General features: G+C 33.6%; 1 protein-coding gene across 3 annotated transcripts; it reads left to right on the top strand.

Moving 5' to 3' along the window:
* Positions 1–34038: 34038 nt before the first annotated feature.
* On the top strand, positions 34039–69836 carry grb14 (growth factor receptor-bound protein 14). Of its 3 annotated transcripts, XM_062070466.1 has the most exons (14): positions 34039–34175; positions 34251–34332; positions 38591–38747; positions 39973–40094; positions 48627–48701; positions 48777–48914; positions 55131–55241; positions 55307–55402; positions 56393–56455; positions 59598–59714; positions 59777–59846; positions 59920–60007; positions 63850–63943; positions 68281–69836. In XM_062070466.1, the coding sequence occupies exons 2-14, from the start codon at positions 34270–34272 to the stop codon at positions 68425–68427; spliced, it is 1341 nt and encodes a 446-aa protein (XP_061926450.1). In that variant the 5' UTR covers positions 34039–34175; positions 34251–34269; the 3' UTR covers positions 68428–69836. The 3 variants fall into 3 exon arrangements, with proteins under 3 accessions (XP_061926450.1, XP_061926451.1, XP_061926452.1); XM_062070467.1 differs by lacking the exon at positions 48627–48701; XM_062070468.1 differs by lacking the exons at positions 34039–34175; positions 34251–34332; positions 38591–38747 and adding an exon at positions 39718–39741 and having other exon boundaries at positions 39915–40094.
* Positions 69837–72089: the final 2253 nt, after the last annotated feature.

Raw genomic sequence — 72089 nt, 5'->3', positions numbered from 1 at the left:
TGAACATGAAATATCTTGTCTTTGCAGTCTATTCAATTGAATATAAGTTGAAAAATGATTTGTTGTATTGTCTTTTTATTTACCATTTACACAACGTGACAACTTCACCGCTTTGGTACGTTGAAGAGCTAAATGTCAACAACACCCCTGCATGAGGCCCTGCTGCAGTGCTCAGGGTTCTTGACTGGACCCGGCCCGGTCAAGGACAAGTGGTCTGGAGCTGCAGCTGTTATGGGAAAGGTGCAGACTTTCTTATCATCTCGCCTTCCATTAATTCCATTTCATTTTCTCTGCGTTGATAAGTGTTGGTGTTGATAAGTGTCGGCGTCTGCCAGTCTGGACTCTGTGCTGGGAGATAAAGTCTGGCCTGTTATGGGAAGTCTGCTCCTTCTTCTTGGTCTACTTGCAGGTCTCATGGTCACCAGGGTGCTGCCAGAACCTCCATGAGAGCTTGAATATATACTACATGGAGGAGAGGAACACAGCATGCTTCTTTTCAGCAAATAACACATGAAATACACTCCATGACAGCAATATTATTTTATAAATGTTACATGAAATACACTCCATGAGAGCCAATATTATTTTATAAATGTTACATGAAATACACTCCATGACAGCAATATTATTTTATAAATGTTACATGAAATACACCCCATGAGAGCCAATATTATTTTATAAATGTTACATGAAATACACTCCATGACAACAATATTATTTTATAAATGTTACATGAAATACACTCCATGACAGCAATATTATTTTATAAATGTTACATGAAATACACTCCATGACAGCAATATTATTTTATAAATGTTACATGAAATACACTCCATGACAGCAATATTATTTTATAAATGTTACATGAAATACACTCCATGACAGCAATATTATTTTATAAATGTTACATGAAATACACTCCATGACAGCAATATTATTTTATAAATGTTACATGAAATACACTCCATGACAGCCATATTATTTTATAAATGTTACATGAAATACACTCCATGACAGCAATATTATTTTATAAATGTTACATGAAATACACTCCATGACAGCATAAGAGCCAATATTATTTTATAAATGTTACATGAAATACACTCCATGACAGCAATATTATTTTATAAATGTTACATGGAATACACTCCATGACAGCAATATTATTTTATAAATGTTACATGAATTACACTCCATGACAGCAATATTATTTTATAAATGTTACATGAAATACACTCCATGACAGCAATATTATTTTATAAATGTTACATGAAATACACTCCATGACAGCAATATTATTTTATAAAAGTTACATGAAATACACTCCATGACAGCAATATTATTTTATAAATGTTAAATGAAATACACTCCATGACAGCAATATTATTTTATAAATGTTACATGAAATACACTCCATGACAGCAATATTATTTTATAAATGTTACATGAAATACACTCCATGACAGCAATATTATTTTATAAATGTTACATGAAATACACTCCATGACAGCAATATTATTTTATAAATGTTACATGAAATACACTCCATGAGAGCCAATATTATTTTATAAATGTTACATGAAATACACTCCATGACAGCAATATTATTTAATAAATGTTACATGAAATACACTCCATGACAGCAATATTATTTTATAAATCTTACATGAAATACACTCCATGACAGCAATATTATTTTATAAATGTTACATGAAATACACTCCATGAGAGCCAATATTATTTTATAAATGTTACATGAAATACACTCCATGACAGCAATATTATTTTATAAATGTTACATGAAATACACTCCATGACAGCAATATTATTTTATAAATCTTACATGAAATACACTCCATGACAGCAATATTATTTTATAAATGTTACATGAAATACACTCCATGACAGCAATATTATTTTATAAATGTTACATGAAATACACTCCATGACAGCAATATTATTTTATAAATGTTACATGAAATACACTCCATGACAGCAATACTATTTTATAAATGTTACATGAAATACACTCCACTAGAGCCAATATTATTTTATAAATGTTACATGAAATACACTCCATGACCGCAATATTATTTTATAAATGTTACATGGAATACACTCCATGACAGCAATATTATTTTATAAATGTTACATGAAATACACTCCATGACAGCAATAGTATTTTATAAATGTTACATGAAATACACTCCATGACAGAAATATTATTTTATAAATGTTACATGAAATACACTCCATGACAGCAATATTATTTTATAAATGTTACATGAAATACACTCCATGACAGCAATATTATTTTATAAATGTTACATGAAATACACTCCATGACAGCAATATCATTTTATAAATGTTACATGAAATACACTCCATGACAGCAATATTATTTTATAAATGTTACATGAAATACACTCCATGACAGCAATACTATTTTATAAATGTTACATGAAATACACTCCACGAGAGCCAATATTATTTTATAAATGTTACATGAAATACACTCCATGACAGCAATATTATTTTATAAATGTTACATGAAATACACTCCATGACAGCAATATTATTTTATAAATCTTACATGAAATACACTCCATGACAGCAATATTATTTTATAAATGTTACATGAAATACACTCCATGACAGCAATATTATTTTATAAATGTTACATGAAATACACTCCATGACAGCAATATTATTTTATAAATGTTACATGAAATACACTCCATGACAGCAATACTATTTTATAAATGTTACATGAAATACACTCCACTAGAGCCAATATTATTTTATAAATGTTACATGAAATACACTCCATGACCGCAATATTATTTTATAAATGTTACATGGAATACACTCCATGACAGCAATATTATTTTATAAATGTTACATGAAATACACTCCATGACAGCAATAGTATTTTATAAATGTTACATGAAATACACTCCATGACAGAAATATTATTTTATAAATGTTACATGAAATACACTCCATGACAGCAATATTATTTTATAAATGTTACATGAAATACACTCCATGACAGCAATATTATTTTATAAATGTTACATGAAATACACTCCATGACAGCAATATCATTTTATAAATGTTACATGAAATACACTCCATGACAGCAATATTATTTTATAAATGTTACATGAAATACACTCCATGACAGCAATACTATTTTATAAATGTTACATGAAATACACTCCACGAGAGCCAATATTATTTTATAAATGTTACATGAAATACACTCCACGAGAGCCAATATTATTTTATAAATGTTACATGAAATACACTCCATGACAGCAATATTATTTTATAAATGTTACATGAAATACACTCCATGACAGCAATATTATTTTATAAATGTTACATGAATTACACTCCATGACAGCAATATTATTTTATAAATGTTACATGAAATACACTCCATGACAGCAATATTATTTTATAAATGTTACATGAAATACACTCCATGACAGCAATATTATTTTATAAATGTTAAATGAAATACACTCCATGACAGCAATATTATTTTATAAATGTTACATGAAATACACTCCATGACAGCAATATTATTTTATAAATGTTACATGAAATACACTCCATGACAGCAATACTATTTTATAAATGTTACATGAAATACACTCCACGAGAGCCAATATTATTTTATAAATGTTACATGAAATACACTCCACGAGAGCCAATATTATTTTATAAATGTTACATGAAATACACTCCATGACAGCAATATTATTTTATAAATGTTACATGAAATACACTCCATGACAGCAATATTATTTTATAAATGTTACATGAAATACACTCCATGACAGCAATACTATTTTATAAATGTTACATGAAATACACTCCACGAGAGCCAATATTATTTTATAAATGTTACATGAAATACACTCCATGACAGCAATATTATTTTATAAATGTTACATGAAATACACTCCACGAGGGCCCATATTATTTTATAAATGTTACATGAAATACACTCCATGACAGCAATATTATTTTATAAATGTTACATGAAATACACTCCATGACAGCAATATTATTTATAAATGTTACATGAAATACACTCCATGACAGCAATATTATTTTATAAATGTTACATGAAATACACTCCATGACAGCAATATTATTTTATAAATGTTACATGAAATACACTCCATGACAGCAATATTATTTTATAAATGTTACATGAAATACACTCCATGAGAGCCAATATTATTTTATAAATGTGACATGAAATACACTCCATGACAGCAATATTATTTTATAAATGTTACATGAAATACACTCCATGACAGCAATATTATTTTATAAATGTTACATGAAATACACTCCATGACAGCAATATTATTTTATAAATGTTACATGAAATACACTCCATGACAGAAATATTATTTTATAAATGTTACATGAAATACACTCCATGACAGCAATATTATTTTATAAATGTTACATGAAATACACTCCATGACAGCATAAGAGCCAATATTATTTTATAAATGTTACATGAAATACACTCCATGACAGCAATATTATTTTATAAATGTTACATGGAATACACTCCATGACAGCAATATTATTTTATAAATGTTACATGAATTACACTCCATGACAGCAATATTATTTTATAAATGTTACATGAAATACACTCCATGACAGCAATATTATTTTATAAATGTTACATGAAATACACTCCATGACAGCAATATTATTTTATAAAAGTTACATGAAATACACTCCATGACAGCAATATTATTTTATAAATGTTAAATGAAATACACTCCATGACAGCAATATTATTTTATAAATGTTACATGAAATACACTCCATGACAGCAATATTATTTTATAAATGTTACATGAAATACACTCCATGACAGCAATATTATTTTATAAATGTTACATGAAATACACTCCATGACAGCAATATTATTTTATAAATGTTACATGAAATACACTCCATGAGAGCCAATATTATTTTATAAATGTTACATGAAATACACTCCATGACAGCAATATTATTTAATAAATGTTACATGAAATACACTCCATGACAGCAATATTATTTTATAAATCTTACATGAAATACACTCCATGACAGCAATATTATTTTATAAATGTTACATGAAATACACTCCATGAGAGCCAATATTATTTTATAAATGTTACATGAAATACACTCCATGACAGCAATATTATTTTATAAATGTTACATGAAATACACTCCATGACAGCAATATTATTTTATAAATCTTACATGAAATACACTCCATGACAGCAATATTATTTTATAAATGTTACATGAAATACACTCCATGACAGCAATATTATTTTATAAATGTTACATGAAATACACTCCATGACAGCAATATTATTTTATAAATGTTACATGAAATACACTCCATGACAGCAATACTATTTTATAAATGTTACATGAAATACACTCCACTAGAGCCAATATTATTTTATAAATGTTACATGAAATACACTCCATGACAGCAATATTATTTTATAAATGTTACATGGAATACACTCCATGACAGCAATATTATTTTATAAATGTTACATGAAATACACTCCATGACAGCAATAGTATTTTATAAATGTTACATGAAATACACTCCATGACAGCAATATTATTTTATAAATGTTACATGAAATACACTCCATGACAGCAATATTATTTTATAAATGTTACATGAAATACACTCCATGACAGCAATATTATTTTATAAATGTTACATGAAATACACTCCATGACAGCAATATCATTTTATAAATGTTACATGAAATACACTCCATGACAGCAATATTATTTTATAAATGTTACATGAAATACACTCCATGACAGCAATACTATTTTATAAATGTTACATGAAATACACTCCACGAGAGCCAATATTATTTATAAATGTTACATGAAATACACTCCACGAGAGCCAATATTATTTAAATGTTACATGAAATACACCTCCATGACAGCAATATTACTCTTTATAAAATGTTACATGAAATACACTCCATGACAGCAATATATTTTATAAATGTTACATGGAATACACTCCATGACAGCAATATTATTTTATAAATGTTACATGAAATACACTCCATGACAGCAATATTATTTTATAAATGTTACATGAAATACACTCCATGACAGCAATATTATTTTATAAATGTTACATGAAATACACTCCATGACAGCAATATTATTTTATAAATGTTACATGAAATACACTCCATGACAGCAAATATTATTTTATAAATGTTACATGAAATACACTCCATGACAGCAATATTATTTTATAAATGTTACATGAAATACACTCCATGACAGCAATACTATTTTATAAATGTTACATGAAATACACTCCACGAGCAGCCAATATTATTTTATAAATGTTACATGAAATACACTCCACGACAGCAATATTATTTTATAAATGTTACATGAAATACACTCCATGACAGCAATATTATTTTATAAATGTTACATGAAATACACTCCATGACAGCAATATTATTTTATAAATGTTACATGAAATACACTCCATGACAGCAATACTATTTTATAAATGTTACATGAAATACACTCCACGAGAGCCAATATTATTTTATAAATGTTACATGAAATACACTCCATGACAGCAATATTATTTTATAAATGTTACATGAAATACACTCCACGAGGCCCATATTATTTTATAAATGTTACATGAAATACACTCCATGACAGCAATATTATTTTATAAATGCTACATGAAATACACTCCATGAGAGCCAATATTATTTTATAAATGTTACATGAAATACACTCCATGACAGTAAAATTATTTTATAAATGTTACATGGAATACACTCCATGACAGCAATATTATTTTATAAATGTTACATGAAATACACTCCATGACAGCAATATTATTTTATAAATGTTACATGAAATACACTCCATGACAGCAATATTATTTTATAAATGTTACATGAAATACACTCCATGACAGCAATATTATTTTATGAATGCTACATGGAATACACTCCATGACAGCAATATTATTTTATAAATGTTACATGAAATACACCCCATGAGAGCCAATGTTATTTTATAAATGTTACATGGAATACACTCCATGACAGCAATATTATTTTATAAATGTTACATGAAATACACTCCATGACAGCAATATTATTTTATAAATGTTACATGGAATACACTCCATGACAGCAATATTATTTTATAAATGTTACATGAATTACACTCCATGACAGCAATATTATTTTATAAATGTTACATGAAATACACTCCATGACAGCAATATTATTTTATAAATGTTACATGAAATACACTCCTTGACAGCAATATTATTTTATAAATGTTAAATGAAATACACTCCATGACAGCAATATTATTTTATAAATGTTACATGAAATACACTCCATGACAGCAATATTATTTTATAAATGTTACATGAAATACACTCCATGACAGCAATATTATTTTATAAATGTTACATAAAATACACTCCATGACAGCAATATTATTGTATAAATGTTACATGAAATACACTCCATGAGAGCCAATATTATTTTATAAATGTGACATGAAATACACTCCATGAGGGCCAATATTATTTTATAAATGTTACATGAAATACACTCCATGAGGGCCAATATTATTTTATAAATGTTACATGAAATACACTCCATGACAGCAATATTATTTTATAAATGTTACATGAAATACACTCCATGACAGCAATATTATTTTATAAATGTTACATGAAATACACTCCATGAGAGCCAATATTATTTTATAAATGTGACATGAAATACACTCCATGACAGCAATATTATTTTATAAATGTTACATGAAATACACTCCATGACAGCAATATTATTTTATAAATGTTACATGAAATACACTCCATGACAGCAATATTATTTTATAAATGTTACATGAAATACACTCCATGACAGCAATATTATTTTATAAATGTTACATGAAATACACTCCATGACAGCAATATTATTTTATAAATGTTACATGAAATACACTCCATGACAGCAATATTATTTTATAAATGTTACATGAAATACACTCCATGACAGCAATATTATTTTATAAATGTTACATGAAATACATTCCATGACAGCAATATTATTTTATAAATGTTACATGAAATACACTCCATGAGAGCAATATTATTTTATAAATGTTACATGAAATACACTCCATGAGAGCCAATATTATTTATAAATGTTACATGAAATACACTCCATGACAGCAATATTATTTTATAAACGTTACATGAAATACACTCCATGACAGCAATATTATTTAATAAATGTTACATGAAATACACTCCATGAGAGCCAATATTATTTTATAAATGTTACATGAAATACACTCCATGACAGCAATATTATTTTATAAACGTTACATGAAATACACTCCATGACAGCAATATTATTTTATAAATGTTACATGAAATACACTCCATGACAGCAATATTATTTTATAAATGTTACATGAAATACACTCCATGACAGCAATATTATTTTATAAATGTTACATGAAATACACTCCATGACAGCAATATTATTTTATAAATGTTACATGAAATACACTCCATGACAGCAATATTATTTTATAAATGTTACATGAAATACACTCCATGACAGCAATATTATTTTATAAATGTTACATGAAATACACTCCATGAGAGCCAATATTATTTTATAAATGTTACATGAAATACACTCCACGACAGCAATATTATTTTATAAACGTTATATGAAATACACTCCATGACAGCAATATTATTTTATAAATGTTACATGAAATACACTCCATGACAGCAATATTATTTTATAAATGTTACATGAAATACACTCCATGACAGCAATATTATTTTATAAATGTTACATGAAATACACTCCATGAGAGCAATATTATTTTATAAATGTTACATGAAATACATTCCATGACAGCAATATTATTTTATAAATGTTACATGAAATACACTCCATGACAGCAATATTATTTTATAAATGTTACATGAAATACACTCCATGACAGCAATATTATTTTATAAATGTTACATGAAATACACTCCATGACAGCAATATTATTTTATAAATGTTACATGAAATACAGTCCGTGACAGCATTATTATTTTATAAATCTTACATGAAATACACTCCATGAGAGCCAATATTATTTTATAAATGTTACATGAAATACACTCCATGACAGCAATATTATTTTATAAATGTTACATGAAATACACTCCATGACCGCAATATTATTTTATAAATGTTACATAAAATACACTCAATGACAGCGATATTATTTTATAAATGTTACATGAAATACACTCCATGACAGCAATATTATTTTATAAATGTTACATGAAATACACTCCATGACAGCAATATTATTTTATAAATGTTACATGAAATACACTCCATGACAGCAATATTATTTTACAAATGTTACATGAAATACACTCCATGACAGCAATATTATTTTATAAATGTTACATGAAATACACTCCATGACAGCAATATTATTTTATAAATGTTACATGAAATACACTCCATGACAGCAATATTATTTTATAAATGTTACATGAAATACATTCCATGACAGCAATATTATTTTATAAATGTTACATGAAATACACTCCATGAGAGCCAATATTATTTTATAAATGTTACATGAAATACACTCCATGACAGCAATATTATTTTATAAACGTTACATGAAATACACTCCATGACAGCAATATTATTTTATAAATGTTGCATGAAATACACTCCATGAGAGCCAATATTATTTTATAAATGTGACATGAAATACACTCCATGACAGCAATATTATTTTATAAATGTTACATGAAATACACTCCATGACAGCAATATTATTTTATAAATGTTACATGAAATACACTCCATGACAGCAATATTATTTTATAAATGTTACATGAAATACACTCCATGACAGCAATATTATTTTATAAATGTTACATGAAATACACTCCATGACAGCAATATTATTTTATAAATGTTACATGAAATACACTCCATGACAGCAATATTATTTATAAATGTTACATGAAATACACTCCATGACAGCAATATTATTTTATAAATGTTACATGAAATACACTCCATGAGAGCCAATATTATTTTATAAATGTTACATGAAATACACTCCATGACAGCAATATTATTTTATAAATGTTACATGAAATACACTCCATGACAGCAATATTATTTTATAAATGTTACATGAAATACACTCCATGAGAGCCAATATTATTTTATAAATGTTACATGAAATACACTCCATGACAGCAATATTATTTTATTAATGTTACATGAAATACACTCCATGATTGCAATATTATTTTAGAAATGTTACATGAAATACACTCCCTGACAGCAATATTATTTTATAAATGTTACATGAAATACACTCCATGACAGCAATATTATTTTATAAATGTTACATAAAATACACTCCATGACAGCAATATTATTTTATAAATGTTACATGGAATACACTCCATGACGGCAATATTATTTTTATAAATGTTACATGAAATACACTCCATGACAGCAATATTATTTTATAAATGTTGCATGAAATACACTCCATGAGAGCCAATATTATTTTATAAATGTTACATGAAATACACTCCATGACAGCAATATTATTTTATAAATGTTACATGAAATACACTCCATGACAGCAATATTATTTTATAAATGTTACATGAAATACACTCCATGACCGCAATATTATTTTATAAATGTTACATAAAATACACTCCATGACAGCAATATTATTTTATAAATGTTACATGAAATACACTCCATGACAGCAATATTATTTTATAAATGTTACATAAAATACACTCCATGACAGCAATATTATTTTATAAATGTTACATGGAATACACTCCATGACGGCAATATTATTTTTATAAATGTTACATGAAATACACTCCATGACAGCAATATTATTTTATAAATGTTGCATGAAATACACTCCATGAGAGCCAATATTATTTTATAAATGTTACATGAAATACACTCCATGACAGCAATATTATTTTATAAATGTTACATGAAATACACTCCATGACAGCAATATTATTTTATAAATGTTACATGAAATACACTCCATGACAGCAATATTATTTTATAAATGTTACATAAAATAAACTCCATGACAGCAATATTATTTTATAAATGTTACATGAAATACACTCCATGACAGCAATATTATTTTATAAATGTTACATAAAATACACTCCATGACAGCAATATTATTTTATAAATGTTACATGGAAAACACTCCATGACAGCAATATTATTTTATAAATGTTACATGAAATACACTCCATGACAGCAATATTATTTTTTAAATTTTTAAATAGCGAAGTTGGTAGAGTGGCTGTGCCAGCAATCGGAGTGTTGCTGGTTACTGGGGTTCAATTCCCACCTTCTACCTTCATAGTCACGTCCGTTGTGTCCTTGGGCAAGACACTTCACCCTTTGCCTCTGATGGCTGCTGGTTAGCGCCTTGCATGGCAGCTCCCGCCATCAGTGTGTGAATGTGTGTGTGAATGTGTGTGTGAATGTGTGTGTGAATGTGTGTGTGAATGGGTAAATGTGGAAATACTGTCAAAGCGCTTTGAGTACCTTGAAGGTAGAAAAGCGCTATACAAGTACAACCCATTTATCATTTATTTATTTAAATGTTACATGAAATACACTCCATGACAGCAATATTATTTTTTAAATGTTACATGGAATACACTCCATGAGAGCCAATATTATTTTATAAATGTTACATGAAATACACTCCATGACAGCAATATTATTTAATAAATGTTACATGAAATACACTCCATGAGAGCCAATATTATTTTATAAATGTTACATGAAATACACTCCATGACAGCAATATTATTTTATAAATGTTACATAAAATACACTCCATGACAGCAATATTATTTTATAAATGTTACATAAAATACACTCCATGACAGCAATATTATTTTATAAATGTTACATGAAATACACTCCATGACAGCAATATTATTTAATAAATGTTACATGAAATACACTCCATGAGAGCCAATATTATTTTATAAATGTTACATGAAATACACTCCATGACAGCAATATTATTTTATAAATGTTACATAAAATACACTCCATGACAGCAATATTATTTTATAAATGTTACATGAAATACACTCCATGACAGCAATATTATTTTATAAATGTTACATAAAATACACTCCATGACAGCAATATTATTTTATAAATGTTACATGGAATACACTCCATGAGAGCCAATATTATTTTATAAATGTTACATGAAATACACTCCATGACAGCAATATTATTTTATAAATGTTACATGAAATACACTCCATGACAGCAATATTATTTTTTAAATGTTACATGGAATACACTCCATGAGAGCCAATATTATTTTATAAATGTTACATGAAATACACTCCATGACAGCAATATTATTTTATAAATGTTACATAAAATACACTCCATGACAGCAATATTATTTTATAAATGTTACATGAAATACACTCCATGACAGCAATATTATTTTATAAATGTTACATAAAATACACTCCATGACAGCAATATTATTTTATAAATGTTACATGGAAAACACTCCATGACAGCAATATTATTTTATAAATGTTACATGAAATACACTCCATGACAGCAATATTATTTTATAAATGTTACATGAAATACACTCCATGACAGCAATATTATTTTATAAATGTTACATGAAATACACTCCATGACAGCAATATTATTTTATAAATGTTACATGAAATACATTCCATGACAGCAATGTTATTTTATAAATGTTACATGAAATACACTCCATGAGAGCCAATATTATTTTATAAATGTTACATGAAATACACTCCATGACAGCAATATTATTTTATAAACGTTACATGAAATACACTCCATGACAGCAATATTATTTTATAAATGTTACATGAAATACACTCCATGAGAGCCAATATTATTTTATAAATGTGACATGAAATACACTCCATGACAGCAATATTATTTTATAAATGTTACATGAAATACACTCCATGACAGCAATATTATTTTATAAATGTTACATGAAATACACTCCATGACAGCAATATTATTTTATAAATGTTACATGAAATACACTCCATGACAGCAATATTATTTATAAATGTTACATGAAATACACTCCATGACAGCAATATTATTTTATAAATGTTACATGAAATACACTCCATGACAGCAATATTATTTTATAAATGTTACATGAAATACACTCCATGACAGCAATATTATTTTATAAATGTTACATGAAATACACTCCATGACAGCAATATTATTTTATAAATGTTACATGAAATAAACTCCATGACAGCAATATTATTTTATAAATGTTACATGAAATACACTCCATGAGAGCCAATATTATTTTATAAATGTTACATGAAATACACTCCATGACAGCAATATTATTTTATAAATGTTACATGAAATACACTCCATGACAGCAATATTATTTTATAAATGTTACATGAAATACACTCCATGACAGCAATATTATTTTATAAATGTTACATAAAATACACTCCATGACAGCAATATTATTTTATAAATGTTACATGAAATACACTCCATGACAGCAATATTATTTTATAAATGTTACATAAAATACACTCCATGACAGCAATATTATTTTATAAATGTTACATGAAATACACTCCATGACAGCAATATTATTTTATAAATGTTACATAAAATACACTCCATGACAGCAATATTATTTTATAAATGTTACATGAAATACACTCCATGATTGCAATATTATTTTATAAATGTTACATGAAATACACTCCATGACAGCAATATTATTTTATAAATGTTACATGAAATACACTCCATGACAGCAATATTATTTTATAAATGTTACATAAAATACACTCCATGACAGCAATATTATTTTATAAATGTTACATGAAATACACTCCATGACAGCAATATTATTTTATAAATGTTACATAAAATACACTCCATGACAGCAATATTATTTTATAAATGTTACATGGAATACACTCCATGACAGCAATATTATTTTATAAATGTTACATGAACTACACTCCATGACAGCAATATTATTTTATAAATGTTACATGAAATACACTCCAAGAGAGCCAATATTATTTTATAAATGTTACATGAAATACACTCCATGACAGCAATATTATTTTATAAATGTTACATGAAATACACTCCATGACAGCAATATTATTTCATAAATGTTACATGAAATACACTCCATGACCGCAATATTATTTTATAAATGTTACATAAAATACACTCCATGACAGCAATATTATTTTATAAATGTTACATGAAATACACTCCATGACAGCAATATTATTTTATAAATGTTACATAAAATACACTCCATGACAGCAATATTATTTTATAAATGTTACATGGAAAACACTCCATGACAGCAATATTATTTTATAAATGTTACATGAAATACACTCCATGACAGCAATATTATTTTATAAATGTTACATGAAATACACTCCATGACAGCAATATTATTTTTTAAATGTTACATGGAATACACTCCATGAGAGCCAATATTATTTTATAAATGTTACATGAAATACACTCCATGACAGCAATATTATTTTATAAATGTTACATAAAATACACTCCATGACAGCAATATTATTTTATAAATGTTACATGAAATACACTCCATGACAGCAATATTATTTTATAAATGTTACATAAAATACACTCCATGACAGCAATATTATTTTATAAATGTTACATGGAAAACACTCCATGACAGCAATATTATTTTATAAATGTTACATGAAATACACTCCATGACAGCAATATTATTTTATAAATGTTGCATGAAATACACTCCATGACAGCAATATTATTTTTTAAATGTTACATGGAATACACTCCATGACAGCATTATTATTTTATAAATGTTACATGGATTACACTCCATGACAGCAATATTATTTTATAAATGTTACATGAAATACACTCCATGACAGCAATATTATTTTATAAATGTTACATAAAATACACTCCATGACAGCAATATTATTTTATAAATGTTACATGGAATACACTCCATGACAGCAATATTATTTTATAAATGTTACATGAAATACACTCCACGACAGCAATATTATTTTATAAATGTTATATGAAATACACTCCACGACAGCAATATTATTTTATAAATGTTACATGAAATACACTCCACGACAGCAATATTATTTTATAAATGTTACATGAAATACACTCCATGACAGCAATATTATTTTATAAATGTTACATGAAATACACTCCATGACAGCAATATTACTTTATAAATGTTACATGAAATACACTCCATGACAGCAATATTATTTTATAAATGTTACATGAAAGACACTCCATGACAGCAATATTATTTTATAAATGTTACATGAAATACACTCCATGACAGCAATATTATTTTATAAATGTTACATGAAATACACTCCATGAGAGCCAATATTATTTTATAAATGTTACATGAAATACACTCCATGACAGCAACATTATTTTATAAATATTACATGAAATACACTCCATGAGAGCAACATTATTTTATAAATGTTACATGAAATACACTCCATGACAGCAACATTATTTTATAAATGTTACATGAAATACACTCCATGACAGCAACATTATTTTATAAATGTTACATGAAATACACTCCATGACAGCAAAATTATTTTATAAATGTTACATGAAATACACTCCATGACAGCAATATTATTTTATAAATGTTACATGAAATACACTCCATGACAGCAATATTATTTTATAAATGTTACATGAAACACACTCCATGACAGCAATATTATTTTATAAATGTTACATGAAATACACTCCATGAGAGCAACATTATCTTATGAATGTTACATGAAATACACTCCATGACAGCAACATTATTTTATAAATGTTACATGAAATACACTCCATGACAGCAACATTATTTTATAAATGTTACATGAAATACACTCCATGACAGCAATATTATTTTATAAATGTAACATGAAATACACTCCATGACAGCAATATTATTTTATAAATGTTACATGAAATACACTCCATGACAACAACATTATTTTATAAATGTTACATGAAATACACTCCATGAGAGCAACATTATTTTATAAATGTTACATGAAATACACTCCATGACAGCAACATTTTTTTATAAATGTTACATGAAATACACTCCATGACAGCAACATTATTTTATAAATGTTACATGGAATACACTCCATGACAGCAATATTATTTTATAAATGTTACATGAAATACACTCCATGACAGCAATATTATTTTATAAATGTTACATGGAATACACTCCATGACAGCAATATTATTTTATAAATGTTACATGAAATACACTCCATGACAGCAATATCATTTTATAAATGTTACATGAAATACACTCCATGACAGCAATATTATTTTATAAATGTTACATGAAATACACTCCATGACAGCAATACTATTTTATAAATGTTACATGAAATACACTCCACGAGAGCCAATATTATTTTATAAATGTTACATGAAATACACTCCACGAGAGCCAATATTATTTTATAAATGTTACATGAAATACACTCCATGACAGCAATATTATTTTATAAATGTTACATGAAATACACTCCATGACAGCAATATTATTTTATAAATGTTACATGGAATACACTCCATGACAGCAATATTATTTTATAAATGTTACATGAATTACACTCCATGACAGCAATATTATTTTATAAATGTTACATGAAATACACTCCATGACAGCAATATTATTTTATAAATGTTACATGAAATACACTCCATGACAGCAATATTATTTTATAAATGTTACATGAAATACACTCCATGACAGAAATATTATTTTATAAATGTTACATGAAATACACTCCATGACAGCAATATTATTTTATAAATGTTACATGAAATACACTCCATGACAGCAATACTATTTTATAAATGTTACATGAAATACACTCCATGAGAGCCAATATTATTTTATAAATGTTACATGAAATACACTCCACGAGAGCCAATATTATTTTATAAATGTTACATGAAATACACTCCATGACAGCAATATTATTTTATAAATGTTACATGAAATACACTCCATGACAGCAATATTATTTTATAAATGTTACATGAAATACACTCCATGACAGCAATACTATTTTATAAATGTTACATGAAATACACTCCACGAGAGCCAATATTATTTTATAAATGTTACATGAAATACACTCCATGACAGCAATATTATTTTATAAATGTTACATGAAATACACTCCACGAGGGCCCATATTATTTTATAAATGTTACATGAAATACACTCCATGACAGCAATATTATTTTATAAATGCTACATGAAATACACTCCATGAGAGCCAATATTATTTTATAAATGTTACATGAAATACACTCCATGACAGTAATATTATTTTATAAATGTTACATGGAATACACTCCATGACAGCAATATTATTTTATAAATGTTACATGAAATACACTCCATGACAGCAATATTATTTTATAAATGTTACATGAAATACACTCCATGACAGCAATATTATTTTATAAATGTTACATGAAATACACTCCATGACAGCAATATTATTTTATGAATGCTACATGGAATACACTCCATGACAGCAATATTATTTTATAAATGTTACATGAAATACACCCCATGAGAGCCAATGTTATTTTATAAATGTTACATGGAATACACTCCATGACAGCAATATTATTTTATAAATGTTACATGAAATACACTCCATGACAGCAATATTATTTTATAAATGTTACATGGAATACACTCCATGACAGCAATATTATTTTATAAATGTTACATGAATTACACTCCATGACAGCAATATTATTTTATAAATGTTACATGAAATACACTCCATGACAGCAATATTATTTTATAAATGTTACATGAAATACACTCCTTGACAGCAATATTATTTTATAAATGTTAAATGAAATACACTCCATGACAGCAATATTATTTTATAAATGTTACATGAAATACACTCCATGACAGCAATATTATTTTATAAATGTTACATGAAATACACTCCATGACAGCAATATTATTTTATAAATGTTACATAAAATACACTCCATGACAGCAATATTATTGTATAAATGTTACATGAAATACACTCCATGAGAGCCAATATTATTTTATAAATGTGACATGAAATACACTCCATGAGGGCCAATATTATTTTATAAATGTTACATGAAATACACTCCATGAGGGCCAATATTATTTTATAAATGTTACATGAAATACACTCCATGACAGCAATATTATTTTATAAATGTTACATGAAATACACTCCATGACAGCAATATTATTTTATAAATGTTACATGAAATACACTCCATGAGAGCCAATATTATTTTATAAATGTGACATGAAATACACTCCATGACAGCAATATTATTTTATAAATGTTACATGAAATACACTCCATGACAGCAATATTATTTTATAAATGTTACATGAAATACACTCCATGACAGCAATATTATTTTATAAATGTTACATGAAATACACTCCATGACAGCAATATTATTTTATAAATGTTACATGAAATACACTCCATGACAGCAATATTATTTTATAAATGTTACATGAAATACACTCCATGACAGCAATATTATTTTATAAATGTTACATGAAATACACTCCATGACAGCAATATTATTTTATAAATGTTACATGAAATACATTCCATGACAGCAATATTATTTTATAAATGTTACATGAAATACACTCCATGAGAGCAATATTATTTTATAAATGTTACATGAAATACACTCCATGAGAGCCAATATTATTTTATAAATGTTACATGAAATACACTCCATGACAGCAATATTATTTTATAAACGTTACATGAAATACACTCCATGACAGCAATATTATTTAATAAATGTTACATGAAATACACTCCATGAGAGCCAATATTATTTTATAAATGTTACATGAAATACACTCCATGACAGCAATATTATTTTATAAACGTTACATGAAATACACTCCATGACAGCAATATTATTTTATAAATGTTACATGAAATACACTCCATGACAGCAATATTATTTTATAAATGTTACATGAAATACACTCCATGACAGCAATATTATTTTATAAATGTTACATGAAATACACTCCATGACAGCAATATTATTTTATAAATGTTACATGAAATACACTCCATGACAGCAATATTATTTTATAAATGTTACATGAAATACACTCCATGACAGCAATATTATTTTATAAATGTTACATGAAATACACTCCATGAGAGCCAATATTATTTTATAAATGTTACATGAAATACACTCCACGACAGCAATATTATTTTATAAACGTTATATGAAATACACTCCATGACAGCAATATTATTTTATAAATGTTACATGAAATACACTCCATGACAGCAATATTATTTTATAAATGTTACATGAAATACACTCCATGACAGCAATATTATTTTATAAATGTTACATGAAATACACTCCATGAGAGCAATATTATTTTATAAATGTTACATGAAATACATTCCATGACAGCAATATTATTTTATAAATGTTACATGAAATACACTCCATGACAGCAATATTATTTTATAAATGTTACATGAAATACACTCCATGACAGCAATATTATTTTATAAATGTTACATGAAATACACTCCATGACAGCAATATTATTTTATAAATGTTACATGAAATACAGTCCGTGACAGCATTATTATTTTATAAATCTTACATGAAATACACTCCATGAGAGCCAATATTATTTTATAAATGTTACATGAAATACACTCCATGACAGCAATATTATTTTATAAATGTTACATGAAATACACTCCATGACCGCAATATTATTTTATAAATGTTACATAAAATACACTCAATGACAGCGATATTATTTTATAAATGTTACATGAAATACACTCCATGACAGCAATATTATTTTATAAATGTTACATGAAATACACTCCATGACAGCAATATTATTTTATAAATGTTACATGAAATACACTCCATGACAGCAATATTATTTTACAAATGTTACATGAAATACACTCCATGACAGCAATATTATTTTATAAATGTTACATGAAATACACTCCATGACAGCAATATTATTTTATAAATGTTACATGAAATACACTCCATGACAGCAATATTATTTTATAAATGTTACATGAAATACATTCCATGACAGCAATATTATTTTATAAATGTTACATGAAATACACTCCATGAGAGCCAATATTATTTTATAAATGTTACATGAAATACACTCCATGACAGCAATATTATTTTATAAACGTTACATGAAATACACTCCATGACAGCAATATTATTTTATAAATGTTGCATGAAATACACTCCATGAGAGCCAATATTATTTTATAAATGTGACATGAAATACACTCCATGACAGCAATATTATTTTATAAATGTTACATGAAATACACTCCATGACAGCAATATTATTTTATAAATGTTACATGAAATACACTCCATGACAGCAATATTATTTTATAAATGTTACATGAAATACACTCCATGACAGCAATATTATTTTATAAATGTTACATGAAATACACTCCATGACAGCAATATTATTTTATAAATGTTACATGAAATACACTCCATGACAGCAATATTATTTATAAATGTTACATGAAATACACTCCATGACAGCAATATTATTTTATAAATGTTACATGAAATACACTCCATGAGAGCCAATATTATTTTATAAATGTTACATGAAATACACTCCATGACAGCAATATTATTTTATAAATGTTACATGAAATACACTCCATGACAGCAATATTATTTTATAAATGTTACATGAAATACACTCCATGAGAGCCAATATTATTTTATAAATGTTCCATGAAATACACTCCATGACAGCAATATTATTTTATTAATGTTACATGAAATACACTCCATGATTGCAATATTATTTTAGAAATGTTACATGAAATACACTCCCTGACAGCAATATTATTTTATAAATGTTACATGAAATACACTCCATGACAGCAATATTATTTTATAAATGTTACATAAAATACACTCCATGACAGCAATATTATTTTATAAATGTTACATGAAATACACTCCATGACAGCAATATTATTTTATAAATGTTACATAAAATACACTCCATGACAGCAATATTATTTTATAAATGTTACATGGAATACACTCCATGACGGCAATATTATTTTTATAAATGTTACATGAAATACACTCCATGACAGCAATATTATTTTATAAATGTTGCATGAAATACACTCCATGAGAGCCAATATTATTTTATAAATGTTACATGAAATACACTCCATGACAGCAATATTATTTTATAAATGTTACATGAAATACACTCCATGACAGCAATATTATTTTATAAATGTTACATGAAATACACTCCATGACAGCAATATTATTTTATAAATGTTACATAAAATAAACTCCATGACAGCAATATTATTTTATAAATGTTACATGAAATACACTCCATGACAGCAATATTATTTTATAAATGTTACATAAAATACACTCCATGACAGCAATATTATTTTATAAATGTTACATGGAAAACACTCCATGACAGCAATATTATTTTATAAATGTTACATGAAATACACTCCATGACAGCAATATTATTTTTTAAATTTTTAAATAGCGAAGTTGGTAGAGTGGCTGTGCCAGCAATCGGAGTGTTGCTGGTTACTGGGGTTCAATTCCCACCTTCTACCTTCATAGTCACGTCCGTTGTGTCCTTGGGCAAGACACTTCACCCTTTGCCTCTGATGGCTGCTGGTTAGCGCCTTGCATGGCAGCTCCCGCCATCAGTGTGTGAATGTGTGTGTGAATGTGTGTGTGAATGTGTGTGTGAATGTGTGTGTGAATGTGTGTGTGAATGGGTAAATGTGGAAATACTGTCAAAGCGCTTTGAGTACCTTGAAGGTAGAAAAGCGCTATACAAGTACAACCCATTTATCATTTATTTATTTAAATGTTACATGAAATACACTCCATGACAGCAATATTATTTTTTAAATGTTACATGGAATACACTCCATGAGAGCCAATATTATTTTATAAATGTTACATGAAATACACTCCATGACAGCAATATTATTTAATAAATGTTACATGAAATACACTCCATGAGAGCCAATATTATTTTATAAATGTTACATGAAATACACTCCATGACAGCAATATTATTTTATAAATGTTACATAAAATACACTCCATGACAGCAATATTATTTTATAAATGTTACATAAAATACACTCCATGACAGCAATATTATTTTATAAATGTTACATGAAATACACTCCATGACAGCAATATTATTTAATAAATGTTACATGAAATACACTCCATGAGAGCCAATATTATTTTATAAATGTTACATGAAATACACTCCATGACAGCAATATTATTTTATAAATGTTACATAAAATACACTCCATGACAGCAATATTATTTTATAAATGTTACATGAAATACACTCCATGACAGCAATATTATTTTATAAATGTTACATAAAATACACTCCATGACAGCAATATTATTTTATAAATGTTACATGGAATACACTCCATGAGAGCCAATATTATTTTATAAATGTTACATGAAATACACTCCATGACAGCAATATTATTTTATAAATGTTACATGAAATACACTCCATGACAGCAATATTATTTTTTAAATGTTACATGGAATACACTCCATGAGAGCCAATATTATTTTATAAATGTTACATGAAATACACTCCATGACAGCAATATTATTTTATAAATGTTACATAAAATACACTCCATGACAGCAATATTATTTTATAAATGTTACATGAAATACACTCCATGACAGCAATATTATTTTATAAATGTTACATAAAATACACTCCATGACAGCAATATTATTTTATAAATGTTACATGGAAAACACTCCATGACAGCAATATTATTTTATAAATGTTACATGAAATACACTCCATGACAGCAATATTATTTTATAAATGTTACATGAAATACACTCCATGACAGCAATATTATTTTATAAATGTTACATGAAATACACTCCATGACAGCAATATTATTTTATAAATGTTACATGAAATACATTCCATGACAGCAATGTTATTTTATAAATGTTACATGAAATACACTCCATGAGAGCCAATATTATTTTATAAATGTTACATGAAATACACTCCATGACAGCAATATTATTTTATAAACGTTACATGAAATACACTCCATGACAGCAATATTATTTTATAAATGTTACATGAAATACACTCCATGAGAGCCAATATTATTTTATAAATGTGACATGAAATACACTCCATGACAGCAATATTATTTTATAAATGTTACATGAAATACACTCCATGACAGCAATATTATTTTATAAATGTTACATGAAATACACTCCATGACAGCAATATTATTTTATAAATGTTACATGAAATACACTCCATGACAGCAATATTATTTATAAATGTTACATGAAATACACTCCATGACAGCAATATTATTTTATAAATGTTACATGAAATACACTCCATGACAGCAATATTATTTTATAAATGTTACATGAAATACACTCCATGACAGCAATATTATTTTATAAATGTTACATGAAATACACTCCATGACAGCAATATTATTTTATAAATGTTACATGAAATAAACTCCATGACAGCAATATTATTTTATAAATGTTACATGAAATACACTCCATGAGAGCCAATATTATTTTATAAATGTTACATGAAATACACTCCATGACAGCAATATTATTTTATAAATGTTACATGAAATACACTCCATGACAGCAATATTATTTTATAAATGTTACATGAAATACACTCCATGACAGCAATATTATTTTATAAATGTTACATAAAATACACTCCATGACAGCAATATTATTTTATAAATGTTACATGAAATACACTCCATGACAGCAATATTATTTTATAAATGTTACATAAAATACACTCCATGACAGCAATATTATTTTATAAATGTTACATGAAATACACTCCATGACAGCAATATTATTTTATAAATGTTACATAAAATACACTCCATGACAGCAATATTATTTTATAAATGTTACATGAAATACACTCCATGATTGCAATATTATTTTATAAATGTTACATGAAATACACTCCATGACAGCAATATTATTTTATAAATGTTACATGAAATACACTCCATGACAGCAATATTATTTTATAAATGTTACATAAAATACACTCCATGACAGCAATATTATTTTATAAATGTTACATGAAATACACTCCATGACAGCAATATTATTTTATAAATGTTACATAAAATACACTCCATGACAGCAATATTATTTTATAAATGTTACATGGAATACACTCCATGACAGCAATATTATTTTATAAATGTTACATGAACTACACTCCATGACAGCAATATTATTTTATAAATGTTACATGAAATACACTCCAAGAGAGCCAATATTATTTTATAAATGTTACATGAAATACACTCCATGACAGCAATATTATTTTATAAATGTTACATGAAATACACTCCATGACAGCAATATTATTTCATAAATGTTACATGAAATACACTCCATGACCGCAATATTATTTTATAAATGTTACATAAAATACACTCCATGACAGCAATATTATTTTATAAATGTTACATGAAATACACTCCATGACAGCAATATTATTTTATAAATGTTACATAAAATACACTCCATGACAGCAATATTATTTTATAAATGTTACATGGAAAACACTCCATGACAGCAATATTATTTTATAAATGTTACATGAAATACACTCCATGACAGCAATATTATTTTATAAATGTTACATGAAATACACTCCATGACAGCAATATTATTTTTTAAATGTTACATGGAATACACTCCATGAGAGCCAATATTATTTTATAAATGTTACATGAAATACACTCCATGACAGCAATATTATTTTATAAATGTTACATAAAATACACTCCATGACAGCAATATTATTTTATAAATGTTACATGAAATACACTCCATGACAGCAATATTATTTTATAAATGTTACATAAAATACACTCCATGACAGCAATATTATTTTATAAATGTTACATGGAAAACACTCCATGACAGCAATATTATTTTATAAATGTTACATGAAATACACTCCATGACAGCAATATTATTTTATAAATGTTGCATGAAATACACTCCATGACAGCAATATTATTTTTTAAATGTTACATGGAATACACTCCATGACAGCATTATTATTTTATAAATGTTACATGGATTACACTCCATGACAGCAATATTATTTTATAAATGTTACATGAAATACACTCCATGACAGCAATATTATTTTATAAATGTTACATAAAATACACTCCATGACAGCAATATTATTTTATAAATGTTACATGGAATACACTCCATGACAGCAATATTATTTTATAAATGTTACATGAAATACACTCCACGACAGCAATATTATTTTATAAATGTTATATGAAATACACTCCACGACAGCAATATTATTTTATAAATGTTACATGAAATACACTCCACGACAGCAATATTATTTTATAAATGTTACATGAAATACACTCCATGACAGCAATATTATTTTATAAATGTTACATGAAATACACTCCATGACAGCAATATTACTTTATAAATGTTACATGAAATACACTCCATGACAGCAATATTATTTTATAAATGTTACATGAAAGACACTCCATGACAGCAATATTATTTTATAAATGTTACATGAAATACACTCCATGACAGCAATATTATTTTATAAATGTTACATGAAATACACTCCATGAGAGCCAATATTATTTTATAAATGTTACATGAAATACACTCCATGACAGCAACATTATTTTATAAATATTACATGAAATACACTCCATGAGAGCAACATTATTTTATAAATGTTACATGAAATACACTCCATGACAGCAACATTATTTTATAAATGTTACATGAAATACACTCCATGACAGCAACATTATTTTATAAATGTTACATGAAATACACTCCATGACAGCAAAATTATTTTATAAATGTTACATGAAATACACTCCATGACAGCAATATTATTTTATAAATGTTACATGAAATACACTCCATGACAGCAATATTATTTTATAAATGTTACATGAAACACACTCCATGACAGCAATATTATTTTATAAATGTTACATGAAATACACTCCATGAGAGCAACATTATCTTATGAATGTTACATGAAATACACTCCATGACAGCAACATTATTTTATAAATGTTACATGAAATACACTCCATGACAGCAACATTATTTTATAAATGTTACATGAAATACACTCCATGACAGCAATATTATTTTATAAATGTAACATGAAATACACTCCATGACAGCAATATTATTTTATAAATGTTACATGAAATACACTCCATGACAACAACATTATTTTATAAATGTTACATGAAATACACTCCATGAGAGCAACATTATTTTATAAATGTTACATGAAATACACTCCATGACAGCAACATTATTTTATAAATGTTACATGAAATACACTCCATGACAGCAACATTATTTTATAAATGTTACATGGAATACACTCCATGACAGCAATATTATTTTATAAATGTTACATGAAATACACTCCATGACAGCAATATTATTTTATAAATGTTACATGGAATACACTCCATGACAGCAATATTATTTTATAAATGTTACATGAAATACACTCCATGACAGCAATATTATTTTATAAATGTTACATGAAACACAGTCCATGACAGCAATATTATTTTATAAATGTTACATGAAACACACTCCATGACAGCAATATTATTTTATAAATGTTACATAATATACACTCCACGACAGCAATATTATTTTATAAATGTTACATGGAATACACTCCATGACAGCTATATTATTTTATAAATGTTACATGAAATACACTCCATGACAGCAATATTATTTTATAAATGTTACATGAAATACACTCCATGACAGCAATATTATTTTATAAATGTTACATGGAATACACTCCATGACAGCAATATTATTTTATAAATGTTACATGAAATACACTCCATGACAGCATTATTATTTTATAAATGTTACATGGAATACACTCCATGACAGCAATATTATTTTATAAATGTTAAATGAAATACACTCCATGAGAGCCAATATTATTTTATAAATGTTACATGAAATACACTCCATGACAGCAATATTATTTTATAAATGTTACATGAAATATACTCCATGACAGCAATATTATTTTATAAATGTTACATGAAATACACTCCATGACCGCCAATATTATTTTATTAATGTTACATGAAACACACTCCATGACAGCATGAGAGCCAATATTATTTTATAAATGTTACATGAAATACACTCCATGACAGCAATATTATTTTATAAATGTTACATGAAATACACTCCATGACAGCAATATTATTTTATAAATGTTACATGAAATACACTCCATGACAGCAATATTATTTTATAAATGTTACACGAAATACACTCCATGACAGCAATATTATTTTATAAATGTTACATGGAATACACTCCATGACAGCAATATTATTTTATAAATGTTACATGAAATACACTCCATGACAGCAATATTATTTTATAAATGTTACATGAAATACACTCCATGACAGCAATATTATTTTATAAATGTTACATGAAATACACTCCATGACAGCAATATTATTTTATAAATGTTACATGGATTACACTCCATGACAGCAATATTATTTTATAAATGTTACATGAAATACACTCCATGACAGCAATATTATTTTATAAATGTTACATAAAATACACTCCATGACAGCAATATTATTTTATAAATGTTACATGGAATACACTCCATGACAGCAATATTATTTTATAAATGTTACATGAAATACACTCCATGACAGCAATATTATTTTATAAATGTTACATGGAATACACTCCATGACAGCAATATTATTTTATAAATGTTACATGAAATACACTCCATGACAGCAATATTATTTTATAAATGTTACATGAAATACACTCCATGACAGCAATATTATTTTATAAATGTTACATGGAATACACTCCATGACAGCAATATTATTGTATAAATGTTACATGAAATACACTCCATGACAGCAATATTATTTTATAAATGTTACATGAAATACACTCCATGACAACAATATTATTTTATAAATGTTACATGAAATACACTCCATGACAGCAATATTATTTTATAAATGTTACATGGAATACACTCCATGACAGCAATATTATTTTATAAATGTTACATGAAATACACTCCATGACAGCAATATTATTTTATTTATTTATTGTCAACATTTTTTGTCAGAATGTGTTTGTAAACATTTATTTATGTGTACCTAATGTTGTGTCCTATGTGTACCTAATGTTGTGTCCTACGTGTACCTAATGTTGTGTCCTACGTGTACCTAATGTTGTGTCCTATGTGTACCTAATGTTGTGTCCAATGTGTACCTAATGTTGTGTCCTACGTGTACCTAATGTTGTGTCCTATGTGTACCTAATGTTGTGTCCTATGTGTACCTAATGTTGTGTCCTATGTGTACCTACTGTTGTGTCCTACGTGTACCTAATGTTGTGTCCTACGTGTAGCTAATGTTGTGTCCTACGCATACCTAATGTTGTGTCCTACGTGTACCTAATGTTGTGTCCTACGTGTACCTAATGTTGTGTCCTACGTGTACCTAATGTTGTGTCCTAAGTGTACCTAATGTTGTGTCCTATGTGTACCTAATGTTGTTTCCTACGTGTACCTAATGTTGTGTCCAATGGGTACCTAATGTTGTGTCCTACGTGTACCTAATGTTGTGTCCTATGTGTACCTAATGTTGTGTCCTACGTGTACCTAATGTTGTGTCCTATGTGTACCTGATGTTGTGTCCTACGTGTACCTAATGTTGTGTCCTATGTGTACCTAATGTTGTGTCCTACGTGTACCTAATGTTGTGTACTATGTGTACCTAATGTTGTGTCCTACGTGTACCTAATGTTGTGTACTATGTGTACCTAATGTTGTGTCCTATGTGTACCTAATGTTGTGTCCAATGGGTACCTAATGTTGTGTCCTACGTGTACCTAATGTTGTGTCCTATGTGTACCTAATGTTGTGTCCTACGTGTACCTAATGTTGTGTCCTATGTGTACCTAATGTTGTGTCCTATGTGTACCTACTGTTGTGTCCTATGTGTACCTAATGTTGTGTCCTACGTGTACCTAATGTTGTGTCCTATGTGTACCTGATGTTGTGTCCTATGTGTACCTAATGTTGTGTCCTATGTGTACCTAATGTTGTGTCCTATGTGTACCTAATGTTGTGTCCTACGTGTACCTACTGTTGTGTCCTATTTGTACCTAATGTTGTGTCCTACGTGTACCTAATGTTGTGTCCTACGTGTACCTAATGTTGTGTCCTATGTGTACCTAATGTTGTGTCCTATGTGTACCTAATGTTGTGTCCTATGTGTACCTAATGTTGTGTCCTACGTGTACCTAATGTTGTGTACTACGTGTACCTAATGTTGTGTCCTATGTGTACCTACTGTTGTGTCCTATGTGTACCTAATGTTGTGTCCTATGTGTACCTAATGTTGTGTCCTACGTGTACTTAATGTTGTGTCCTATGTGTACCTACTGTTGTGTCCTATGTGTACTTACTGTTGTCCCCTATGTGTACCTAATGTTGTGTCCAATGTGTACTTAATGTTGTGTCCTATGTGTATCTAATGTTGTGTCCTATGTGTATCTAATGTTGTGTCCTATGTGTACCTAATGTTGTGTCCTATGTGTACCTACTGTTGTGTCCTACGTGTACCTAATGTTGTGTTCTATGTGTACCTACTGTTGTGTCCTATGTGTACCTAATGTTTTGTCCTATGTGTACCTACTGTTGTGTCCTATGTGTACCTAATGTTGTGTCCTATGTGTACCTCCTGTTGTGCTCTATGTGTACCTAATGTTGTGTCCTATTTGTACTTAGTGTGGTGTCCTATGTGTACCTACTGTTGTGTCCTATGTGTACCTAATGTTTTGTCCTATATGTACCTACTGTTGTGTCCTATGTGTACCTAATGTTTTGTCCTATGTGTACCTACTGTTGTGCCCTATGTGTACCTAATGTTGTGTCCTATGTGTACCTAATGTTGTGTCCTATGTGTACCTAATGTTGTCTCCTATGTGTACCTAATGTTGGGTCCTACGTGTACCTAATGTTGTGTCCTATGTGTACTTAATGTTGTGTCCTATGTGTACCTAATGTTGTGTCCTATGTGTACCTAATGTTGTGTCCTATGTGTACCTAATGTTGTGTCCTTTGGACACATCATTAGGTACACATAGGTATAAAGGACATTTATTGTCAGAACAACATAATAGTGTGTATAAAGGACATTTATTGTCAGAACAACATAATAGTGTGTATAAAGGACATTTATTGTCAGAACAACATAATAGTGTGTATAAAGGACATTTATTGTCAGAACAACATAATAGTGTGTATTAAGGACATTTATTGTCAGAACAACATAATAGTGTGTATTAAGGACATTTATCGTCAGAACAACATAATAGTGTGTATAAAGGACATTTATCGTCAGAACAACATAATAGTGTGTATAAAGGACATTTATTGTCAGAACAACATAATAGTTTGTATAAAGGACATTTATCGTCAGAACAACATAATAGTGTGTATTAAGGACATTTATTGTCAGAACAACATAATAGTTTGTATAAAGGACATTTATCGTCAGAACAACATAATAGTGTGTATTAAGGACATTTATCGTCAGAACAACATAATAGTGTGTATAAAGGACATTTATCGTCAGAACAACATAATAGTGTGTATAAAGGACATTTATCGTCAGAACAACATAATAATGTGTATAAAGGACATTTATCGTCAGAACAACATAATAGTGTGTATTAAGGACATTTATCGTCAGAACAACATAATAGTGTGTATAAAGGACATTTATTGTCAGAACAACATAATAGTGTGTATAAAGGACATTTATCGTCAGAACAACATAATAGTGTGTATAAAGGACATTTATTGTCAGAACAACATAATAGTGTGTATAAAGGACATTTATCGTCAGAACAACATAATAGTGTGTATAAAGGACATTTATTGTCAGAACAACATAATAGTGTGTATTAAGGACATTTATTGTCAGAACAACATAATAGTGTGTATAAAGGACATTTATTGTCAGAACAACATAACAGTGTGTATTAAGGACATTTATTGTCAGAACAACATAATAGTGTGTATAAAGGACATATATTGTCAGAACAACATAATAGTGTGTATAAAGGACATTTATTGTCAAAACAGCATAATAGTGTGTATAAAGGACATTTATTGTCAGAACAACATAATAGTGTGTATAAAGGACATTTATTGTCAGAACAGCATAATAGTGTGTATTAAGGACATTTATTGTCAGAACAACATAATAGTGTGTATAAAGGACATTTATTGTCAGAACAACATAATAGTGTGTAGTAAGGACATTTATTGTCAGAACGACATAATAGTGTGTATAAAGGACATTTATTGTCAGAACAACATAATAGTGTGTATAAAGGACATTTATTGTCAGAACAACATAATAGTGTGTATTAAGGACATTTATTGTCAGAACAACATAATAGTGTGTATAAAGGACATTTGTTGTCAGAACAACATAATAGTGTGTATAAAGGACATTTATTGTCAGAACAACATAATAGTGTGTATTAAGGACATTTATTGTCAGAACAACATAATAGTGTGTATAAAGGACATTTATTGTCAGAACAACATAATAGTGTGTATAAAGGACATTTATTGTCAGAACAACATAATAGTGTGTATAAAGGACATTTATTGTCAGAACAGCATAATAGTGTGTATAAAGGACATTTATTGTCAGAACAACATAATAGTGTGTATAAAGGACATTTATTGTCAGAACAACATAATAGTGTGTATTAAGGACATTTATTGTCAGAACAACATAATAGTGTGTATAAAGGACATTTATTGTCAGAACAACATAATAGTGTGTATTAAGGACATTTATTGTCAGAACAACATAATAGTGTGTATAAAGGACATTTATTGTCAGAACAACATAATAGTGTGTATAAAGGACATTTATTGTCAGAACAACATAATAGTGTGTATAAAGGACATTTATCGTCAGATCAACATAATAGTGTGTATAAAGGACATTTATTGTCAGAACAACATAATAGTGTGTATTAAGGATATTTATTGTCAGAACAACATAATAGTGTGTATAAAGGACATTTATTGTCAGAACAACATAATAGTGTGTATTAAGGACATTTATTGTCAGAACAACATAATAGTGTGTATAAAGGACATTTATTGTCAGAACAACATAATAGTGTGTATAAAGGACATTTATTGTCAGAACAGCATAATAGTGTGTATAAAGGACATTTATTGTCAGAACAACATAATAGTGTGTATAAAGGACATTTATTGTCAGAACAGCATAATAGTGTGTATAAAGGACATTTGTTGTCAGAACAACATAATAGTGTGTATAAAGGACATTTATTGTCAGAACAACATAATAGTGTGTATTAAGGACATTTATTGTCAGAACAACATAATAGTGTGTATTAAGGACATTTATTGTCAGAACAACATAATAGTGTGTATAAAGGACATTTATTGTCAGAACAACATAATAGTGTGTATAAAGGACATTTATTGTCAGAACAACATAATAGTGTGTATAAAGGACATTTATTGTCAGAACAGCATAATAGTGTGTATAAAGGACATTTATTGTCAGAACAACATAATAGTGTGTATACAGGACATTTATTGTCAGAACAACATAATAGTGTGTATTAAGGACATTTATTGTCAGAACAACATAATAGTGTGTATAAAGGACATTTATTGTCAGAACAACATAATAGTGTGTATAAAGGACATTTATTGTCAGAACAACATAATAGTGTGTATAAAGGAGATTTATTGTCAGACCAACATAATAGTGTGTATTAAGGACATTTATTGTCAGAACAACATAAGAGTGTGTATAAAGGACATTTATTGTCAGACCAACATAATAGTGTGTATAAAGGACATTTATTGTCAGAACAACATAATAGTGTGTATAAAGGACATTTATTGTCAGACCAACATAATAGTGTGTATAAAGGACATTTATTGTCAGAACAACATAATAGTGTGTATAAAGGACATTTATTGTCAGAACAACATAATAGTGTGTATAAAGGACATTTATTGTCAGAACAACATAATAGTGTGTATAAAGGACATTTAAGGCCTACTTCTCGTCATCTACATGGTTGGCTACGATCGACCTTCTAGAAGTCCGAGGAGAACATTTGGGGTATATTTCACCAGGAGTCAGCTGCTTATCGGCTTGGAAAGGCGGGACTTATCTTCTTGGGCCGAATGTTCCTGTCGTGTCCACTTCCTGCGAGACTAAACATACTGGATTGGTGATAATAATACGCTCGTCAAATATGGCTGAACAAGTCATCACAGTTTTCTCTCGCACTCAGCGGCCTTGGGTGTGGAAATCAAACACCCAAGCAGCAAACTTTTTTCTGAACCGGTCGACAACGGTAAGCGCTTGCTTCTCCAAGGACGAAGGAGGAGTTTGGGGAGGAAACATGTCTTTTTTTTCCCCTCACACCTTCTTTGCAAACCAGATGACTTTTGTCCATATTCCCTGCAGTACTCATTGAAACAGTGACTATGTATGTATATATATATATATATGTATATGTGTGTGTATATATGTGTGTATATATGTATATATGTGTCTGTTGAAGCGTTACTGAAGACGGCAGCATGAACTTCCGTGCAAGAAGAGTCACCTTGCCGGCCATCACACCTCTGTGTCTGCAGAAGCGGGTAGGAACCCTAAAAAGTCATTTTTTCTTGTTTCCATTGACTCCATTGTGTCGACGCGCTGCCCTCTGGTATGTTCCCAAGTGTCCGTGCTTGTGTAAATGGTAAATAAAAAGAGAATACAACGATTTGCAAATCCTTTTCAACTTATATTCAATTGAATAGACTGCAAAGACAAGATATTTCATGTTCACACTAAAAAAAACTGCATTTTTTTGGCGAAGTGTTTCTGGGTGTTGTTGATAAATAGTTGTGACTTTGCGTAGTAGAGTTTTAACTTTTAACTAGCTATTGCAACGAATTTAGGGTTTACACCATCTACGCTCTGTAATATGTTATGTTATGTTATGTTATGTTATGTTATGTTATGTTATGTTATGTTATGTTATGTTATTTCCATTTATTATACATCATAATATCATCAAAAGGTTCATAGAATCTGGAGAAGTCACTGTCAAAAAGCCACATCAGTGTGTAAAGGATATCACCACATGGGCTCAGAAACACTTCAGAAAACCACTGTCAGCAACTACAGTTGGTCGCTACATCTGTAAGTGCAAGTTAAAACTCTACAATGCAAAGCCACGGCCATTTATCAACAACACCCAGAAACGCTTCGACAAGCAACTTATATTGAATTGAATAGACTGCAAAGACAAGATATTTCATGTTCACACTAAAAAAACTTAATTTTTTTGGCGAAGCGTTTCTGGGTGTTGTTGATAGATAGCTTTTGGCTTCTGCGTAGTAGAGTTTTAACTTTTAACCAGCTATTGCAAGGAATTTAGGGATTTTACCATCTACGCTCCGTTATATCATCAAAAGGTTCAGAGAATCTGGAGAAATCACTGCAGGTAAGCCATGACATTACGCACCTTGGATCCCTCAGGCGGTACTGCATCAAAAAGCCACATCAGTGTGTAAAGGATATCACCACATGGACTCAGGAACACTTCAAAAAACCACTGTCAGTAACTACAGTTGGTCGCTACATCTGTAAGTGCAAGTTAAAACTCTACAATGCAAAGCCATGGCCATTTATCAACAACACCCAGAAACGCTTCGACAAGGAACTTATATTCAATTGAATAGACTGCAAAGACAAGATATTTCATGTTCACACTAAAAAAACTAAAAATTTTTGGCAAAGCGTTTCTGGGTGTTGTTGATAAATAGCTTTTGGCTTCTGTGTAGTAGAGTTTTAACTTTTAACCAGCTATTGCAAGGAATTTAGGGATTTTACCATCTACGCTCCGTTATATCATCAAAAGGTTCAGAGAATCTGGAGAAATCAATGCACGTAAGCCATGATATTACGCACCTTGGATCCCTCGGGCGGTACTGCATCAAAAAGCCACATCAGTGTGTAAAGGATATCACCACATGGGCTCAGGAACACATACAAAAAAACACTGTCAGTAACTACAGTTGGTCGCTACATCTGTAAGTGCAAGTTAAAACTCTACAATGCAAAGCCATGGCCATTTATCAACAACACCCAGAAACGCTTCGACAAGCAACTTATATTCAATTGAATAGACTGCAAAGACAAGATATTTCATGTTCACACTAAAAAAACTAACATTTTTTGGCAAAGCGTTTCTGGGTGTTGTTGATAAATAGCTTTTGGCTTCTGTGTAGTAGAGTTTTAACTTTTAACCAGCTATTGTAAGGAATTTAGGGATTTCACCATCTACGCTCCGTTATATCATCAAAAGGTTCAGAGAATCTGGAGAAATCACTGCACGTAAGCCATGATATTACACACCTTGGATCCCTCAGGCAGTACTGCATCAAAAAGCCACATCAGTGTGTAAAGGATATCACCACATGGGCTCAGGAACACTTCAGAAAACCACTGTCAGTGACTACAGTTGGTCGCTACATCCGTAAGTGCAAGTTAAAACTCTACTATGCAAAGCCACGGCCATTTATCAACAACACCCAGAAACGCTTCGACAAGCAACTTATATTCAATTGAATAGACTGCAAAGACAAGATATTTCATGTTCACACTAAAAAAACAAAAGTTTTTTGGCGAAGCGTTTCTGGGTGTTGTTGATAGATAGCTTTTGTTCTTAAACAATTTGCTCAGGCATTTGTTGACAAAGTGGTGACCCTCGCCCCGTCCTTGTTTGTGAATGACTGAGCATTTCACGGAAGCTGCTTTTATACCCAATCATGGCACCCACCTGTTCCCAATCAGCCTGTTCACCTGTGGGATGTTCCAAATAAGTCTTTGATGATTATCAGTCCATCTTAAATGAGCTCGGGCCCAGCGAAGCATTTCTGGTTTCTGGGTGTTGTTGATAAATGGCGTTGGCTTTGCATAGTAGAGTTTTAACTTGCACTTACAGATGTAGCGACCAACTGTAGTTACTGACAGTGGTTTTCTGAAGTGTTCCTGAGCCCATGTGGTGATATCCTTTACACACCGATGTTGCTCGTCGAAGCGTTTCTGGGTGTTGTTGATAAATGGCTTTTGGCTTTGCATAGTAAGAGTTTCTCACATGACTTACCTATTCCCAGGTGTTCCAAATAAGTCTTTGATGAGCGTCAGTCCATTTCAGATGAGCTCGGGCCCAGCCAAGCGTTTCCGGGTGTTGTTGATAAATGGCTTTGACTTTGCATAGTCTTTTTTTCCCCCACTTTTTTTGAAACACGTCACAGGCATCAAATCCCAAATGAGCGAATATTTGCAAAATAATAACAAAAGTTTCTCAGTGTGAACATGAAATATCTTGTCTTTGCAGTCTATTCAATTGAATATAAGTTGAAAAGGATTTGTTGTATTGTCTTTTTATTTGCCATTTACACGACGTGACAACTTCATCGCTTTTGGGCTTTTGTACATGTTGCTAGTAGGTGACATCAGTGTGTAAAGGATATCACCACATGGGCTCAGGAACACTTCAGAAAACCACTGTCAGTAACTACAGTTGGTCACTACATCTGTAAGTGAAAGTTAAAACTCTACTATGCAAAGCCACAGCAATTTATCAACAACACCCAGAAACGCTTCGCTAAAAAAATAATTTTTTTTTGGTGTGAACATGAAATATCTTGTCTTTGCAGTCTATTCAATTGAATATAAGTTGAAAAGTATTTGTTGTATTCTCTTTTTATTTGCCATTTACACAACGTGACAACTTCACCGCTTTTGGGCTTTTGTACATGTTGCTAGTACGCGACGTCAGTGTGTAAAGGATATCACCACATGGGCTCAGGAACACTTCAGAAAACCACTGTCAGTAAATACAGTTGGCCGCTATATCTGTAAGTGAAAGTTAAAACTCTACTATGCAAAGCCACAGCAATTTATCAACAACACCCAGAAACGCTTCGCTAAAAAAATTGAGTTTTTTTGGTGTGAACATGAAATATCTTGTCTTTGCAGTCTATTCAATTGAATATAAGTTGAAAAGGATTTGTTGTATTCTCTTTTTATTTGCCATTTACACGACCTGACAACTTCACTGCTTTTTGGCTTTTTTTATTAGATGCTTGGACTTAGTTAAGCGAAGGTTCTTGTCTTTGTGCGCGAGTCGTTTGGAGTTTTTTGTGCAGCGTGACCAAGCTGGAGGCCACATCACTCTCAGACAGACCGTGGAGTTTAGGTCAGGGTAGCAGCAGACCAGTCTAAGTGGTGCCGTCCTTGAGAGAAGGTCAACACATTTACTTGGTCTGCACGTCGCCTGCTTTTTGTCAGGGATGCATTTATTTTATTTATATGCTCGGAGGTTTTCTTTCCAGCATTTCCCGAGATAAATGCAACAAATCACAAAGCACAATAATACGAGATTAACACCGGGCCTTTTTCATTTGGTATTGGACGGAATAGTACTTGAAATATTTCAATATAAAAAGTAACACATTGGAAAACAATTCACTACAAATTATTTCGCACGGGTAATTACTGTTGTTGTCGGTCTGGACCCCGTCATGCAGAAAGGGCAGGCAACGTGCAGGTGGAATGTTGTGTGGCAGGCGAACAGAGACAGGAAGCGCAGGGAGAGCTGTGCAACATGGAGGCACCGCAACATTGCAAGCACACGCGTCAAGTCATGACGTCATGGCGTGTGAAGCATCCTGATTGGCAACCAGGAACAGCTGTTTGCGTAATAATAAACTTGTTCATTCTCCTGCTTTGTCGTACAAGTATTTGACTTTACACCTCACTGCTCACAAACAGGGGTCTTGTCTCAGAGCTGAGGGGTCGCTGTGTGGTTGTGAGTCGCTCATAGCACGTTTGTGTGTGCAGGTCATCAAGATCTACAATGAGGACAACAGCAGCAGAGCAGTGGAGGTCCCCAGCGACATTGTTGCCCGGGACATATGTCACATGTTGGCCTTGAAGGGCCACGCCGTGGACGAACACAGCTTGACTCTGTACGAGCACCTCTCTCACCTGGGAATAGGTAGGTCGCGTGAGAAACTCTTACTATGCAAAGCCAAACGCCGTTTATCAACAACACCCAGGAACGCTTCGACAAGCGACATCGGCGTGTAGAGGATATCACCACATGGGCGCTTCAGAAAACCACTGTCAGTAACTACAGTCGGTCGCTACATCTGTGAGTGCCGGTTAAAACTCTACCATGCAAAGCCACGGCCGTTTATCAACAACACCCAGAAACGCTTGGCTGGGCCTGAGCTCATTTAAGATGGACTGATGCTCATCAAAGACTTATTTGGAACATCCCACAGGTGAACGGGCTAATTGGGAACAGGTGGGTGCCATGATTGGGTATAAAAGCAGCTTCCGTGAAATGCTCAGTCGTTCACAAACAAGGACGGGGGCGAGGGTCACCACTTTGTCAACAAATGCCTGAGCAAATTGTTGAAGAACAACATTTCTCAACCAGCTATTGCAAGGAATTTAGGGACTTCACCATCTACGCTCAGTAATATCATCAAAAGGTTCAGAGAATGTGGAGAAATCACTGCACGTAAGCCATGATATTACGCACCTTGGATCCCTCAGGCGCTACTGCATCAAAAAGCCACATCGGTGTGTAAAGGATATCACCACATGGGCCCAGGAACACTTCAAAAGACCACTGTCAGTAACTACAGTTGGTCGCTGCATCTGTAAGTGCAAGTTAAAACTCTACTATGCAAAGCCACGGCCATTTATCAACAACACCCAGAAACGCTTCGACAAGCAACATCGGTGTGTAAAGGATATCACCACATGGGCTTCAGGAACACTCCACAAAACCACTGTCAGTAACTACAGTTGGTCGCTACATCTGTAAGTGCAAGTTAAAACTATGCAAAGCCACAGCAATTTATCAACAACACCCAGAAACCAGAAACGCTTGGCTGGGCCCGAGCTCTTTTAAGATGGACTGATGCTCATCAAAGACTTATTTGGAACATCCCACAGGTGAACGGGCTAATTGGGAACAGGTGGGTGCCATGATTGGGTATAAAAGCATGAAATGCTCAGTCATTCACAAACAAGGACGGGGTGAGGGTCACCACTTTGTCAACAAATGCCTGAGCAAATTGTTGAAGAACAACATTTCTCAAGCAGTCATCCAGTGTGACGATGCAAACTAATTATTTCATTGTTGGAGCAGAACAGGAACAGACGAGGATTTCAATGTTGACTATTGATGTGCATCTGGTCCTGACTAGAGAGGACCATTGAGGACCATGAGTCCATCATGGAGGTCCTCTCCAGCTGGGGGATGGACTCCGACAACCGTCTGCATTTTAGGAAGAACTACGCAAAATACGAATTCTTCAGGAAACCTCTGGTGAGTTAAATAATGTTATTCACACACACACATATACAGTATATATATATATATATATATATATATATATATATATATATATATATATATATATATATATATATATATATATATATATATATATATATATATATATATATATATATATATATATATATATACAGTATATACTTGTTTCTTCAGCATTGTCCACACGTTTAAGTCAGGACTTTGGGAAGGCCATTCTAAAACCTTCATTCTAGCCTGATTCAGCCATTCCTTTACCACTTTTGACGTGGGTTGAAAAGTAGTCTACAGAAAAAAGGGTGGAAATAGGGCTTTGCAAAACCTGGAATTCTGGAAAATCCTGGACTTGTTTTGAACTTGGAAAAATGATAGTTTGAATGTCCACGATGAGTGGAATGTGTTGAAGGTGGAATGGTTGGAATGGGTTGAAAAATGTGGAAATGGTGCAACTTGGAAAAATGTCCCATTCAATTTGAATGGGGAAAAATGTCTCTGAAAACTGGGAATTATTGGAAATCCGGGAATTTTTTTTAAATTGTTGAAGGAGAGCACACCATTTTGAAAATGTTTGAATATTTTGGAGTTGGAACTGTTTGAATCGGATGAAAAATTGTGGAACTTTGAAAAATGTCCCATTTATTTCAATGGGACATTTCATGAAAATGTGGGAAATTTGGAAAAAGCGGGATTTTTTTTTGGAAAATGTTAAAATACTTGAATTTTCTCAATGAGTTGAAATGGTTGGTGTTGGGATTTTTCAAATCAGTGGAGAAATGTTGAAGTAGTAACATTTTTAATTGAGAAATGGTATTAAGGAATTCCAGGAATTTCGGGAGAACCGGGAATTTTTCCAGTTCAAAAGACAACTTTGTTTTGGTCCTAATTAAGAGGAATGTTTGGACGGTGGAACGCTTGAAGTGGGTTGAAAAATGTGGAAAGAGTAGTCGCCAGAAAAAAGGGTGGAAATAGGGCTTTGGAAAACCTGGAATTCTGGAAAATCCTGGAATTTTTTTTAACTTGGAAAAATGATAGTTTGAATGTCCAGGATGAGTGGAATGTGTTGAAGGTGTAATGGTTGGAATGGGTTGAAAAATGTGGAAATGATGCAATTTGGAAAAAATGTCCCAATCATTTTGAATGTGGAAAAATGTCCCTGAAAACTGGGAATTCTTGGAAATCCGGGAATTTTTTTTAAATTGTTGAAGGAGAGCACACCATTTTGAAAATTTTGAATATTTTGGAGTTGGAACTGTTTTATTCGGATGAAAAATTGTGGAACTTTGAAAAATGTCCCATTGATTTCAATGGGACATTTCATGAAATGTGGGGATTTTGGAAAAAGCGGGAATTTTTTTTGGAAAATGTTAAAAGACTTGAATTTTCTGAATGAGTTGAAATGCTTGGTGTTGGGATTTTTCAAATCAGTGGAGAAATGTTGAAGTAGTAACATTTTTAATCGAGAAATAGTTTTAAGGAATTCCAGGAATTTCGGGATAACCGGGAATTTTTCAAGTTCAAAAAACAACTTTGTTTTTGTCCTAATTAAGAGGAATGTTTGGACGGTGGAACGCTTGAAGTGGGTTGAAAAATATGGAAGGAGTAGTCTACAGAAAAAAGGGTGGAAATAGGGCTTTGGAAAATCTGGAATTGTGGAAAATCCTGGAATTTTTTTTAACTTGAAAAAATGATAGTTTGAATTTCCAGGATGAGTGGAATGTGTTGAAGGTGGAATGGTTGGAATGGGTTGAAAAATGTGGAAATGGTGCCACTTGAAAACATATCCCATTCATTTTGAATGGGGAAAAATGTCCCTGAAAACTGGGAATTCTTGGAAATCCGGGAATTTTTAAAAAATTGTTGAACGAGCGCACACCATTTTGAAAATGTTGAATATTTTGGAGTTGGAACTGTTTGAATCGGATGGAAAATTGTGGAACTTTGAAAAATGTCCCATTTATTTCAATGGGACATTTCATGAAAATGTGGGAATTTTGGGAAAAGCGGGAATTTTCTTTTACAAAATGTTAAAAGACTTGAATGTTCTCAGTGAGTTGAAATGGTTGGTGTTGGGTTTTTTCAAATCGGTCGAGAAATATTGAAGTAGTAACATTTTTAATTGAGAAATGGTATTAAGGAATTCCAGGAATTTCGGGAAAACCGGGAATTTTTCCAGTTCAAAAAACAACTTTGTTTTTTTTCCTAATTAAGAGGAATGTTTGGACGGTGGAACGCTTGAAGTGGGTTGAAAAATGTGGAGGGAGTAGTCTACAGAAAAAAGGGTGGAAATAGGGCTTTGGAAAACCTGGAATTCTGGGAAATCCTGGAATTTTTTTGAACTTGAAAAAATGATAGTTTGAATGTCCAGGATGAGTGGAATGTGTTGAAGGTGGAATGGTTGGAATGGGTTGAAAAATCTGGAAATAGTGCAACTTAGAAAAATGTCCCATTCATTTTGAATGGGGAAAAATGTCCCTGAAAACTGGGAATTCTTGGAAATCCGGGAATTTTTTTTAAACTGTTGAAGGAGAGCACACCATTTTGAAAATGTTGAATATTTTGGAGTTGGAACGGTTTGAATCGGATGAAAAATTGTGGAACTTTGAAAAATGTCCCATTGATTTCAATGGGACATTTCATGAAAATGTGGGAATTTTGGGAAAAGCGGGAATTTTCTTTTACAAAATGTTAAAAGACTTGAATGTTCTGAATGAGTTGAAATGGTTGGTGTTGGGATTTTTCAAATCGGTCGAGAAATATTGAAGTAGTAACATTTTTAATTGAGAAATGGTATTAAGGAATTCCAGGAATTTCGGGAAAACCGGGAATTTTTCCAGTTCAAAAAACAACTTTGTTTTTTTCCCTAATTAAGAGGAATGTTTGGACGGTGGAACGCTTGAAGTGGGTTGAAAAATGTGGAAGGAGTAGTCTACAGAAAAAAGGGTGGAAATAGGGCTTTGCAAAACCTGGTATTCTGGAAAATCCTGGAATTTTTTTTAACTTGAAACAATGATCATTTGAATGTCCAGGATGAGTGGAATGTGTTGAAGGTGGAATGGTTGGAATGGGTTGAAAAATGTGGAAATGGTGCAACTTGGAAAAATGTCCCATTCAATTTGAATGGGGAAAAATGTCCCTGAAAACTGGGAATTATTGGAAATCCGGGAATTTTTTTTAAATTGTTGAAGGAGAGCACACCATTTTGAAAATTTTGAATATTTTGGAGTTGGAACGATTTGAATTGGATGAAAAATTGTGCAAATTTGAAAAATGTCCCATTGATTTCATTGGGACATTTCATGAAAATGTGGGAACTTTGGGAAATGCGGGAATTTTTTTTTTAGAAAATGTTAAAAGACTTGAATTTGGAAGTAATCCTCCTTTTTCATCCGATTCAAACCGTTCCAACTCCAAAATATTCAACATTTTCAAAATGGTGTGCTCTCCTTCAACAATTTTAAAAAATTCCCGGATTTCCAAGAATTCCCAGTTTTCAGGGACATTTTTCCCCATTCAAAATGAATGGGACATTTTTCCAAGTTGCACCATTTTCACATTTTGCAACCCATTCCAACCATTCCACCTTCAACACATTCCACTCATCCTGGACATTCAAAATATAATTTCCCAAATTCAAAAAAATTCCAGGATTTCCCAGAATTCCAGGTTTTCCAAAGCCCTATTTCGACCCTTTTTCCTGTAGACTACTCCTTCCACATTTTTCAACCCACTTCAAGCGTTCCACCGTCCAAACATTCCTCTTAATTAGGACAAAAACAAAGTTGTTTTTTGAACTGGAAAAATTCCCGGTTTTCCCGAAATTCCTGGAATTCCTTAATACCATTTCTCAATTAAAAATGTTACTACTTCAACATTTCTCAACCGATTTGAAAAAACTCCATCACCAACCATTTCAACTCATTCAGAACATTCAAGTCTTTTAACATTTTCCTAAAAAAATTCCCGCTTTTCCCAAAATTCCCACATTTTCATGAACTTCCCATTGAAATAAATGGGACATTTTTTAAAAAGTTCCACAATTTTTCATCCGATTCAAACCGTTCCAACTCCAAAATATTCAACATTTTCAAAATGGTGTGCTCTCCTTCAACAATTAAAAAAAATTCCCGGATTTCCAGAATATCCAGTTTTCAAGGACATTTTTCCCCATTCAAAATGAATGGGACATTTTCCCAAGTTGCACCATTTCCACATTTTTCAACCCGTTCCAACCATTCCACCTTCAACACATTCCACTCATCCTGGACATTCAAACTATCGTTTTTTCAAGTTAAAAAAAGTTCCAGGATTTCCCAGAATTCCAGGTTTTGCAAAGCCCTATTTCCACCCTTTTTTCTGTAGACTACTCCTTCCACATTTTTCAACCCATTTCAAGCGTTCCACCGTCCAAACATTCCTCTTAATTAGGACAAAAACAAAGTTGCCTTTTGAACTGGAAAAATTCCCGGTTTTCCCGAAATTCCTGGAATTCCTTAATACCATTTCTCAATTAAAAATGTTACTACTTCAACATTTCTCAACCGATTTGAAAAAATTCCATCACCAACCATTTCAACTCATTCAGAACATTCAAATCTTTTTAACATTTTCTAAAAAAAATTCCCGCTTTTCCCAAAATTCCCACATTTCCATGAACTTCCCATTGAAATAAATGGGACATTTTTCAAAGTTCCACAATTTTTCATCCGATTCAAACCGTTCCAACTCCAAAATATTCAACATTTTCAAAATGGTGTGCTCTCCTTCAACAATTTTAAAAAATTCCCGGATTTCCAATAATTCCCAGTTTTCAGAGACATTTTTCCCCATTAAAAATGAATGGGACATTTTTCCAAGTTGCACCATTTCCACATTTTTCAACCCATTCCAACCATTCCACCTTCAACACATTCCACTCATCCTGGACATTCAAACTATCATTTTTCCAAATTCAAAAAAATTCCAGGATTTTCCAGAATTCCAGGTTTTGCAAAGCCCTATTTCCACCCTTTTTTCTGTAGACTACGCCTTCCACATTTTTCAACCCACTTCAAGCGTTCCACCGTCCAAACATTCCTCTTAATTAGGACAAAAACAAAGTTGTTTTTTGAACTGGAAAAATTCCCGGTTTTCCCGAAATTCCTGGAATTCCTTAATACCATTTCTCAATTAAAAATGTTACTACTTCAACATTTCTCAACCGATTTGAAAAATTCCATCACCAACCATTTCAACTCATTCAGAACATTCAAGTCTTTTAACATTTTCCAAAAAAAATTCCCGCTTTTCCCAAAATTCCCACATTTTCATGAACTTCCCATTGAAATAAATGGGACATTTTTTAAAAAGTTCCACAATTTTTCATCCGATTCAAACCGTTCCAACTCCAAAATATTCAAAATTTTCAAAATGGTGTGCTCTCTTTCAACAATTTTAAAAAATTCCCGGATTTCCAAGAATATCCAGTTTTCAGGGACATTTTTCCACATTCAAAATGAATGGGACATTTTTCCAAGTTGCACCATTTCCACATTTTTCAACCCGTTCCAACCATTCTACCTTCAACACATTCCACTCATCCTGGACATTCAAACTATCATTTTTCAAAGTTAAAAAAACAATTCCAGGATTTTCCAGAATTCCAGGTTTTGCAAAGCCCTATTTCCACCATTTTTTCTGTAGACTACTCCTTCCACATTTTTCAACCCACTTCAAGCGTTCCACCGTCCAAACATTCCTCTTAATTAGGACAAAAACAAAGTTGTTTTTTGATCTGGAAAAATTCCCGGTTTTCCCGAAATTCCTGGAATTCCTTAATACCATTTCTCAATTAAAAATGTTACTACTTCAACATTTCTCAACCGATTTGAAAAATCCCAACACCAACCATTTCAACTCATTCATAACATTCAAGTCTTTTAACATTTTCCAAAAAAAATTCCCGCTTTTCCCACAATTCCCACATTTTCATGAACTTCCCATTAAAATTAATGGGACATTTTTCAAAGTTCCACAATTTTTCATCCGATTCAAAGCGTTCCAACTCCAAAATATTCAACATTTTCTAAATTGTGGGCTCTCCTTCAACAATTAAAAAAAAATCCCGGATTTCCAAGAATATCTAGTTTTCAGGGACATTTTTCCCCATTCAAAATGAATGGGACAATTTCCCAAGTTGCACCATTTCCACATTCTTCAACCCATTCGAACCATTCCACCTTCAACACATTCCACTCATCCTGGAAATTCAAACTATCATGTTTCCAAGTTCAAAAAAATTCCAGGATTTCCCAGAATTCCAGGTTTTGCAAAGCCCTATTTCCACCCTTTTTTCTGTAGACTACTCCTTCCACATTTTTCAACCCACTTCAAGCGTTCCACTGTCCAAACATTCCTCTTAATTAGGACAAAAACAAAGTTGTTTTTTGAATTGGAAAAATTCCCGGTTTTCCCGAAATTCCTGGAATTCCTTAATACCATTTCTCAATTAAAAATGTTACTACTTCAACATTTCTCAACCGATTTGAAAAATTCCATCACCAACCATTTCAACTCATTCATAAAATTCAAGTCTTTTAATATTTTCAAAAAAAATTCCCGCTTTTCCCAAAATTCCCACATTTCCATGAACTTCCCATTGAAATAAATAAGACATTTTTTAAAGTTCCACAATTTTTCATCCGATTCAAACCGTTCCAACTCCAAAATATTCAACATTTTCAAAATGGTGTGCTCTCCTTCAACAATTAAAAAAAATTCCCGGATTTCCAAGAATATCCAGTTTTCAGGGACATTTTTCCCCATTCAAAATGAATGGGACATTTTTCCAAGTTGCACCATTTCCACATTTTTCAACCCGTTCCAACCATTCTACCTTCAACACATTCCACTCATCCTGGACATTCAAACTATCATTTTCCAAAGTTAAAAAAACAATTCCAGGATTTTCCAGAATTCCAGGTTTTGCAAAGCCCTATTTCCACCCTTTTTTCTGTAGACTACTCTTTCCACATTTTTCAACCCACTTCAAGCGTTCCACCGCCCAAACATTCCTCTTAATTAGGACAAAAACAAAGTTGTTTTTTGATCTGGAAAAATTCCCGGTTTTCCCGAAATTCCTGGAATTCCTTAATACCATTTCTCAATTAAAAATGTTACTACTTCAACATTTCTCATCCGATTTGAAAAATCCCAACACCAACCATTTCAACTCATTCATAACATTCAAGTCTTTTAACATTTTCCAAAAAAAATTCCCGCTTTTCCCACAATTCCCACATTTTCATGAACTTCCCATTGAAATTAATGGGACATTTTTCAAAGTTCCACAATTTTTCATTCGATTCAAACCGTTCCAACTCCAAAATATTCAACATTTTCTAAATTGTGGGCTCTCCTTCAACAATTAAAAAAAATTCCCGGATTTCCAAGAATATCTAGTTTTCAGGGACATTTTTCCCCATTCAAAATGAATGGGACAATTTCCCAAGTTGCACCATTTCCACATTCTTCAACCCATTCGAACCATTCCACCTTCAACACATTCCACTCATCCTGGAAATACAAACTATCATGTTTCCAAGTTCAAAAAAATTCCAGGATTTCCCAGAATTCCAGGTTTTGCAAAGCCCTATTTCCACCCTTTTTTCTGTAGACTACTCCTTCCACATTTTTTAACCCACTTCAAGCGTTCCACCGTCCAAACATTCCTCTTAATTAGGACAAAAACAAAGTTGTTTTTTGAATTGGAAAAATTCCCGGTTTTCCCGAAATTCCTGGAATTCCTTAATACCATTTCTCAATTAAAAATGTTACTACTTCAACATTTCTCAACCGATTTGAAAAATTCCATCACCAACCATTTCAACTCATTCATAAAATTCAAGTCTTTTAACATTTTCAAAAAAAATTCCCGCTTTTCCCAAAATTCCCACATTTCCATGAACTTCCCATTGAAATAAATAAGACATTTTTTAAAGTTCCACAATTTTTCATCCGATTCAAACCGTTCCAACTCCAAAATATTCAACATTTTCAAAATGGTGTGCTCTCCTTCAACAATTAAAAAAAATTCCCGGATTTCCAAGAATATCCAGTTTTCAGGGACATTTTTCCCCATTCAAAATGAATGGGACATTTTTCCAAGTTGCACCATTTCCACATTTTTCAACCCATTCCAACCATTCCACCTTCAACACATTCCACTCATCCTGGACATTGAAAATATCAATTTTCCAAATTCAAAAAAATTCCAGGATTTTCCAGAATCCCAGGTTTTGCAAAGCCCTATTTCCACCCTTTTTTCTGTAGACTACTTTTCAACCCACTTCAACCGTCAAATAATTCCTCTTAATCAGGACAAAACAAACTAAGTTGTTTGTTGAACTGGAAAAATACACCTCAAAAGTGGTAAAGGAATGGCTTAATTTAGGCTACAATGAAGGTTTTAGAATGGCCTTACCAAAGAGTTGTAAAAATGATATATATATATATATATATATATGGTAAATATACTGACATCCATCCTAGGACTTCTTCCCGGACCACATGGTGTCCATACCCAGCGAGAGCAACAGAGTGGTGGATCACTCCCAACTTGTGCAGGTCCCAATCTCCTTAGTGGTATTTCTTCTGCTGCTCTGGACAAGCTCACCACAGATATTTCTCCACCCGACGCAGATCTTCCTCAGCTCCAGCACCGGTCCAGAGATCCATGGACACCTCCACACCAAAGAACCCAGCCGGAAGTCCTGGAAGAAGTTGTACTTTGTCCTGCGCAGGTCTGGGCTCTATGTTTCCAACAAAGGGACTTCTAAGGTCAGTCGACATCGGCGTTACGCTTCCAGATATTTTCATAGTTGGAGCATAAATACATTTTATAATACAGGAAATCGACTCCTTTCACCCTGTATCGTAGTCTAGAGTTTGTTGTGTGGTAGATCACCGTAGTCATACATAGGGTTGTACGGTATACCAGTACTAGTATAGTATCGCGGTACTAATGAATCAAAAACGGTACTATACTCTGTTTGAAAAGTACCGCTTCGAGAGCATGACATTGCTGGTTTTACCAGCAGAGGAGCATGTTCGGCAGTGCACGCACACAGAGTACGTATAGGCAGACACAGTGTGTAGACAGAAAAGGGAGAATGGACGCATTTTGGTGTCAAAAAGTCAAGATAAAGGTGAAGTTATAACACTGAAACACCCTCAGGAAGAGGTGCTTTAAGACATAGCTAGCTAGCTAGCGGCTAACATCCATCCACAGTGTTTTGGCTACTTCTAAATCACTAATCCTTGGCCTCCCGTTATCACTGGAGGAGGAGGAATAGCTAAACATGCTTCACGACACACCGTAGGAGGATACAATAGCTCACCGGCGTCACAATGTAAACAAATGTCATGGGTGGATCTACACCTGACATCCACTGTAATGATACTAAGTACTACATTGATATTTTTAGCATCATTTAAAAAAAATATATATATTTTTTTATAAAGTCAGTAAATACGTCCCTGGACACATGAGGACTTTGAATATGACCAATGTATGATCCTGTAACTGCTTGGTATCGGATCGATACACAAATATGTGGTATCTTCCAAAACTAATGTGTGGTATCAGAGAAGAGAAGAATAAGTGATTATTACATTTTAGCAGAAGTGTAGATAGAACATGTTCAAACAGAAAACAGCGTGACACCTACCCTTTACATCAGTATTTTTTAACCATATTATTATTGGTTTATTAGGTATTATATTTTATTGTATGATCCTGTAACTACTTGGTATCGAATTGATACCTAATTGTGTGGTATCGTCCAAAACCAATGTAAAGCATCAACGAAGAGAAGAATAAGTGATTATTACATTTGAACAGAAGTGTAGATAGAACATGTTAAAAGAGAAAATAGGCAGATGTTAACAGTAAATGAACAAGTTGATTAATACAGTTTGTCCCTCGTAATGTGTAGAAAATAATAGGTGTATAAATGACACAATATGTTACTGCATACGTCAGCAGACTAATTAGGAGTCTTTGTTTGTTTACTTACTACTAAAAGACAAGTTGTCTAGTATGTTCACTATTTTATTTAAGGACTAAATTGGCAAACAACTGTCTGCAGTGATCACTTTGTAAAATATTTGTACAGCCAATTTAGGGCCAATTTAGGGCCAATTAGGGCCAACTTATTTAGGGCCAATTTAGGGCCAACTTTGGGCCAATTAGGGCCAATTTAGGGTCAATTTAGGCAAATTAGGGCCAATTTAGGCTAATTAGGCAAATTAGGGAAAATTAGGGAAAATTAGGTAAAATAGGCCAATTGGGGCCAATTTAGGGCCAATTTAGGGCCAACTTATCTAGGCCAATTTAGGGTCAATTTAGGCAAATTAGGGCCAATTTAGGCTAATTAGGCAAATTAGGGAAAATTAGGGAAAATTAGGTAAATTAGGCCAATTAGGGCCAATTTAGAGCCAATTTAAGAAAATTAGGGCCAATTTAGGAAAATTAGGCAGGATTGGGCAAATTAGGCCAATTAGAGACAATTTAGGGCCAATTTAGGGCCAACTTTGTTTGTTTACTTACTACTAAAAGACAAATTGTCTAGTATTTCACTATTTTTTTTAAGGACTAAATTGGCAAACAACTGTCTGTAGTGATCACTTTGTAAAATGTTTGTAGGGCCAATTTAGAGCCAATTTAGAGCCAATTTAGGGCCAACTTAGGGCCAACTTATTTAAGGCCAATTTAGGGCCAATTTATTTAGGGCCAATTTAGGGCCAATTTAAGGCCAATCAGGGCCAACTTAGGCAAATTAGGCATTTACTTTGTAAAATGTTTGTAGGGCCAATTTAGAGCCAATTTAGAGCCAATTTAGAGCCAATTTAGAGCCAATTTAGGGCCAACTTAGGGCCAACTTATTTAAGGCCAATTTAGGGCCAATTTATTTAGGGCCAATTTAGGGCCAATTTAAGGCCAATCAGGGCCAACTTAGGCAAATTAGGCATTTACTTTGTAAAATGTTTGTAGGGCCAATTTAGAGTCAATGTAGGGCCAATTTAGGGCCAATTTAGGGCCAACTTATTTAGGGCCAATTTAGGGCTAATTTAAGTGGCCAATTAGGGCCAACTTAGGCCAATTAGGGACAATTTAGGGCCAATTTAGACAAATTATGCTAATTAGGGCCAATTTAGGAAAATTAGGAAAATTAGGAAAATTAGGGAAAATTAGGGAAAATTAGGGCCAATTTAGGTTGAACATTTGAAAAACTTTCTGTGATGGAATCCAGTTGATTGTGTACTATATTAGTAGTGTTTGAGATCAGAACTAAACGTGAGAAAAGGGAGAAGAGATGACACATCAATGCTCAAGCAAATTGAACTGCATCCAAACAATATCCTGTCATGTTTACATTTATGGATCGAAACGTCACAGATGAATTTCATGCGAGAGGATCAGGACGTCCGGGGGGAAATCTATAGGGGGGAGACTTGGAACACTTTGGGGCCCCTGACTGACTGACAGAGGCCCCCACAAAATAGGAGCGTGGTGACAAACGCTGTCCACTGCTATTTGGATTCCAAAACTAGCAAAACATGTTTTGGACCAAACAGTGCTTTAGTTCCTGTCTTGCGCTGTTATTTTGGTGGGCCCTTCCTGTTTTGTTGGTGTTCCCCTGTAGCAGCTTCACGTCTTCATTTGAGCGTCATTCTCCGCACCTGCTCTGTTTTCGCAATTAAGACCGTTCAAGTCTTTGCTGTCGTCCAGCATTCTGTTTTTTGTTTACTTTGCGGCCAGTTCAGTTTTACTTTCGTTTTGCACAGCCATCCCAATGCTTCAGTGCCTTTTCCTAGCGAGACTTGCCTTTTGTTCATTTTTTGGTTTAAGCATTAGATACCTTTTTACCTGCACGCCGCCTCCCGCTGTGCTCTGCGTATCGGGATCACGACAAACCATCCTCGTCTCGCCCGACACGTTCCGACTTCTACAAAGCTATTCCACGCACCTGCTCTGTTTTCGCAATCAAGACTGCTCCAGTTGTGCGGACGCCGTCCTTCTTTGTGGGGACGTTGTTGATTGCCACGTCGTGTACGGGCGCACTTTGTGGACGCCGTCTGCTGCTCCACAGTAAGTCTTTGCTGTCGTCCAGCATTCCGTTTTTTGTTTACTTTGCAGCCAGTTCAGTTTTACTTTCGTTTTGCACAGCCATCCCGATGCTTCATGGCCTTTTCCTTTCCGTTTTGTTCATTTTTGGTTTAAGCATTAGATACCTTTTTACCTGCACGCCGCCTCCCGCTGTGCTCTGCGTATCGGGATCACGACAAACCATCCTCGTCTCGCCCGAAACGTTCCGACTTCTACAAAGCTATTCCCCGCACCTGCTCTGTTTTCGCAATCAAGACTGTTCCAGTTGTGCGGACGCCGTCCTTCTTTGTGGGGACGATGTTGATTGCCATGTCGTGTACGGGCGTACATTGTGGACGCCGTCTGCTGCTCCACAGTAAGTCTTTGCTGTCGTCCAGCATTCCGTTTTTTGTTTACTTTGCAGCCAGTTCAGTTATACTTTCGTTTTGCACAGCCATCCCGATGCTTCATGGCCTTTTCCTTTCCGTTTTGTTCATTTTTGGTTTAAGCATTAGATACCTTTTTACCTGCACGCCGCCTCCCTCTGTGCTCTGCGTATCGGGATCACGACAAACCATCCTCGTCTCGCCCGAAACGTTCCGACTTCTACAAAGCTATTCCCCGCACCTGCTCTGTTTTCGCAATCAAGACTGTTCCAGTTGTGCGGACGCCGTCCTTCTTTGTGGGGACGATGTTGATTGCCATGTCGTGTACGGGCGTACATTGTGGACGCCGTCTGCTGCTCTACAGTAAGTCTTTGCTGTCGTCCAGCATTCCGTTTTTTGTTTACTTTGCAGCCAGTTCAGTTTTACTTTCGTTTTGCACAGCCATCCCGATGCTTCATGGCCTTTTCCTTTCCGTTTTGTTCATTTTTGGTTTAAGCATTAGATACCTTTTTACCTGCACGCCGCCTCCCTCTGTGCTCTGCGTATCGGGATCACGACAAACCATCCTCGTCTCACCCGAAACGTTCCGACTTCTACAAAGCTATTCCCCGCACCTGCTCTGTTTTCGCAATCAAGACTGTTCCAGTTGTGCGGACGCCGTCCTTCTTTGTGGGGACGATGTTGATTGCCATGTCGTGTACGGGCGTACATTGTGGACGCCGTCTGCTGCTCCACAGTAAGTCTTTGCTGTCGTCCAGCATTCCGTTTTTTGTTTACTTTGCAGCCAGTTCAGTTTTACTTTCGTTTTGCACAGCCATCCCGATGCTTCATGGCCTTTTCCTTTCCGTTTTGTTCATTTTTGGTTTAAGCATTAGATACCTTTTTACCTGCACGCCGCCTCCCTCTGTGCTCTGCGTATCGGGATCACGACAAACCATCCTCGTCTCGCCCGACACGTTCCGACTTCTACAAAGCTATTCCCCGCACCTGCTCTGTTTTCGCAATCAAGACTGTTCCAGTTGTGCGGACGCCGTCCTTCTTTGTGGGGACGTTGTTGATTGCCATGTCGTGTACAGGTGCACTTTGTGGACGCCGTCTGCTGCTCCACAGTAAGTCTTTGCTGTCGTCCAGCATTCTGTTTTTCTTTACTTTGCGGCCAGTTCAGTTTTACTTTCGTTTTGCACAGCCATCCCGATGTTTCAGTGCCTTTTCCTAGCGAGACTTGCCTTTTTTTAATTTTTTGGTTCAAGCATTAGATACCCTTTTACCTGCACTCTGCCTCCCGCTGTGCTCTGCGTATCGGGATCACAACAAACCATCCTCGTCTCGCCCGACACGTTCCGACTTCTACAAAGCTATTCCCCGCACCTGCTCTGTTTTCGCAATCAAGACTGTTCCAGTTGTGCGGACGCCGTCCTTCTTTGTGGGGACGTTGTTGATTGCCACGTCGTGTATGGGTGCACTTTGTGGACACCGTCTGCTGCTCCACAGTAAGTCTTTGCTGTCGTCCAGCATTCCGTTTTTTGTTTACTTTGCAGCCAGTTCAGTTTTACTTTCGTTTTGCACAGCCATCCCGATGCTTCATGGCCTTTTCCTTTCCGTTTTGTTCATTTTTGGTTTACGCATTAGCTACCTTTTTACCTGCACGCCGCCTCCAGCTGTGCTCTGCGTATCGGGATCACGACAAACCATCCTCGTCTCGCCCGACACGTTCCGACTTCTACAAAGCTATTCCCCGCACCTGCTCTGTTTTCGCAATCAAGACTGTTCCAGTTGTGCGGACGCCGTCCTTCTTTGTGGGGACGTTGTTGATTGCCACGTCGTGTACGGGTGCACTTTGTGGACGCCATCTGCTGCTCCACAGTAAGTCTTTGCTGTCGTCCAGCATTCCGTTTTTTGTTTACTTTGCGGCCAGTTCAGTTTTACTTTCGTTTTGCACAGCCATCCCGATGCTTCATGGCCTTTTCCTTTCCGTTTTGTTCATTTTTGGTCTAAGCATTAGATACCTTTTTACCTGCACGTCGCCTCCAGCTGTGCTTTGCGTATCGGGATCACGACAAACCATCCTCGTCTCGCCCGACACGTTCCGACTTCTACAAAGCTATTCCCCGCACCTGCTCTGTTTTCGCAATCAAGACTGTTCCAGTTGTGCGGACGCCGTCCTTCTTTGTGGGGACGTTGTTGATTGCCACGTCGTGTACGGGTGCACTTTGTGGACGCCATCTGCTGCTCCACAGTAAGTCTTTGCTGTCGTCCAGCATTCTTTTTTTCGTTTACTTTGCGGCCAGTTCAGTTTTACTTTCGTTTTGCATGTTCCGACTTTTACAAAGCAATTAGCTTACCTGCTGCCACCTACTGACATGGATTAAGGGTTTGCAAAAAAAATTATTTTGGACCAATTAGGTGAATTTGCATAATTTCCCAGTGCAGTGGTTGAAAAACACTGATGTAGAGAACATTCTGGATGTAATGACTCCAACATACAGAAAGATGTGGTGCACTAACTAAACTATGTCACAGGAACCGTGGCATCTTCAGTTCCTGGCGGACTTTACTGACCGGAGCGTCTTCACACTTTTGTCCGGCAAAAAACTCCACGGGGCCCCGACTGACTTCTGCTTCTGTGTGAAGGTAGTCGGCCTCGTCTTGCCACCATGAACGTGGTCTCTCTTGTTTCACACCTGCTTCATTCCTAGTCCATGAAGTGTTCTTCACCCCGGGACATGAAGCTGCTTTGTGCGGACGATGAACAGACCAGGACCTGTTGGATCACAGCCGTGCGCTTGTTTAAGGTTATTATTCTTATTATTGTTACTTGTGGCATTGCTGGTTTTACCAGCTGAGGAGCATGTTGGGCAGCGCACACACACAGAGTACTTACAAGCAGAAACGGCGTGTAGACAGAAAAGGGAGAATGGACGCATTTTGGTGTAACAAGTCAAGATAAAGGTGAAGTTATAACACTGAAACACCCTCAGGAAGAGCTGCTTTAAGGCATGGCTAGCTAGCTTGCGGCTAACGTCCATCCACAGTGTTTTAGCTACTTCTAAATCACTAATCCTGGCCTCCATGGTGACAAAGTGAGTTTCATACACTGACCGTGGTCCATGATCATGTTTCAGAGGTCCATGATCATGTTTCAATGTTCAATGGTCATGTTTCTGTGGTCCATGGTCATGTTTCAGGGGTCCATGGTCATGTTTCAGTGGTCCATGGTAATGTTTCCGTGGTCCATGGTCATGTTTCAGGGGTCCATGGTCATGTTTCCGTGGTCCATGGTCATGTTTCCGTGGTCCCTGGTCATGTTTCCGTGGTCCATGGTCATGTTTCAGTGGTCCATAGTCATGTTTCAGTGGTCCATGGTCATGTTTCAGTGGTCCATGGTCATGTTTCAGGGGTCCATGGTCATGTTTCAGGGGTCCATGGTCATGTTTCCATGGTCCATGGTCATGTTTCCGTGGTCCCTGGTCATGTTTCAGTGGTCCCTGGTCATGTTTCTGTGGTCCATGGTCATGTTTCAGTGGTACATGGTCATGTACATGTATTTCCAGACGTTTTACAATATGAATGTTATTAATGTGCTATTTGAAGATGGACATGCTTCGTTTAGAGTGAGCATCGTGCTTTATGGTGAACACCAACTCCATATTGTCTTGTTTGCTTCTTCCAGTGCCCATCAACTGCTCATTTGCATATGCAACACAGCAACACAACAAGCATACAACATGTTCATCATGTGGTTAATAAGAAATTACTTGGAATAACTCTTGTTTCTCTTCCAGTACGGCATGCAGCTGTACCACAACTTCATGCTGCCACACCACAAACAAAAACCTTCTCCAATGGTAATTATTGTGTAAAATATACTAATTATGACAGGTGTCGTTACTCTATAATAATAAATATGTGTTGTTGTACTATAAATATAAACACAACACTTTTGTTTTTGCTCCCATTTTTCATGAGTTGAAGTCAAAGGTGTAAAACTTTGACTATACACTCAAAAGACCTCTCAACTGTCTAAATCTGTGTTAGTGAGCATTTCTTCTTGGCCAAGGTAAACCACCCCACCTCACAGGTGTGGCATATGATTTAAATGTTTTTATTTTGTCCTGTCCAGCTACTCAGGCGAATCATATTGTTGACGTAGATGATACACATCATATAGTTGATGTAGATGATACACATCATATTGTTGATGTAGATGATACAAATCATATAGTTGATGTAGATGATACAAATCATATTGTTGATGTAGATGATACACATCATATTGTTGATGTAGATGATACACATCATAGTGTTGATGTAGATGATACAAATCATAGTGTTGATGTAGATGATACACATCATATTGTTGATGTAGATGATACACATCATATTGTTGATGTAGATGATACAAATCATATAGTTGATGTAGATGATACAAATCATATTGTTGATGTAGATGATACACATCATATTGTTGATGTAGATGATACACATCATAGTGTTGATGTAGATGATACACATCATATTGTTGATGTAGATGATACAAATCATATTGTTGATGTAGATGATACAAATCATATAGTTGATGTAGATGATACAAATCATAGTGTTGATGTAGATGATACACATCATATTGTTGATGTAGATGATACAAATCATATTGTTGAATTAGATGATACAAATCATATTGTTGATGTAGATGATACAAATCATATTGTTGATGTAGATGATACACATCATATTGTTGATGTAGATGATACAAATCATATTGTTGATGTAGATGATACAAATCATATTGTTGATGTAGATGATACACATCATATTGTTGATGTAGATGATACACATCATATTGTTGATGTAGATGATACACATCATATTGTTGATGTAGATGATACACATCATATTGTTAATGTAGATGATACACATCATATTGTTGATGTAGCTGATACACATCATATTGTTGATGTAGATGATAATCATCATTTTGTTGATGTAATGCAGCTGAGATAGGCTCAGCACCCCCTATTATTACAATATAAAACAGTACTATTATACTATTATTATATTACAATTACAATATTACTACAATACTATTATTACAATATGATTACAATACTATTATACTATTATTTTACTATTATTACAATACTATTATATTATTATCACAATATAAAACAATACTATTATACCATTATACTATTATTACAATACTATTATACTATTATTACAATATAAAACAATACTATTATGCTTTTATTACAACACAATTACAATACTATTATACTATTATTACAATACTATTATACTATTATTACAACAAATTTAAAATACTATTATACTATTATTACAATATTATTATAATATTATTACAATAAAATTACAATACTATTATTCTATTATTATACTATTATTACAATACTATTATACTATTATTACAATATAAAACAATACTATTATACTATTATTACAATACTATCATACTATTATTACAACACAATTACAATACTATTATACTATTATTACAATACCATTACAAAAATATTATTACAATAAAATTATAATTATATTACAATACAATTACAATAGCATTATACTATTATTACATTACTATTATACTATTATTACAACACAATTACAATACTATTATACTATTATTACAATACAATTACAATGTTAATATACTATTATCATACTATTATTACAATACTATTACAATACAATTACAATACTATTACTCTATTACAATAAAATTACAATACTATTATACTATTATCAAAATACAATTACAGTACTATTATATATTATTACATTACAATTACATTACTAATATTACAATACAATTACAATACTATTATAAAAATACAATTACAATACTATTATTACAATACTATTATACTATTATTACAACACAATTACAATACTATTATACTATTATTACAATACTATTATACTATTATTACAACACAATTACAATACTATTATACTATTATTACAATACAATTACAATGTTATTATACTATTATTGTACTATTATTACAATATTATTACAATACAATTACAATACTATTACTCTGTTATTACAATAATATTATACTATTATCAAAATACAATTACAGTACTATTATATATTATTACATTACAATTACATTACTAATATTACAATACAATTACAATACTATTATAAAAATACAACTACAATACTATTATTACAATACTATTATACTATTATTACAACACAATTACAATACTATTATACTATTATTACAATACAATTACAATGTTATTATACCATTATTATACTATTATTACAATACTTTTACAATACAATTACAATACTATTACACTGTTATTACAATACAATTACAATACTATTATACTATTATTAAAATACAATTACAATACTATAATACTATTATTACATTACAATTACATTACTAATATTACAATACAATTACAATACTATTATTACAATACTATTATACTATTATTACAACACAATTACAATACTATTATACTATTATTAAAATACAATTACAATACTATTATACTATTATTACATTACAATTACATTACTAATATTACAATACAATTACAATACTATTATAAAAATACAATTACAATACTATTATTACAATGCTATTATACTATTATTACAACACAATTACAATACTAACATATATTTCTTTGTGACTTTGCTTCATTTATCGCTTCATAACTTGTCAAAGGTCCTTCAATTTTATTCTCTTACTTTCCATTCATCGCTATTAACACTATTATTCTCGCTATTTAGGATTTTGTTTATATTCTAATCTATATTTAATTTTTGTACATATATTTTGAATGAAATGTTTTATATTGTTTTGTTACTCACCAGTGTGGAGTATTTTATTGTATTATTATTATTATTATTATTATTGTGCATTCATGATCCTAAAGCAGTATTTATTGATGCATGTTGTGAGAAGTGCAGCCCTCCTAAAGATGTCACTCCTGCAGAGGAGCATCTCTGAGAACTCCCTGGTGGCCATGGACTTCTCGGGCCAACACAGCCGTGTGATTGAGAAGCCCTCGGAAGTCCTGTCTGCGGCTGTGGAGGAAGGCCTGGCCTGGCGGGTGAGTCCTGCAACACCCGAGGTCGGCGGTGACAAACAAATGCAGTCTGAATTGTGTTTTAGAGGAAGGGCTGCCAGCGTCTGAGTGCCCACGGAGGTCCGTCTGCGTCCCAGAGCTCCGTCTGCTCTCTAGGTGCCACTCTTGTCTGCTCCATGTCAACAACACCCGTCCCAAAGTGAAAGCACTGACTCGTTACGTGTATCAGCTCTCCATTTAGCGCAGCCTTGGTTCTACGGCCGATTGTCCCGGGATGAAGCTCAGCTCCTCATCACTCAGCAGGGTCCTGTGGACGGGTAGGGGGCGCTGTTGCATGACATCACAACATGACCTAAAGCAGACGTGCAAAGGTCTCCTGAGAATTATAATAATAATCCATCCATTTTCTACCGCTTGGGGTTCTTTACTTTTTGCACCTCGGTACACAACTTTTCCACTAGACAGCTTGTGCGTTTCCTACCTAGGCCTTCAGTGACGTCCTACCTAGTCCGACTTCAATAAACACCCCTCGAAATACCATAATTGACGTCACCGCATGACCACGGCTGGAGAAATACTACACAGAAACACACCAAAACAGTTTTAAAAATCAATAAATCCGCATCAGCATTTTAAAACATATCGTACGTGGTACTGTCAAAATTAAATGATTGTAAAAAAAACATATTAAATGTGGAAAATTAAATAAATACAATTAAAAAATTGAGAACCGATTATTTCTCCGCTGGCCGGGTACGGGTATGGCCCCAGTGCCAAAAACATATCTTACGTGCTACTGTCAAAATTAAATGATTGTAAAAAAAACATTAAATGTGGAAAATTAAATAAATACAATTAAAAAATTGACAACCGATTATTTCTCCGCTGGCCGGGTACGGGTATGGCCCCAGTGCCACTTCCTGCTTTTCGCAAATTGAAAACTTGTGATTGGATACTCGCTCGGGAAAATCCAATCGCAGTCACGTTTAACGTAAGGCTACATAGGCCTTCATTGACGTCCTACCTAGTCCGACTTCAATAAACACCCCTCGAAATACCATAATTGACGTCACCGCATGACCACGGCTGGAGAAATACTACACAGAAACACACCAAAACCGTTTTAAAAATCAATAAACCCGCATCAGCATTTTAAAACATATCGTACGTGCTACTGTCAAAATTAAATTATTGTAAAAAAAACATATTAAATGTTGAAAATTAAATAAATAAAATAAAAAAATTGAGAACCGATGATTTCTCCGCTGGCCGGGTACGGGTATGGCCCCAGTGCCAAAAACATATCTTACGTGCTACTGTCAAAATTAAATGATTGTAAAAAAAACATTAAATGTGGAAAATTAAATAAATAAAATTAAAAAATTGAGAACCGATTATTTCTCCCCTGGCCGGGTACGGGTATGGCCCCAGTGCCAAAAACATATCTTACATGCTACTGTCAAAATTAAATGATTGTAAAAAAAACATATTAAATGTGGAAAAATAAATAAATAAATAAAATATATAGTTAAAAAATTGAGAACCGATGATTTCTCCGCTGGCCGGGTATGGCTTCCACTTCCTGGTTTTCGCAAATTGAAAACTAGCGATTGGATACTCGCTTGGGAAAATCCAATCGCAGTCACGTTTAACGTAAGGCTACCTAGGCCTTCAGTGACGTCCTACCTAGTCCGACTTCAATAAACACCCCTCGAAATACCATAATTGACGTCACCGCATAACCACGGCTGGAGAAATACTACACAGAAACACACCAAAACAGTAAAAAAAAATCAATAAACCCGCATCAGCATTCAAAACATATCTTACGTGGTACTGTCAAAATTAAATTATTGTAAAAAAAACATATTAAATGTAGAAAATTAAATAAATAAAATATATAGTTAAAAAATTGAGAACCGATGATTTCTCCGCTGGCCGGGTATGGCCCCGGTGCCACTTCCTGCTTTTCGCAAATTGAAAACTTGTGATTGGATACTCGCTTGGGAAAATCCAATCGCAGTCACGTGTTAACATAAGGCTACCTAGATGGGCTACTGTCAACAACTCGTCATCCGATTGGCTATCGCAACCGGCAGACTCATTAGCACTCCAACAAGTCAATAACATCAACAGAGCTCACCTTTGCGCATTCACGCACAGCGTAAAACGTTTGGCGGACAAAATGAGACGAAAAGGGCGTCTTTCTGTGGCAGCGTGGGAGAAAGTTGTGCATGTAAACAAACTCCGGTGAGTTCAAGGATCGCTGAAATTAGTAGGACAAAACGGTGCTTGCCGACTTCTCTCATCAGTGAAGCATGTTTAGTACAAACTGTGGGATTTCTAACAATTAGGAAGGACTTGGAGAAGGCATTGGACCGTGTCCCTCGGAGAGTCCTGTGGGGAGTGCTCAGAGAGTATGGGGTATCGGACTGTCTGATTGTGGTGGTCCGCTCCCTGTACGATCAGTGTCAGAGCTTGGTCCGCATCGCCGGCAGTAAGTCGGACACGTTTCCAGTGAGGGTTGGACTCCACCAAGGCTGCCCTTTGTCACCCATTCTGTTCAGAACTTTTATGGACAGAATTTCTAGGCGCAGTCAAGGCGTTGAGGGGATCTGGTTTGGTGGCTGCAGGATTAGGTCTCTGCTTTTTGCAGATGATGTGGTCCTGATGGCTTCATCTGGCCAGGATCTTCAGCTCTCACTGGATCGGTTCGCAGCCGAGTGTGAAGCGACTGGGATGAGAAGCAGCACCCCCAAGTCCGAGTCCATGGTTCTCGCCCGGAAAAGGGTGGAGTGCCATCTCCGGGTTGGGGAGGAGACCCTGCCCCAAGTGGAGGAGTTCAAGTACCTCGGAGTCTTGTTCACGAGTGGGGAAGAGTGGATCGTGAGATCGACAGGCGGATCAGTGCGGCGTCTTCAGTAATGCGGACGCTGTATCGATCCGTTGTGGTGAAGAAGGAGCTGAGCCGGAAGGCAAAGCTCTCAATTTACCGGTTGTTCTACGTTCCCATCCTCACCTATGGTCATGAGCTTTGGGTTATGACCGAAAGGACAAGCGGACAAAATGAGTTTCCTCCGCCAGATGGCGGGTCTCTCCCTTAGAGATAGGGTGAGAAGCTCTGTCATCCGGGGGGAGCTCAAAGTTAAGCCGCTGCTCCTCCACATGGAGAGGAGCCAGATGAGGTGGTTCGGGCATCTGGTCAGGATGCCACCCGAACGCATTCCTAGAGAGGTGTTTAGGGCACGTCCGAATGTTAGGGGAAGACCCAGGACACGTTGGGAAGACTATGTCTCCCGGCTGGCCTGGGAACACCTCGGGATACCCCAGGAAGAGCTGGACGAAGTGGCTGGGGAGAGGGAAGTATGCCCCCGCAACCAGACCTCGGATAAGCAGAAGAAGATGGATGGATGGATGGATAGGAAGGTTTGTGTCCTCCTACAGAAACCATAGTAAAACAAAAAATATACCTTTTTTCCCCATATTTTTCCATTTTCACACATCTCTAAAAGAGGTCCAAGGAGCCACTAGGGCGGCGCTGACCCAAACCTAACCCCCTAACCCTACGGTTCAGAAACAGTGAGAGGCAAACGTGAAACGTCAACATATATTTGTCTTTTCTTACCTTACCTTTCTTCTATCCTAAAGTGACGTTCGTGTCGAGCGAACGTGAAGTGTTTCATTTTGGGTGTGTAGCTAGCCGAGCCATCCATACACATTTCTCAATTCAATCACTGCAAAAATGTATTTTATCTCAACATTTATGATGTCGACCCAGAGAGGGACAAGCGGTAGAAAATAGATTTAGATTAAATTTTAAAAAGACATTTCCTGAGCTTACAGTATGCTATGATCAGGTGGCCCCCTTGTGGTTGTGGCCCTAAACAACCACATAGACTCTAATAAACATTTATAATGCAGCTGAGATAGGCTCCAGCACCCCCCACGACCCCAAAAGGGACAAGCGGTAGAAAAATGGATGGATGGGATAGAGTAGACAGCACACTTCTCCAACACTGCAGTAGCAACTAAACCCCACCAGGTGGCAGTGCTACCTAGTGAATAACCCAGATAATGACAGTGTCTGCTTATAATCATTCAAAAATATATTTTTTGGTGATGAAAATACGTGATGTCAATCTTTATGTTTTGTTTTCAGGTTGTTTCTTGTGCGGGAAAGCCAAAGCAAGCCCAAGACCTTCGTGCTGTCGCTGTGCCACATGCAGAAAGTCAAACACTTCCAAATATTACCGGTGGGTGAGCGCCTTAAACACAATACAAGTCATTATCTCTTATTCTTTAGCAAGTCCGTCAGGATTTATTCATGGGCGTGGGTCAGACGGAGGTCGGTGTGAAAGACTCGTCATTAGAAAGTCTTACAATATTCATAGCGGCAATAAATTGAAGCTGAACGTGCCGGTTTGAAATAGGTATGGCTCACGTTTTCCAAATCGTCCTAACAAAATGAGCAAATTAAACTATCAATTGTCACAATATTGATTTAATACAAAACATATTTTCAAAAGAATGCAGAAATAGCATTGTAGTGTTGTCCCGATACCAATATTTCGATACTTTTCGATAATTTTCTAAATAAAGGGCACCACAAAATGTTTTATTATTGTCTTTATTTGAACAAAAAAATCTTAGTGTACATGAAACATATGTTTACTATTGTAATTTAGTCCTTAAATAAAATAGTGAACATACTAGACCAGTGGTCTAGTATGTGTCCCACGGACCGGGGGATAAATATATATTTATATATATATATATTTTTTTCTGATAAAGAAATACAATCATGTGTGCTTACGGACTGTATCCCTGCAGACTGTATTGATTTATATTGATATATAATGTATATATTGTGTTTTTTATGTTGACTTAAAAAAAAAAAAAAAAAAAAAAAAATAATCTATTTTTTTTTAAAAATTTTTAATGTATATATTGTGTTTTTTATGTTGACTTAAAAAAAAAAAAAAAAAAAAAAAAAAAAAAAATCTATTTTTTTTTTTTCTTGTGCTGCCACGGCCCGGTACCAATCGGTCCACGGACCGGTACCGGTGGTTGGGGACCACTGTACTAGACAACTTGTCTTTTAGTAGTAATAATAATAATAATAATAATAGATTTTATTTGTAAAAAAAACACTTTACATTGAGCAAACAACTTCAAAATGCTACAGTGTATTAAAAAAATAATAATAAATAAATAAATTAATTAAAATAAAATTAAAAGATAATAAAAATCAATAAAAATAAAAGCTAGAGCAGCCTAATATCTAGAACTAGTATGCATACATCTAATAAAATGTTTTTTTTTAAAAAGAAGGGTTTTTAAGCCATTTTTAAAAGCATCCACAGTCTGTGGTGCCCTCAGGTGGTCAGGGAGAGCGTTCCTACAGACTGGGAGCGGCGGAGCAGAAAGCCGGGTCTCCCATTGCAAGTAAACAAACAAAGACTCGTAATTAGTCTGCAGTAACATATTATGTCATTTATACACCTACTATTTTGTACACATTATGAGGGACAAACTGTAAAAAATGGATGATTAATCCACTAGTTAATTTACTGTTAATATCTGCTTATTTCCTGTTTTAACATGTTCTATCTACACTTCTGTTCAAATGTAATAATCACTTATTCTTCTCTTCTTTGATGCTTTACATTAGTTTTGGACGATACTTCACATTTAGGTATGGATCCGATACCAAGTAGTTACAGGATCATACAATAAAATATAATACCTAATAAACCAATACTGATGTAAAGGGTAGGTGTCGCGCTGTTTTCTGTTTCAACATGTTCTATCTACACTTCTGCTAAAATGTCATAATCACTTATTCTTCTCTTCTTTGATACTTGACATTAGTTTTGGATGATACCACACATTTAGGTATCGATCTGATACCAAGCAGGATCATACATTGGTCATATTCAAAGTCCCCTTGTGTCCGGGGACGTATCTCCTGACTTTATAAGCATAACATGATTTTTTTTTAATTGAATAAATATAGTATATAGTAGTATCGACTCGATACGCTCCTGTGCTTGGTATCATTACAGTGGACGTCAGGTGTAGATCCACCCATGGCGTTTGTTTACATTCAGTTGCGCTAGCTTTTGTTAGCGGCGAGCTATTGCGATAATAATACTTGTAAGAAACATACTTTATTTGTCGCCATGGAGGCCAGGATTAGTGACTTAGAAGTAGCTAAAACACTGCGGATGGACGTTAGCCGCTAGCTAGCTAGCCATGTCTTAAAGCAGCTCTTCCTGAGGGTGTTTCAGTGTTATAACTTCACCTTTATCTTGACTTTTTACGCCAAAATGTGTCCATTCTCCCTTTTCTGTCTGCTTGTAAGTACTCCGGGGGAACCGGTACTTTTTAGAGGTGGTATAGTACCGAATATTATTCATTAGTATCGCGGTACTATAATAGTACCGTGATAGTTGGAAAATACTTCATTTGACGCATCTTAACTCCGACTGAGCCAATCAAATGGTCAGTAATCAGTATCGACCTACTTTCGTGAAATAGTACACGTGATCGCTACAAAAGTATATCCTTAAGATTTTACCGATACCAATATCGATATTCCCACCAGTTTTAGTTGGTACTCTTATTGGATTAAATAAAAATGCCTTTTCTATTACCATTTTCTAATAGCACAGAGACTGTAGACCACCAACATCATGTAGCATCCTTTGAGGAGGAATTATTGTTGTTAAAGTACTTTTCTGTGGTGTTGCTTCCTTATTTGTCATTATTCCAAGTCTTCTTTTTATACGCCGCACCTACAAGTAAGTGAATTCAACACCCTGCCGTAATTACGGGTTAGGGTTCTATGAATGAAGAAATAAAAAATACCAATAGCTGTAACATTTGTCCTTCTGTACCAACCCAATTAGGAACCGGTACCAACAAATACCGGTACTAAGTATACATCCCGAGTTATCGCGGTTGATGATCCATGGCTTTTAATACTAATCCCCTCTGGTTGACACCGTGTTTGTTTTCAGTCTCCCGGCTAACAAGCTAGCAGCTATTTATGTGCCCCCCCTACTCAGTGTGCCGCCACTCCTCCTAAGTTAATTACCATCCAAAAACGACGGAATTTAAAATATCTTAAGTGTTACTATAAAGTATCATTATCAAGTAATATTAATGCTGGAAGATGAGACTAAACATGTTACACACCGAGAGCAGGCATGCTAATAACTAAGCTAACCGCTAAGCTAGCTTGAAACAACATAAGAAAGTGGAAGTATTTATTCAGGTTTAAGCAGAAATGCGCTAATATTGACAGGAAATGAACATTAATAATAGTTCTATAGAGGATAACATAGCAATAAGGGTTGCGTTGTCACGGTCGCTACACGGCCTGTCCACAACACCCGTGAAGTTGTCACGTTGTGTAAATGGCAAATAACAAGAGAATACAACAAATCCTTTTCAACTTATATTCAATTGAATAGACTGCAAAGACAAGATATTTGATGTTCACACTGAGAATATTAGCTCATTTGGAATGTGATGCCTGCAACGTGTTTCAAAAAAGCTGGCACAAGTGGCAAAAAAGACTGAGAAAGTTGAGGAATGCTCACCAAAGACTTATTTGGAACGTCCCACAGGTGAACAGGCTAGTTGGGAACAGGTGGGTGCCATGATTGGGTATAAAAGCAGCTTCCGTGAAATGCTCAGTCGTTCACAAACGAGGACGGGGGCGAGGGTCACCACTTTGTCAACAAACGCCTGAGAAAATTGTTGAAGAACAACATTTCTCAACAAGGAATTTAGGGATTTCACCATCTACGCTCCGTAATATCATCAAAAGGTTCAGAGAATCTGCAGAAATCGCTGCACGTAAGCCATGATATTACGCACCTTGGATCCCTCAGGCGGTTCTGCATTAAAAAAAGCCACATCAGTGTGTAAAGGATATCACCACACGGGTTCAGGAACACTTCAGAAAACCACTCTCAGTACATACAGTCGGTCGCTACATCTGTAAGTGCAAGTTAAAACTCTACTATGCAAAAGCCACATATATTTATCAACAACACCCAGAAGTGCTTCGCCAAATTTTTTTTAAATTTTTTTTTAGTGTGAACATGAAATATCTTGTCTTTGCAGTCTAGTCATTTGAATTAGGTTGAAAAGGATTTGCAAATCATTGTATTTTATTTTTATTTATCATTTACACAACGGCTCTAGGTCGTGTAAGAGGAGGGTGGATCCATCCATACATCAAAGGTGTGGATAAACAAGTATGTGATATCAGGATGTGATCGGTACTAGAGTGATCAGGTCAATAGATTTATTTCATCAAAATCACTTTTTTTGTTGTTTTTGTAAACGTTGACACGTCCAGGCACTAATTGTCTGGACAAAGGAGGACTTTGAGGGCAAAAAGAGTCCTAGACTGTAATAGTTGTATTACTGGCTCCATGTCCATAGCACCATGTGAGAGGCAGCACCCTCTGGTGGCCACATGGAGCAAAGGTGACCCTCTGTATGAGTCCCACGGTGGACGTCAACCGTCTGGGTCTGGTGTTGGTTCTCATCTCCATCTTGTACCACACTGCAGGTCCAGGATGAAGGGGACTCGGTCCACAGTCTGGACGATGGTCACACCCGCTTCTTGGACTTGATTCAGCTGGTGGACTTCTACCAGCTCAACCGGGGTGTGCTGCCCTGCAAACTCAAACAACACTGTACCAGGACCACCTTGTGACAACCAGGACCACCTTGTGACAACCAGGACCACCTTGTGACAACCAGGACCACCTTGTGACAACCAGGACCACCTTGTGACAACCAGGACCGTACTTTGACAACCAGGACCACCTTGTGACAACCAGGACCACCTTGTGACAACCAGGACCACCTTGTGACAACCAGCACCGTACTTTGACAACCAGGACCACCTTGTGACAACCAGGACCGTACTTTGACAACCAGGACCACCTTGTGACAACCAGGAACATACTTTGACAACCAGGACAACCTTGTGACAACCAGGAACATACTTTGACAACCAGGACCATACTATGAAAACCAGGACCAGTGTGTGACAACCAGGAACATACTTTGACAACCAGGACCATACTATGAAAACCAGGACAACCTTGTGACAACCAGGACCATACTATGAAAACCAGGACAACCTTGTGACAACCAGGAACATACTTTGACATCCATGACCATACTTTGACAACCAGGACCATACTATGAAAACCAGGACCAGCGTGTGACAACCAGGAACATACTTTGACAACCAGGACCATACTATGAAAACCAGGACCAGCGTGTGACAACCAGGACCGTACTTTGACATCCATGACCATACTTTGACAACCACGACCAGCGTGTGACAACCAGGACCATACTTTGACAACCAGGACCACCTTGTGACAACCAGGACCATACTATGAAAACCAGGAACAGGGTGTGACAACCAGGACCACCTTGTGACAACCAGGAACATACTTTGACAACCAGGACCAGACTTTGACAACCAGGACCATACTTTGACAACCAGGACCATACTTTGACAACCAGGACCATGCTTTGACAACCAGGAACATACTTTGACAACCAGGACCACACTTTGACAACCAGGAACATACTTTGACAACCAGGACCAGCGTGTGACAACCAGGAACATACTTTGACAACCAGGACCACACTTTGACAACCAGGAACATACTTTGACAACCAGGACCAGACTTTGACAACCAGGACCAGACTTTGACAACTAGGACCATACTTTGACAACCAGGACCATACTTTGACAACCAGGACCAGACTTTGACAACCAGGACCAGACTTTAACAACCATGACCAGGGTGTAACAACCAGGACCAGGACCAGGACCAGGGTGTGACAACCAGGACCAGCAGAGCCTCACAGGATCAAGACTACTCTACAAGAGATCCAGGTGTACATTACATGAATGTAGTTGATCAGTTTTAGTCCAGGTCAGTATTTGGGATTACTTGGAGAGGTTTGGACATTTTTTATTTGAACACTTTTATTTCTTCTAAACTACAAGCAGTATGATATCATTCAGGGAATCTCCTTTAAGATGTTCTGTATCATCTGGTCATCTCCTGCTGACTTCATAAAGTCTTTTTGTGTGAATATATGTGTCTTGTTATAGCTACTAATTATCTTCATATCGACTCTGATACTGTGTCCATCAGACAGTCTGATACTGTGTCCATCAGACAATATGATACTGTGTCCATCAGACAGTCTGATACTGTGTCTATCAGACAATCTGATACTGTGTCCATCAGACAGTCTGATACTGTGTCTATTAGACAATCTGATACTGTGTCTTTCAGACAATCTGATACTGTGTCTATCAGACAATCTGATACTGTGTCCATCAGACAGTCTGATACTGTGTCTATTAGACAATCTGATACTGTGTCTTTCAGACAATCTGATACTGTGTCTATCAGACAATATGATACTGTGTCCATCAGACAATATGATACTGTGTCTATCAGACAATCTGATACTGTGTCTATCAGACAATATGATACTGTGTCTATCAGACAATCTGATACTGTGTCTATTAGACAATCTGATACTGTGTCCATCAGACAATATGATACTGTGTCTATCAGACAATCTGATACTGTGTCTATTAGACAATCTGATACTGTGTCTATCAGACAATCTGATACTATGTCTAACAGACAATCTGATACTGTGTCTATCAGACAATCTGATACTGTGTCCGTCAGACAATATGATACTGTGTCTATCAGACAATCTGATACTGTGTCTATCAGACAATCTGATACTGTGTCTATCAGAGAATCTGATACTGTGTCCGTCAGACAATCTGATACTGTGTCTATCAGCCAATCTGATACTGTGTCTATCAGACAATCAGATACTGTGTCAATCAGCCAATCAGATACTGTGTTGATCAGCCAGTCTGATACTGTGTATATCAGCCTATATATATATCATATACACATGTATATACATCATTTATACACATGATATATATATATATATATATATATATATATATATATATATATATATATATATATATATATATATATATATATATATATATATATATATATATATATATATATATATATATACATGATATATATATATATATATATATCATGTATACATACAGTATATGTAGAGTATATGTAGACTATATATATATATATATTGGGCAGCTGAATCTAGGATGCAGTTATAAAGAATAACCGCCAGATGGCAGTAGAATCAAGGTGTTGGCTCCAATGCAGTTTTCAGTTTGCTATGACAGATCCAACATTGTTGACTGCAAAGTATAAATGATGCAAAACATGTTTGTCACTCAACTTTGTCTATTATTGCACATTGTTGATGCACCTTATTATCATTATAACCTGCTCCTTTGTGCTGATATCAACCTGCTCCTTTGTGATGATATCAACCTGCTCCTTTGTGCTGATATCAACCTGCTCCTTTGTGCTGATATCAACCTGCTCCTTTGTGATGATATCAACCTGCTCCTTTGGGATGATATCAACCTGCTCCTTTGTGCTGATATCAACCTGCTCCTTTGTGCTGATATCAACCTGCTCCTTTGTGCTGATATCAACCTGCTCCTTTGTGCTGATATCAACCTGCTCCTTTGTGCTGATATTAACCTGCTCCTTTGTGCTGATATCAACCTACTCCTTTGTGCTGATATCAACCTGCTCCTTTGTGCTGATATCAACCTGCTCCTTTGTGCTGATATCAACCTGCTCCTTTGTGCTGATATCAACCTGCTCCTTTGTGATGATATCAACCTGCTCCTTTGTGCTGATATCAACCTGCTCCTTTGTGCTGATATCAACCTGTTCTTCAACCTGCTCCTTTGTGCTGATATCAACCTGCTCCTTTGTGATATCAACATGCTACTTTGTGCTAAAACCAACCTTCTCATTTTTGCTGATATCAACCTGCTCCTTTGTGCTGATATCAACCTGTTCTTCAACCTGCTCCTTTGTGCTGATATCAACCTGCTCCTTTTTGCTGATATCAACCTGCTCCTTTGTGCTGATATCAACCTGCTCATTTATGATATCAACATGCTACTTATTGCTTAAACCAACCTTCTCATTTTTGCTGATATCAACCTGCTCCTTTGTGCTGATATCAACCTGTTCTTCAACCTGCTTCTTTGTGCTGATATCAACCTGCTCCTTTGTGCTGATATCAACCTGCTCCTTTGTGATATCAACATCTACTTTGTGCTAAAACCAACCTTCTCATTTGTGCTGATATCAACCTGCTCATTTGTGATATCAACATGCTACTTATTGCTTAAACCAACCTTCTCATTTTTGCTGATATCAACCTGCTCCTTTGTGCTGATATCAA

This window comes from Entelurus aequoreus, linkage group LG14 (assembly GCF_033978785.1).
Source record: "Entelurus aequoreus isolate RoL-2023_Sb linkage group LG14, RoL_Eaeq_v1.1, whole genome shotgun sequence".
NCBI lineage: Eukaryota > Metazoa > Chordata > Actinopteri > Syngnathiformes > Syngnathidae > Entelurus > Entelurus aequoreus.
Note: the sequence above shows the minus strand (reverse complement) of the source record. Positions and strands in the feature narration are given on the sequence as shown.

What these genes read in the sequence shown, in the direction of transcription:
- grb14 (XM_062070466.1), top strand. Translation starts at nt 34,270, where the DNA reads ATGAACTTCCGTGCAAGAAGAGTCACCTTGCCGGCCATCACACCTCTG. An exon ending in AACAAAAACCTTCTCCAATG is followed by an intron (nt 56,456 to 59,597) that starts GTAATTATTGTG and finishes TCACTCCTGCAG; the next exon opens with AGGAGCATCTCTGAGAACTC. An exon ending in AGGAAGGCCTGGCCTGGCGG is followed by an intron (nt 59,715 to 59,776) that starts GTGAGTCCTGCA and finishes ATTGTGTTTTAG; the next exon opens with AGGAAGGGCTGCCAGCGTCT.